The sequence below is a fragment of the Gopherus evgoodei genome, chromosome 1 (genome assembly GCF_007399415.2).
Source record: "Gopherus evgoodei ecotype Sinaloan lineage chromosome 1, rGopEvg1_v1.p, whole genome shotgun sequence".
NCBI classification, from domain to species: Eukaryota; Metazoa; Chordata; order Testudines; family Testudinidae; genus Gopherus; species Gopherus evgoodei.
In genome coordinates, this window is record NC_044322.1 from 209,462,004 (window position 1) to 209,522,951 (window position 60,948).

General features: G+C 47.1%; 1 protein-coding gene and 1 long non-coding RNA gene across 5 annotated transcripts; one reads left to right on the top strand and one right to left on the bottom strand.

The window, feature by feature from the left end:
- Nucleotides 1-14,335: 14,335 nt before the first annotated feature.
- LOC115635186 (galactosylgalactosylxylosylprotein 3-beta-glucuronosyltransferase 1-like) lies at nucleotides 14,336-60,347 on the top strand. Of its 4 annotated transcripts, XM_030533555.1 has the most exons (7): nucleotides 14,336-14,552; nucleotides 41,320-41,523; nucleotides 43,484-43,628; nucleotides 46,270-46,805; nucleotides 48,852-49,148; nucleotides 49,743-49,850; nucleotides 55,109-60,347. In XM_030533555.1, exons 3-6 carry the CDS (start codon nucleotides 43,517-43,519, stop codon nucleotides 49,827-49,829), a joined length of 1,032 nt encoding a protein of 343 aa, XP_030389415.1. In that variant the 5' UTR covers nucleotides 14,336-14,552; nucleotides 41,320-41,523; nucleotides 43,484-43,516; the 3' UTR covers nucleotides 49,830-49,850; nucleotides 55,109-60,347. The 4 variants fall into 4 exon arrangements, with proteins under 4 accessions (XP_030389415.1, XP_030389404.1, XP_030389393.1 ...); XM_030533544.1 differs by lacking the exons at nucleotides 49,743-49,850; nucleotides 55,109-60,347 and having other exon boundaries at nucleotides 43,480-43,628; nucleotides 48,852-49,563; XM_030533533.1 differs by lacking the exons at nucleotides 49,743-49,850; nucleotides 55,109-60,347 and having other exon boundaries at nucleotides 48,852-49,563.
- Nucleotides 31,015-39,929, bottom strand: LOC115635200. Its single transcript, XR_003996547.1, has 3 exons — nucleotides 39,689-39,929; nucleotides 35,193-35,321; nucleotides 31,015-31,164 (listed from the first exon to the last, which is right to left on the bottom strand). It is a non-coding gene; the product is annotated as an uncharacterized LOC115635200 (long non-coding RNA).
- Nucleotides 60,348-60,948: the final 601 nt, after the last annotated feature.

The following is a 60,948-nucleotide window of genomic DNA, read 5'->3' on the forward strand; positions in this document are numbered from 1 at the left end:
CTTGTCTGGGAGGGAGGGGTAGAAAGGGAAATGCGGTGCACCTGGGGGAAGAGGCGGGGCCAGGAATTTGGGGAAGGGGTTGGAATGGGGTGAGGAAGAGGCAGAATTGGGGCGGGGCCAGGAGGGGGCACGGGAAAATTTTTTTGCTTGAGGCGGCAAAAAACTTGGAGCCGGCCCTGTTGCCACCTTTACAGCTGCCTGTTCACCCTCCTGGGCATGTGGACTCTGCCCCCATGTGTGAGGAGAGGAGTGAGATCTTTGAGCACGTGTATGACTGACAATCATTGTGCTTCCAGAACAAGCCAGTGCTGTGTGAGGCAAGTTTCAGCCTTTGCATGCAGCACTATTTGACCCTTACTCAGTCCATTCATTCCTTCTGTACAAAAGCAAGTCTTAGTTAATTCCATTTTGATGAAAGATGCAGAGCACAGAGAAGCTGAGAAACAGAAGTTACTTTCTCATATCAGAGGGTAGCTGTGTGACAGCTGCCTTCTGTTCTCTTTCCCCTCCCTCCGCCTGAAAAAACAGGCAGCGGATGCACCGTTCCCTGAACTGGGGTGAAAGCAGAATTTGCCATCTGTGTTTGTAAAGTTGTCCATAAGAAGCAGCACAGTTCACATCATTTTTATATCAGATTAATATCTCCTTAATACTGGCTGTTACAACACAGTGTATAGGCTTGCTCATAGACTCATAGACTTTAAGGTCAGAAGGGACCATTATGATCATCTAGTCTGACCTCCTGCACAATGCAGGCCACAGAATCTCACCCACCCACTCCTGTAACAAACCCCTAACCTATGCCTGAGTTATTGAAGTCCTCAAACTGTGGTTTGAAGACCTCAAGGTGCAGAGAATCCTCCAGCAAGTGACCCGTGCCCCATGCTGCAGTGGAAGGTGAAAAACCTCCAGGGCCTCTGCCAACCTGCCCTGGAGGAAAATTCCTTCCCGACACCAAATATGACGATCAGCTAAACCCTGAGCATGTGGGCAAGACTCACCAGCCAGCATCCAGGAAAGAATTCTCTGCAGTAACTCAGATCCCACCCCATCTAACATCCCATCACAAACCACTTGGCATACTTACCTGCTGATAATCAAAGATCAGTTGCCAAATTAATTGCCAAAATTAGGCTATCCCATCATACCATCCCTTTCATACACTTATCAAGCTTAGTCTTAAAGCCAGATATGTCTTTTGCCCCCACTACTCCCCTTGGAAGGCTGTTCCAGAATTTCACTCCTCTAATGGTTAGAAACCTTTGTCTAATTTCAAGTCTAAACTTTCTAGTGTCCAGTTTATATCCATTTGTTCTTGTGTCCACATTGGTACTAAGCTTAAATAATTCCTCTCCCTCCCTAATATTTATCCTTCTGATATATTTATAGAGAGCAATCATATCCCTCCCTCAACCTTCTTTTGGTTAGGCTAAACAAGCAAAGCTCTTTGAGTCGCTTTTCATAAGACAGGTTTTCCATTCGTCGGATCATCCTAGTAGCCCTTCTCTGTACCTGTTCCAGTTTGAATTCATCCTTCTTAAACAGGGGAACCAGAACTGTACACAGTATTCCAGATGAGGTCTCACAGTGCCTTGTATAATGGTACTAACACCTTGCTCTGGCCAGTCAGTTACTAAGTGTTTGCAGGCTTTCTAGTAAAGTGGTAGACAAAGGGCCTGATTGTCTACTCTCTCACGCCACTTTTTACACCATAGAGGTCAGTGGAGTTATAACTGGTGTCATGGAGTTGAGGAGCTGACCTGTATTCTTGACTGACGGCTCATTTAGGTAGTCACTTTATAAAGGCACAGTACTAATAGCTATCTGTCTGGATAGGATTTAATAGGGATGATGCTGATGTAGAAACTATTATTTAAACATACAGAATTTAACAGAGAATGATTTCCTTTCTGTGGAGCTTTTCTTTTAGCTGTCCTATTGAATTCTATAGCAGGGATATAACTCTCTAGTCAATTTTACAGGATGGCTCAGAAATCTATACAAAGATCAATACATATTTTCTTACTGTAGGTTTTTTCCTTAAGGTTAGAATATGACAGTGATAATCCACATACTGCCACCCCCTGACTGGGCATGGAGTTCACTGCTGTGCCACGTACTAGGTATGGGGAACCTGAGGCTGTCCAGCACAGCACCCTGGGATTCTGGTGGTGAACAGTGCTCATTTTTCACATGCTACCTGGACTAGGAAAATTCAGGCTGCAATCATTCAGCCTGGGATTTTCTTGAACCTCGCCATCAGTATAACTGGGTTCACTCCCTCCCTCTTGTGGGATGAGCAGAAGTCAATCTCTAGCTCCCTCTAGTGCTGGGTTTCCCCGTACATGCCCCCAAAGAACCTCAAGTCCCTCCCTATCTGAGAACAGAAGGGTTTACTGAGCCTCTGTATTCATTCAGTGCCAAACGCCCCCTCTCTTCATGAATGGACCCCAGCTGAAAGCTGGATACACATATGGGGTCCTATGTGTATGCACATGTGAAAATGTGGGCACTTCTGTGTGCATATGTCCTGGAGACCTATGTACACATGCACACACAGGCGCCAGCATGCACACACCTACACATGCAGGTTGCTATGTGCACCCCCCACACACAGACACCTATTTGCACTCATATATAGACAAGAACCATAAGTGAACTGATGCTTTGGTGGTACTCCCAGATTCCCTCTGCAGTAGCTGTGTCCCATGGGGGGCTAGGAACTGCAGAACACTGGGAATACAGAGCATAACTCTGTAACTGAATCTCCCAAGCAAACCAGCCCTTCGCCTGTGTGATGAAGAAAAGCTACCTTCAAGCTCAAGAATAACAGATGCATTTACCACACAACAATCTGTCTGTCTAGCTAGGTACTTACATGGCCCCTATTATTACAGTATCTGAGGGCCTTCCAAGCATTTAAAAATAGAACTAACGCTCGTCTCGCTTTCTTCCGCCCCGGCTTGTAGCAGAAATAGTTTGATGAGATTGTAGTTCTATTGCAGCTAGGAGGAGAGAAATGAAACTGCAAAGCTGGCAGTGCAGCTTTCCAGCTTTCTTCAGGCTGCAACCGCTGGCTGCTTCACTGATGCCTCCCCGAAGACCATGCTGTTCAAAGGATGGCAAGTTTAGATCAAGGACCAGTTGTTCGAACATGCATTTTCTGAGCCTGATTCACAATAAGGAGAGTGATGCTGACACAACTGAAACCTTGGGAGATAAACACCTGACACCCCCCACCCCTAGTCATTTATTCACCAAGCCCTAAAGGCAGGAAGCCTGGGAAGAACTGAAGCAGTTAGGAAATGTCTCTCTATACAGAAGGCAATGGGAAGGGATGGTTCAACAGGCTATTTTGTTCCTGGAAGGAGGAGAATTGTCTGGTGGTTAAAGCAAGGCACAGGTAGTTGGGAGGCTTGCGTTATAGTCTTACCTCTGACACTAATTCACTGTGTGACCTTGAGAAAGCCACTTCCCTGCTCTGTGCTTCGGTTCCCCATCTGTACATTAGGGACCATAATGCCAGCTATCAGAGGGGTAGCCCTGTTAGGCTGTATCCACAAAAACAATAAGGAGTCCAATGGCACCTTAAAGACTAACAGATTTATTTGGGCATAAGTTTTTGTGGGTAAAAACCCCACTTCTTCTTCTTCAGCATCTGAAAAAGTGGGTTTTTTACTCACAAAAGCTTATGCCCAAATAAATCTGTTAGTCTTTAAGGTGCCACCGGACTTCTCATTGCTTTTAGGGATCATAATATTTCCCTGCCTCCAAAGTGAAGTTTAATTCACTATTTGTAAGGCAATTTTATAAATCCCTGCATAAAAGAGGCTACAGAGGGGCCGTGGGATGTTCTCAGTAATACTATTAATTAGTAATGCTTAATGACCCTAGCCCATGTAGGTAGTGTCTGTAAGTTAGTAACATCTGACAGCTCTTCAGTGGCCTAAATGGATTGAGCTGGTGAGTTCTTAGTGTAGCTGCTAGTGACAAGGTGACCACAGCATAGAATCACCCCTCACCTGGGTCCTTCGTTGACAATCTTAGGGGAAGTCAAGTACTAAATGGGCCCTGGAGATTGAACTGAGATTGAATTACATTGGTGGGCAGGTAGGGGCAATCTTGCCCTGCAGCTGCCTATGCTGGTCCTGTGCTGTGGACAAGCAGAGGATCCAGTCTCTGAGGAGCTCCTTCTGGAAGTTTGCCTGGGTTCTCCACTGGCCTTCCATCACATTGGTGGGTTCTACACAGGGCCAGCTCCAGGCACCTGCTTAGCAAGCAGGTGCTTGGGGCGGCCACTCCGGAGAGGGGCAGCAGATCTAGCTATTGGGTGGCAATTCAGCAGAGGGTCCTTCACTCCAGGTCGGAGCGAAGAACCTCCCACTGAATTGCCGCAGATCGCAATCACAGCTTTTTTTTTTTTTGTGGTGCTTGGGGCGGCAAAACCCCTGGAGCCGGCCCTAGCTCTACTCACCATCCCAAGATTTCAATGGGCTGGCACAAGTGATGCTCAGCTTGCACTGTCCCTCCAACACCCTGCTGTCTAGGTGTCTCCCGCAATGGCATGGCCGAGGAAGGGGTATGACAGGGAATGGGTAAGCAACCCCTAGCCCTAAAGAATGCCTCAAATGTGCCATGTGAAGTGCGCAGCAGCAGCCTGCAGAAGCCAGGACAGATGGCAGCAGCTGCAGCAGCGTAGCCCAGATGCATCAAGACTCCAGAGGCTCAGAAATGATGCACAGCCCGTTCCCTTAAAGCACAGTCAGTAAACATTTCCCATCACTTCGGCTTCGTGATTTACCATTTCAGGCATCAATTATGTGTCCATGAATCTGCCCTGACTCTGGCACCATGCCAAGTACAGCAAGGCATGCTGATGAAAAATAAACTGAATAACAATAACTCACAGAAATAAAACACATACAAACACGTGGAGGATAGATTCATCCATGGCTATTAACCAAGATGGTCAGGGATACAACTCCATGCTCTGGGTGCCTCTAGGCCTCTGACTGACATATGCTGGGACTGGATGATGGGATGGCTCACTTGATAATTGCCGTGTTCTGTTCATTTCTTCTGAAGCACCTGGCATTGGCCACTGTTGGAAGACAGGCTATTCAGCTAGAAGGACCATTGGTCTAGCCCAGTATGGCCATTCTCATCTTCTTAAAAGATACTGAATGCTAATGGGAAGAGGGCAGGTTTAGAAAATAAAATAAAAAAAGAACAAGTTAAAAATCACTTAGAAAAGTTAGATGCCTGCAAGTCACCAGGGCCTGATGAAATGCATCCTAGAATGCTCAAGGAGCTAATAGAGGAGGTATCTCAGCCTCTAGCTATTATCTTTGGAAAATCATGGGAGACAGAGAGATTCCAGAAGACTGGAAAAGGGCAAATATAGTGCCCATCTATAAAAAGGGAAATAAAAACAACCCAGCAAACTACGGACCCGTTAGTTTAACTTCTGTGCCAGGGAAGATAATGGAGCAAGTAATTAAGGAAATCATCTGCAAACATTTGGAAGGTGGTAAGGTGATAGAGAATCGCCAGCATGGATTTGTAAAGAACAAATCATGTCAAACCAATCTGATAGCTTTCTTTGATAGGATAACAAGTCTTGTGGATAAGGGAGAAGCGGTGGATGTGGTATACCTAGACTTTAGTGAGGCATTTGAAATGGTGTCGCATGATATTCTTATCAATAAACTAGGCAAATACAACTTAGATGGGGCTACTATAAGGTGGGTGCATAACTGGCTGGATAACCATACTCAGAGAGTAGTTATTAATGGTTCCCAATCCTGCTGGAAAGGTATAACAAGCGGGGTCCTGCAGGGGTCTGTTTTGGGACGGGCTCTGTTCAATATCTTCATCAACGATTTAGATATTGGCATAGAAAGTACACTTATTAAGTTTGCAGATGATACCAAGCTGGGAGGGCTTGCAACTGCTTTGGAGGATAGGGTCATAAGTCAAAATGATCTGGATAAATTGGAGAAATGGTCTGAGGTAAACAGGATGAAGTTTAATAAAGACAAATGCATGGTGCTCCAGCTAGGAAGGAACAATCAGTTTCACACATACAGAATGGGAAGAGACTGTCTCGGAAGGAGTACGGCAGAAAGGGATCTAGCAGTTATAGTGGACCACAAGCTAAATATGAGTCAACTGTGTGATGCTGTTGCAAAAAAAGCAAACTTGATTCTGGGATGCATTAACAGGTGTGTTGTGAGCAAGACACGAGAAGTCATTCTTCCACTCTACTCTGTGCTGGTTAGGCCTCAACTGGAGTATTGTGTCCAGTTCTGGGCACCGCATTTCAAGAAAGATGTGGAGAAACTGGAGAGGGTCCAGAGAAGAGCAACAAGAATAATTAAAGGTCTTGAGAACATGACTATGAAGGAAGACTGAAAGAATTGGGTTTGTTTAGTTTGGAAAAGAGAAGACTGAGAGGGGAGATGCTAGCAGTTTTCAGGTATCTAAAAGGGTGTCATAAGGAGGAGGGAGAAAACTTGTTCATCTTAGCCTCTAATGATAGAACAAGAAGCAATGGGCTTAAACTGCAGCAAGGGAGATTTAGGTTGGACATTAGGAAAAAATTCCTAACTGTCAGGGTGGTTAAACATTGGAATAAATTGCCTGGGGAGGTTGTGGAATCTCCATCTCTGGAGATATTTAAGAGTAGGTTAGATAAATGCGTATCCAGGATGGTCTAGAAAGTATTGGTCCTACCATGAGGGCAGGGCACTGGATTTGATGACCTCTTGAGATCTCTTCCAGTTCTAGAATCTATGAATCTATGAAATAATTCACCCATTTTTAGCACCTGTCACCTGAGGACCTCAAAACTCTTTACATACATCAGTGGGTTTATCCTCACAACACCCCTGTGAGCTAGGTCAGAATTTTCATCCCTATTTCACAGATGAGGAAACTGAGGCACTGTACAGTAACAGCAAATCAGTGGGAGAGCCATGAACACAACCCAGGAGCACTAACTGCCAGTCCTGTGCTCTAACAACTAGAAATACTACCTGCCCCCCACCTCCCCAATGACAAACTAGAGTCAAGAGTCATGACTCACATGCCTCCTGCTCTAACCCATAGACAACACTCCCTTCCCCAAGCAAGAAATACAACTTCTGAGTATTGACTCCACAGCCTTCTGCTCTAACCCCTAGACACACAGCTTAAACATGTTTTGTGTGTGACAAAGGGATATTCAGGTCAGAGGTAAAGAACATCCCTCATAAAAAGGGAGAGTTCAGAGCAGAAAACCCAGAGAAGTTTGGCTTCTGACCAGACATTCCAGTAGATTTGGACCTAAACTCTTCCTCCTGTTCTCACTCCAGTAGACGGATGCTCCCAGAACATGCTTTTTAAGAGGCTTCTTCTTAGAGAAGAAGGATTGTCCAGTAGTTAGGGCACTAGCAGAAATTTTGGGAGACTTTGGTACAAGTCCCTTTTCTGCCATAGACTTCCTCTGTGATCTTGAGCAAATCACTTTAGTCTCTCAGTGCCTCCATTCTCCATCTTTAAAACAGGGACAATAGCACCGCCCTATCTCACGAGGTGTTGTGAAGATTCAGATACTAGGCTAATGGGGATCATTATAAGTACTTGAGTTGAGATTCCTTGTGCAGCTGCCTCTCTCCTGCTAATTAATTCCCAGAACACAGGGCTATTAAGGAACCAATTCAGAAAGATAAGTTTCTTCTGAGCCATCTGTTGGGGAAACATCTGGTCATTTCCTGATACCCCCACATAGGGGAAGGCACAGCTGGCTCTTCTGCCCAGCAACATCACGCCTGATGATTGTATCTAGACTTGTAGTTGAAGCATCCCCAGGTCTGAATAGCCCCTCGTCTGGGGAAAGGAACTTGTGAGGTTAGGGCTGGATTGATTAGACTTGAGCGCAGTTGGTTCAACTGGGCTGAGATTTACGAGCTAAGCTGAGAGGGAAGCAAGTGCAGAGAGGCCAGGGCACCTACAGATGCTTGGTGCATCTGGTGTGCACCACAGAAAGGCCTGCAGATTAATGAATAAGCACAGTGCCAAGCACCCTTTGGGCATTTGCACTGAGCAAACGTCTGGCTGCACATACTGATCTGCCAGCTTTTAGTTCCCCTACATGTTCTAGTTCTGTAAATGTCATTTTGGTTGTAAAATTCCATTTGATGTCTTTCTATGAAGGTGCTTTCTGTAATCCGTGTTCCCAGAACAGCGGGGATTTGTAGGCTCCCGTAGGGAGCTAGAATAACTCATTGCCCTTCTATGGCACCTTCCAGCCAAGGATCTCAAAGCTTTTTGCGCAGCTGATCTGAGGGTGATCCTGCTGCCACTGAATTCAGGGCCACCTCAGCTCATTCAACTGTTCAGCCCTGGCTGAGGGTGAGTCAGCTGCTGCTTGCTCAGGCAGCTGCTGCACCACAGGCTGTGGCCACTGAGGATGCCGAGACTGTGGAAATTTCTGCAAGAGGAGCTCCCATCTTGCATCCTTCATCAGAGCCTCTAGAAGCATGCGGAGGATGCACTGTGCAGTCCCTGACCCTGTCCCACAGCAGCCTGTGAGGAGGAGAGAAGTTAAGGCTGAGTTGCTGCTGGACTGGATTGAGGTCCTATAGCTATTACAGTGCATCTCTAACCCTGCTCCTACATGCAGGAAAGAACAAGCAGTTGCACACATACAAAATGGGAAATGACTGCCAAGGAAGGAGTACTGCAGAAAGGGATCTGGGGGAGGTCATAGTGGATCACAAAGTAAATATGAACCAACAATGTAACACTGTTGCAAAAAAAGTGAACATCATTCTGGGATGTATTAGCAGGAGTGTTGTAAGCCAGACACAAGAAATAATTCTTCCGCTCTACTCTGCTCTGCTTAGGCCTCAGCTAGAGTATCGTATCCAGTTCTGGGCACCACATTTCAGGAAAGATGTGGACAAATTGGAGAAAGTCCAGAGAAGAGCAACAAAAATGATTAAAGGTCTAGAAAACATGACCTATGAGGGAAGATTGAAAAACTTGGGTTTGTTTAGTCTGGAGAAGAGAAGACTGAGAGGGTACATGATAACTGGTTTCAAGCAGGAAGGAGTTTTCAAGTTTTCAAGGCAGAGGGAGAAAAATTGTTCTTCTTAACCTCTGAGTATAGGACAAGAACAATGGGCTTAAATTGCAGCAAGGAAGGTTTAGGTTGGATGTTAGGAAAAACTTCCTAACTGTCAGATGGTTAAGCACTGCAATAAATTGCCTAGGGAAGTTGTGGAATCTCCATCATTGGAGGTTTTTAAGAGTAGGTTGGATAAACACCTGTCAGGGATGGTCTAGTAATACGTAGTCCTGCCATGAGTGCAGGGGACTGGACTAGATGACCTCTCAAGGTCCCTTCCAGTCCCATGATTCTATGCCTGCTCAGCCCCAGCCTGGAACTTGAACAGCTGCTAAAGGAAGAGAACTAAGCCCTGGTCTATTCTGCAAACTTATGTTGGTATAACTACGTCCACACCCCAGAATGATGGTGTTATCCCGACATAACTCCCAGTGTAGACAGCGCTACACTGATGGGAGGGCTTCTCTTGTCAACATAGGTATGGCCTCTCGTGGAGGTGGAGTACTTACTTCCATGGGAGAAGCTCACCCGTTGGCATAGGTAGTGTCTTCGCTAAGCACTACAGCGGCACGGCGCTGTAAGTGTGGACAAGCCATAAGTCATTCTTCTACCACCTCCCTTGGGAGACTTGAAGCCCCACTTGACCCTTCTGCCCTGAAACAAGCCAGCCAAGGGAGGCAGCCAGCCTGTGGAGAGGAGAGCCACCAATCACAAAAATAAAAGGAGACCCACCAATTCCTCCTTTGACCCACCACTCCTGCAATGGAGGGGATCTGTCCCCACCCAACTGACCCTGCTCCCAGCTGGAAGCCAGTGCTTGCCACCACTGCTACTGGTGCTAGTTCAGAGAGCTCTGTAGTGGAACCTTTCTGAGTCTCTGAGGAAGGGAAAGAGTGCTGGGTCTATCTAATCCTCTCAAGTCCCCTGAAAAGGCAGTATTTTCACATCCCACTTTACAAGCCGGGAAACGGAGGCACAGAGAGTGCAAGGTCATGGAGTCTGAGTCCAGGAGTTTTGTGACTCCCACACTTGTGCTCAGTTGGCTAGACTATGCTCAGTGTTGACAACTCTCACAATTCTATTACATCTCTCATGATATTTGGTGTTTTTCTTAAATCCCGCCACTGCTGCAATTCAGAGTCTGCATGGGAGTCATTTTTTTAAAAGTAAGATTCTTGCCCTGGTTATTGCAGAGAAAATCTGGAAACCAAGACCCAAGTTGAGCCTAGAGGTTTGGAAAGCAAATGCAACCTCCTCACACCCACTGTTTGATAGGAACAGATGGCCCAGTGGCCCTAACCTAGAATTTGAGAGCCAGAGGTTCAGTTCCCTTCTCTACTGCAAACTTTTTGTGCAAGCCCCTTACTGTTCCCTGTCTGTACAATGAGGATAATAGCACTCCCCCACATCGCAGGACTGCTGTGAGCATAATAATATCTAGCTCTAATCAAGTGCTTTTCATCAGTTGATTTTAAGCACTTTACAAAGGAGGTTGGAATCATTAGCTTCATTTTACAGATGGAGAAACTGAGGCACAAAGAGGGGATGTGACTTGCCCCAAGTCAGCCAACCCACATAAAAGTTGTGAGATGCTCAGATACTATGGAAACAGGGCCACATAAGTAACATAGATAGAAATATATTATCTCATAATTTGGGGTGGGGGCACTCCTGATTTTTGAACAGACAGGACTGGCAACTCTGCCTCTCCAATGACACATGTACCAACATAGGGGGCTTTGCAAGTGAAGTGGATAGAGGGTGATATACAGGAGAGTTACTCCTGCCCTTGGTGTGCGGAGCAGAATGAATGAAGAAGCAGATTTGGATGGGGTATAGTAAAAACTATTGCAGCTCTGAGTTCAAGAAACTGACACTTTGCTGTGTCTATGGCTATGTCTACATTCCTCGTAAACCCAAATCTGTGGTACCTGGGCTTGCAGACTTGGTGTTTCCAAGCCTGCATTTAAGCAGCCACATTGCATTGTAAACCTGGGCTTACAATCAGTACACCTGGATCTCATAGCTGTGCTAATGTGTCCCTATTGTGCTATGTAACAGAGGGGTAGCCATGTTAGTCTGGATCTGTAAAAGCAGCAAAGAATCCTGTGGCACCTTATAGACTAACAGACGTTTTGGAGCATGAGCTTTCGTGGGTGAATACCCACTTCGTCAGATGCATGTAGTGGAAATTTCCAGGGGCAGGTATATATATGCAGGCAAGCTAGAGATAATGAGGTTAGTTCAATCAGGGAGGATGAGGCCCTGTTCTAGCAGTTGAGGTGTGAAAACCAAGGGAGGAGAAACTGGTTTTGTAGCTGGCAAGCCATTCACAGTTTTTGTTTAATCCTGAGCTGATGGTGTCAAATTTGCAGATGAACTGAAGCTCAGCAGTTTCTCTTTGAAGTCTGGTCCTGAAGTTATTTTGCTGCAGGATGGCCACCTTTAGGTCTGAAATAGTGTGGCCAGGGAGGTTGAAGTGTTCTCCTACAGGTTTTTGTATATTGCCATTCCTAATATCTGATTTGTGTCCATTTATCCTTTTCCGTAGAGACTGTCCAGCTTGGCCGATGTACATAGCAGAGGGGTATTGCTGGCAAATGATGGCGTATATTACATTGGTGGACGTGCAAGTGAATGAACCAGTGATGGTGTGGCTGATCTGCTTAGGTCCTGTGATGGTATTGCTGGTGTAGATATGTGGGCAGAGTTGGCATTGAAGTTTGTTGCATGGATTGGTTCCTGAGCTAGAGTTACTATGGTGCGGTGTGCAGTTACTGGTGAGAATATGTTTTAGGTTGGCAGGTTGTCTGTGGGCAAGGACTGGCCTGCCACCCAAGGCCTGTGAAAGTGTGGGATCATTGTCCAGGATGGGTTGTAGATCCCTGATGATGCGTTGGAAGGGTTTTAGCTGGAGACTGTATGTGATGGCCAGTGGAGTCCTGCTGGTTTTTCTTGGGTTTGTCTTGCAGTAGGAGGCTTCTGGGTACATGACTGGTTCTGTTGATCTGTTTCCTTATTTCCTCATGCGAGTATTGTAGTTTTGAAAATGCTTGGTGGAGATTTTGTAGGTGTTGGTCTCTGTCTGAGGGGTTAGAGCAGATGCGGTTGTACCTCAGTGCTTGGCTGTAGACAAAGGATCGTGTGATGTGCCCGGGATGGAAGCTGGAGGCATGAAGGTAGGTATAGCGGTTGGTAGGTTTTTGGTATAGGATGGTGTTAATGTGACCATCACTTATTTGCACCGTGGTATCTACGAAGTGGACCTCTTGTGTAGATTGGTCCAGGCTGAGGTTGATGGTGGGGTGGAAGCTGTTGAAATCGTGGTGGAATTTTTCCAGAGTCTCCTTCCCATGGGTCCAGATGATGAAGATATCATCAATGTAGCGTAGGTAGAGAAGGGGCATAAGTGGACGAGAGCTGAGGAAGCGTTGTTCCAGGTCAGCCATAAAAATATTGGCATATTGTGGGGCCATGCGGGTGCCTATAGCGGTGTCACTGATCTGGAGATATATATTGTCATCAAATTTGAAATAGTTGTGTGTGAGGATAAAGGCACATTGCTCAGCAGCCAGTTGTGCTGTGGCATCATCAGGGATACTGTTCCTGACAGCTTGTATTCCATCTGTGTGTAGGATGTTTGTGTAGAGAGCCTCTACATCCATGGTGGCTAGGATGGTGCTTTCTGGAAGGTCACCAATGCATTGTAGTTTCCTCAGGAAATCAGTGGTGTCACGGAGATAGCTGGGAGTGCTGGTGGCATAGGGTGTGAGTAGAGAGTCCACATATCCAGACAGTCCTTCAGTGAGAGTGACAATGCCCAAGATGATGGGGCGTCCAGGATTTCCGGGTTTGTGGATCTTGGGTAGTGGATAGAATAACCCTGGTAGGGGCTCTAAGGGTATGTTGATATGTTCCGGTATTAGTGTAGGGAGTGTCCTGAGTAGATGGTGCAGTTTCTTAGTGTATTCCTCAGTGGGATCTGAGGGAAGTGGCCTGTAGAATTTCCCTGGCCACACTATAGCAGACCTTATGGTGGGCATTCTGCAGCAAAAAAACTTCAGGACCAGACTTCAAAGAGAAACTGCTGAGCTGCAGTTCATCTGCAAATTTGACACCATCAGCTCAGGATTAAACAAAGACTGTGAATGGCTTGCCAACTACAAAACCAGTTTCTCCTCCCTTGGTTTTCACACCTCAACTGCTAGAACAGGGCCTCATCCTCCCTGATTGAACTAACCTCATTATCTCTAGCTTGCTTGCATATATATAAACCTGCCCCTGGAAATTTCCACTACATGCATCTGACAAAGGGGGTATTCACCCATGAAAGTTCATGCTCCAAAACGTCTGTTAGTCTATAAGGTGCCACAGGATTCTTTGCTGCCTATACTGTGCTATGCAGACCTTCTGACTCAGGTTTGTGGCTTGAGCCATGTCCACACAAGCCACAGTTGGATCTGACGCCCCACACTAGCAGGGTCTCTAGGACCCAGGCTCTGAGTGCTTACTCAAAAGAGCCAGACTGATTTGTGTGGGGAGGGTAGAGAGGATTGAGCTCAAACCTGAGTCAGAGGCCTGGCTTAGTGTGTGGTGTTGGCAGACCCCATGCGGCTCTGCACCCCGAGTAGGGGGGTACATATGGGACAGTGATCAGTGGAGTTACTCCCTTCCGTAGTGGGGGAGGGATGCGATTGGCTCGGCTGGGGCTGGGGGCTAGGACGGCTGCTTCTGCCCGGGGATCCCGGCCTAGGGCTCAGCAGGGAGCAGGACACGCAGCTCGCTCCCAGCAGTGACCTGCGGCCCGAGCAGGCACAGGGGAGCGCCCAGCGGTCACAGTCCTGGCCCCGCCAGGCGAGGGAGGCAGAGGGGCAGCGGCAGCATTAGCCAGTCCCTCTCCCCGCTCCCGCGCGGGGCGCCCAGTGTCACTCGCTGCACAGGGGCGCGCGGCGGCTCCGCACTCCGGGGCAGGGGCGCGCGCCGCATTTCGCACCGGTACCCTTCGCGCCTCTCGTCTTCCCCCCTCGCACCCCTTCCCCGGCTCCCTACTTAAGGTGGCCCAGCGGGATGCACGTCGGTGCATCCCCACTCTGCAGACCGCCCTCCGGCAGGGTTGCCTTAAGGAGGCTCCTTCGCACAGCCACGAGCGGAGCTGCATTCCCGGCGCTGCCTATAAAAGGGCTCGATCCAGCCAGTGGGCGGCTGAGCAGGGTCCACCCTGGAGCCGGGCGAACGTCTGGCGAGCTCCTGCCCATCAGGGCACCTGCTGGCGCGCTCCGGAGAGGGAGGGAGCTAGCGAGCCTGTAGCCGGGTCGGACCCATTTCCTCCCTGCGGTGGGAGCTGCTGGCGAACCACCCCAGCTGATACGTTCAGGTGCAGAATCCCTCTGGATTCCCAACGAGCCTCATGGTGACCCCTCCAGCCAGCGCATCTCGCCAGGTAAGAGCGAGACCTCGGTTCCTTTCCTGCGCGAGGCTTGGGATGAGGGGGGTTAGGGGAGCAGAGATGACCTTGCCCTCTCTGCGCTGCACAAGCACTTCTTTTAATAACATAATTTTTGGAGTAGAAGTGGGCTGACCCAGAACCCTGCATCCAGGCATCCCAAACTTTAGCGGTGCTCAGAATCCAAATCTGGGTCTGAGTTTTGTGAGCAAACTCATCTTTGTAATGGGTAACTAAATTTGTAACTAAAACTGCAGATCAGAACACCCGCAACATATGGACTGTTCAAAATCCAGATTGGAATTTTCCAGTTTGGGGTCTATATCTTCCATCTATTTATCTCTGTAGCATCTAAGTAACTGTGATAGGATCTCAAATCATGTTACCAAAATTCACTAACTCACCTTTACAGTGGGGCTGTGAAGCTATTATTCCTGTTTTACAGACAGAGAAACCAAGGTGAAATGACTTGCCCAATGATGCACAGTGAATTGGTGGCAGAGCTGGAGACAGGACCCAGATGCCCTAGCTTCCAGTCTTCTGTTTAAACTGCTAGGCAACACTCCCTCTCCTGCTCAGTTTGAGAGAGGCTATAGCTCCCTGACGAAGATGGTCTGATGACACAGAGGGTATGTCTACACTGCAAAGAAAAATCTGCAGTACTGAGTCTGACCCCAAGTCTATTGACTCACTGGGCTTGAGTTACAGGGCCAAAAAAATCAGTGTAGATGTTTGGGCTCAGGCTGGAGCCTGGCCTCTGAGACCCTCCCTCTGGCCAGGTTTCAATCTACCCTATTGTTCTTACCCATGTCACCCAAGCCCCGTGAGCCCAAAACAATTAACCCAGGGTCTGAAACTCGGTGCTGTGAGTCTTTGTTTTGTTTGTTTGTGGGTTGTTGTATTTGTGGGGTTTTTTGCAGCGTAGATATACCCAGAGAAACCCAAGACACCACAAATGCCCGATGTCGAATTCCTGTGTAGTGAGTCCAAATCCTTATCTGAACAGGCCATGAAGAGACAGCAAGTGGGCCTTCAAGGTGGGAGGAAGGGGGTAGGGAGGTGTTAAGGGGAAGAAAAGCATCTAGCCCTTTTCACCTCTGCTCTTAAATAGGTGTTTTCTCGCAAATTTGCTGGTTTCTTAGGAGAATTTTGTTTGGCATGGAGCTTCCCAAGAGAGGATGGAAAGCGCTCGGCTCTCCCACCGAGCCTTGCCAATCACTCCATCTAACCAGGAGCAGGGGGAGGCGGGAAAGCTATGTTAGCAGCAAAGGTATAAGAGTTGAGGGAAGGAAGCCTCAAGATGTTGCAAGTGTGGGAAGCTGCAGCTGTTTCCTGAGTAACTCCCTGGAAGAGGCTAGTATCTGAGTGCAGGGGGAGGCAGGGGTAGATCCACTGAGCAGTGGGGTCAGCAGGGCAGAACCAAGCATGTATGCTGCCCAGCAATAGTGACGGGGGATAAATATACAGCTGGTGGCAACATGCAACTTCTGCAGGCTCTTTCTGCCCTGTTGCAGGACAATGGTAGGAAAGAGGCCTGTGTATGAGTGAAGGAGTACAGCTGCTTTCTGCTGTAGCCTAGTTCCACATCCACTTGGGTTCAAATCTTGTTTGGTTTTAATGTGCAGAACAGCTTTGGAGACCTCTGCCTCATTTCTGCTGGTCGCCAAGCAGCAGTCTGTCTGCGAGAGGCCCTAGGACAGGTGGGCATTACAAATCAGGAGATGGGTGCATTGAGAGAGCAACATGGCATTCCAGGAGAGGAGAGGCCATTGTAATTCAGGAGATAGGTGCACTGACAAGGGGTTGGGGAAGAGAGGCCTGCAGTCATAGAGAAGATTACAAAGCAGGAGAGAGGAGCACTGGCAGAGATATCTGTGGAGTCCAGAAGTGGAAGAGCTGGGCTGGGGGAAATGACTGCAGGGCAGGAGTGAGGGGCATTGGCAGGGCTGTGTGGGGAGCCCAGGACTGTAACTGCAGGTCAGGAGTGAGGGGCTGCGTATCTTCTCTACTCCAAGCCTAGTAGAGAGCTACTGTATTAAGGCAGCTTTTTGTTTTGTTATCTGTGAATTACAGGGAAACAGTTGTTAATGTCACACATGTGACACACACACTACCTAAGTGCCATTCACAGAGTAGCTGCTGTACGTGCCCTGTGAGGGGTAAAGATGCACAACCAGTCTCCTGGGAATAGCAGCAGCCACTTTCAATGCACTTAACTCTGCACTGAATAAAGGCTCCACAGAACAGTTAGTCTGTATGGTGGGTATGTATAGCAGCAAAAGCACTCAATATTGTGGTGGATTGTTATTGTTTTTTCAGAAATCAATTGATATTGAATTAAAGCATAGTAGCTACATTCAAAATGGCAAAGGAGCCAAGTAATAATAACAATTAATGAATTATTTACACTAGTATATGAGGACTGTGGGCCCCAGAGCACTACACAAGCCACTTATGCAGAGCACCATTGCAAGGGTGGCTGCTGTCCTTCACTCCAAAGGTGGCTGTATTTCAACACTGCATGGCAATGGGGCAGGAGGTAAAGAATTTGGGCCAAGGACACTGGGGCAAATGCCTACTCTTATGAAAAGGGACAGGGGATTTTTAAGGTGCAAATAGTACACATGGACCTTTTGGTTTTTAAGGTATTTGAAAGATCCAGTGAGGTGTGTGGGCCTCAAGAAGTAGTACTGCTCCTTCAAAGACCTAGAGAAACACCTCCACTGTACATGGCCCTGGGGCCCTTACATTCTATCCTGTTTCCGGACTCAGGGTTATTTAGCAGCAATTGTCCTGTAGGGCCGGGGGAGTTTTAAGGACTGTCGAAGTAGATAGCAAATGATTAAAATGATATTTGTTTTAATATTTAACAAAATCTATCTACTCTGCACACACATTAAAACTTCTTGCTGCTGGCCCCTGTTGCATTCTTACCTGGGGCAATTTTGAAAGGACACTCTCTTCTAGGCTGGCCAGACAGCAAGTCTGAAAAATCGGGACAGGGGGTGGGGGGTAATAGGAGCCCATAAAAGGAAAAGACCCCAAATTCGGGACTGACCCTATGAAATCGGGACATCTGGTCACTCTACTCCCTTCATTTCAACAACATGTCAGCACGGGCCAGGAATTCCCGGCATCATAGGCATACCCAGTATGTTGCCTCTTGGGGTACATCCACACCACAGTCGGAGGTGTGATTATAGCTGGGGTAGGCACATCTGTGCTAGCTTCAATCTAGCTAGCATACTACAAATAACAGTGAAGATGCAGCAGCACAGGCCCTGGGGGGGCAGGCTGGCAACACAAGTTGTGTACCAGGGGTTCCAGGTGGCTCATACAACCCATACGACGCTCATGCTGCTGCATCCCTCTTCATTGCTGTATTTTTTAGCTGTTACCTAGATTAAAGCTAGGGTGGGTATGCCTGCCCCAGCTGCAGTCACACACCCGCTTGCAGTGTAGGTGTATCTGTGGTGGGAGTGAAATGTGGCTTAATACCAGCAGTGCTTCCTGCAAGGCTTCCATTCCCTACTGACCACAGCATCCCCAGCCTCTCCTATGTTCATGAGCAATTGGTGCACCCCCTACTTCGTATTTCATATCAGCTGCTGCAGGCTGATTCCACCATCCACTTCAACCCTGCTTCCAGCAACACCCAAAACACTCTTACCAGGATCGAGTCTGAGCCTGCTTTAAGGCCCCCCTGCATGCCTATAGCCAGCACTCAGAACTACTTCTAATCTCGCTGTGCCTCCTGGGGCCAGTGTCCAGAGAACCCCTGGTTCTAACTTCCCTACAACCCATACCAGCGTCCATAGGGCCACTGCTTCCAGCCCCACTTCACCCCTATCATCAGCACCTGCAGCATGGCTACTTCCAGACCCTCTGGCTCATGACCCTACCTCTCCACAGCAGCTTCTCTTTTGTTTCTCAGCTCAGGCTTTCTGCCCCAAGGGCCTGTGTCTATGGGGAGGTAGGAGAAATCCTTACCTGCAATGAAAGTCACTAATGCTTGTGAGAAATCTTCTACACTCTCACCTTCCCTTACATGGGGGCATCCAGAATTGGGCAGAGAAAGCTCTGGAGTCAGTCTTGCAAGTGTACCCAGGGAAAATCACACATGTCCCTGTCCCCATTGTGATCATTGTTCATGTTATGATGACAGGGGAATCCCAATGTATGTCGAGACAGACCTGACCCAATATCAGGCTCCCGACACACATACACACCCCTCCACTGAACCATGAGAGTATTAAAACCCAAGTCTGCCCTTTGGGACTGGCATCTAGGTCTAATAATAATAATACTTTGCCTGTCTGTATTGCCTCCCATCAGGATCAGAGTGCTTCACACACATTACAGAGTTAACCCTTGCAAGCTCTCACTCCTCATGAAGTTCTGCAGGTCAGTATGACTATCCCCACTTTATACATGGAACAAATCTGCACTGCAGTGTCTCCAAGTCCTACAGTGACAGAGCTGGGAAAACAACCCAGATCTTCAGACTCCCAGCCCGGTGCAAGGCTGGAAAGTAGCAAAAGGCCACTGAGCTCATCGTGACTTTAACAAAATGATCAGTTTAAAAATTGCTGGGAGCATCTGATTCAATGGAAGAATAGTCAATACAAGGCACAGGTGAGCCCCAGAACTGGTCTGTGACTAGGGTCTCTAATCACTACGGTACTACAAATACATACTCTGTTGTTGTTCATATTAACCCTTCTCTCAGCCGTAGGTGTGTGATTGTGTAAACCTCATTCTTGTCTGGGAGGTAAACTGGGCAGACCCCACTATCCCCCATGTAGAGGATTCAGTCCACTGCTGATAAATGCCTCCAATTGTGGCCGAATTGCTTTTAATGAACTCGATCCTTTATCTTTCTAAGGCGTGGTCTACACTACCAACTTATATCGGTATAACTGTCTCGCAGGGACGTGGAAAATCCACACCCCTGTGCAATGTATTTATACCGACCTAACCGCAGGTGTAGACGGTGCTGTGCCCACTGGAGGATTTCTCCCATTGACATAGCTACCACTGCTTAGGGAGGTGGAGTACTTGCACCCATGGGAGAAGCTCTCCCGTCAGCATAAGTGTCTTCTCCAGGGGCTCTCAAACTGGGGGTCATGACCTCTGAGGGGGTTGCAAAGTTATTACCTGGGGTTCGCAAGCTGTCAGCCTCCACCCCCAAACTCCGCTTCACATCCAGCATTTATAATAGTGTTAAATATAAAAAAAAGTGTTTTTAATTTATACTGGGGGGGTCGCTGGCTGTGTGAAAGGGGTCACCAATGTAAAAGTTTGGGAAGCAGTGGTTTTCTCTAAGCACTAGAATGGCGTAGCTGTTCTGATGCAGCTGCCACGCTGTAATTATAAACAAGCTCTAAGTTAAATCAGATGAGATCCATGCAATTTAATGTATGTGAGTCTTTTAGACCAAAATCCCATCTTCTTGGCAGGGACATTAAGGCTCCCTCATCCTTTTCTTAAGAGCTGGAATTTGTCCCACTCTTCTTGGCAAAGATTTCCCCACCCCACTGTTACTGAACATGCTGTACTGTGTAGTTGCCTTTCTCCCCACCACCACACCCTGAGCAACTGCACCTTAGTGGTGCTGTCTGCAGGGCCGGCTCTAGCCTTTTTGCTGCCCCAAGCACGGTGGCACGCCGCGTGCCTGCGGAAGCTCCACCGGAGCTGTGGGACCAGCGGACCCTCCGCAGGCACGCCTGCGGGAGGTCCACTGGAGCCGCCTGCTGCCCTCCTGGCAATGCACCCCCCGCAGCATGCCGCCCCAAGCACGCACTTGGCGCGCTGGGGCCTGGAGCCAGCCCTGGCTGTCTGTGTCTAGTTTGTGAAGTGCTTGGGGAGCCTTCGGGAGGAAATAAAAATGGCACGATATAAACTTTTTTGGTGTGCAAGTTAGTGTTAAAAATGTCTTGAGTAGAGATACAGAGTTTGGATTCAGATCCTTGATTGTTTTTGTTTGTTTGTTTTTTGTTTTGTTTTTTTTTGCTTGAGGTCCAGCTCTTATGAGAACAGGCTGGCTTGCAAGATTGGGACATTGCCTCGTACATTTGGGGAGATTGAAAAGACTGGGGGTATTTAGTTCAGAGAGAAGAATGTAAGAGGACATGGCAATATATGGAAATCAATGGCACAGAGTAGGTAGACTAGCACTTCGATTCACCCTTTCTCATAGTAAAAGAGCAAGGGGAAATTTGATTAAATTGAAAGGCAGCGATTGTCATGTTAAGAGGAAATACTCTTACACAATTGAACCAGTAGAACTCACTGCCATGAGATACCAGTGGATATGTCTGTGCCGCAACTAGACACCTACAGCTGGCCTGTGCCAGCCAACTCGGGCTCATGGGGCTCGGGCTGCTTCACTGCTGTGTAGACTTCCAGGCTCAGGCTGGAGCTGGGGCTCTAGGACTCAGCGAGGTGGGAGGATCCCAGAGCTCAGTCCTGCCCGAGCCTGGAAACCTACATAGCAGTAAAGCAGCCCAAGTCCCATGGCACAAGCCAGCCTCAGGTTTTCTTTGCTGTGCTGCAGGGATACCCATGAAGCTAAGAGCTTGGCAGGATTCTGAAAAGCATGAGCCATTTAGATGCCTAATGAAGCATCCGCTGTTATGGTAAATAGATTCCCAAATGTAGAATGGCTATAAATCCTCATGCTTCACTACCTGCCTAAGGTTAAGAAGAAGCTTCCATAATTGTCCCTTGTAGGACTTCTTGCTCCTTCCTTGGAGCATCTGGTCAGAAGGAAGGATACTAGCCTAGATGGACCTCAAAAGGACTGATCCAGTCTGGCAATTCCTGGGTTCACTTGAATGTGGAAAATAATTCAGTTCAACCTCATTCTCAAATCTCAGAACAGGTTCACTTTGGCTTCAGTTCATGCTTCTGGAGAAGGATCAAGCTGGTTCTGATTTAATCCCAACTGCTTCAGTGCTGCAACTGCCGTTGCTTGTGTTTACTCGAAACAGCTATCATCTGCCTTGAAGCATTTTGTGGTGCAGGTTTATGAATGATACAAAGCCAAACTGTATTGTCTTGGTATTTTTCTGTTATCCCCCAGCGCTGATGTCCTGGCAGCTATTTCAGCTACTCCTTGCCCTGTAACTAAGCCAAGTAATGAGATCGGGTGGGGGAGAAGGATAGTTAACATTCAAACAATTGAAACTCCTGTTAAAATATAATTAAAAAATTAATGTCTGTCTGAAAGCTTATGTTGGGTATGGAGAGCAATTGGTTGTGGGGGTACTTGTGTATGAGTTTAGCATGTCAGGCAGTGCTGTGTGTGTCCCTTTTGCAAGCTAAGTAGGGTTGATCCTGGCCAATATATGTATAGGAGACTGCGAAAGAAAACCCGAGTGCCAGTGGTTTTGCAGGCTTGCTTTCCTCTGCATCGATGCAGAACCCACCCTCGGTTTGGCATTAAGGGGCAGTGCACTGCTGCCTTCAGAGCACTGTGCAGTGGGGTCCTCATAACCCCTCATATTTATTAGAAATCCCATGACACCTCCTTGTTGGGGCCATGCTGGGTTCTATACCAGCACCTGCCTATGGGGGTAGCTTTGGACAAGTCACTTCACTAATCCTCAGTGTCCCCATCTGTAAAATAAACATGGACAATACTAATCTACCTCTGGGGCTTTGTAAGATGTAATTGCTATTCACAGAGTGCTCTAAGATCCTCAGGTGGAAGGGGCTATAGATTAGTAACCAGCCAAAGCTTAAGATGATGGTTCCTTTATTGGCCCATAGATTTAGTGAATTATCTGACTTTCCTTGTATCTGGCTAATGGTAGGTCACAACAGTGGGCTGTATGGGATAGGTGCTTCAGGGCTACCTAAATGCAACTGTGGTTGCAAGGAGTGCTGTGCATGGGTGTGGCAGAGTAATTCCAGCCAAAATATTGTGCTCTGGGGGACAAACTGAGCCATCACAAGGAGAAGCAAGGGAACCAGCCATCTCATGCAACCAACCTCACTTGAGATGGCTCCCTCACCGGTGCAGCCAGGCCCAAGGTGGCTGCTCTCTCATTCTGAAGCCCATACTGATTGATTCTGCTGGTGATCTTGTTTTTCCTCTCTCTCCTGATACATCATGGTTTGTTGCCTTTCATCTCAGTGGGTTTTCTTTCCAATCCACACAAAGGTGAAAAGGAGGAGGCACCGATGACTTTCCTGTATCTGCTGGCTTCTCTCTCCAGCTCCGACATGAATAAGGCCCTTCATGTGCTCCTCTTGAGCAAACACAGATGCTTTTGTTCTGTGGGCTGGTGGGATGGGATGGAATTAATAAATCAGAGAGCTGATGTGCTGCCACATTCCTGCAATTTTAAGGCGAGATCAGGAAAGAAAGAGGGCAAGTTAACTCCTCTCTTCTTTAGAGAGAGCTCAGATGCCAACTCCTGCGTCTTCCTCTTTCTCACTCCTCTGCTTTCCTTCCCATTTAATCTCTTGCTCTTTCTCCCTTCATTTATTCCTCCTTATTTTTTCCCCACTTGTTCACCCACGTTCACTTCAATGCATCCCCCTCACTCAGACTCCTCTCTGTTATATTCTCCTATCTCTCCCATCCCTCCATATTTCTGTCCTTTCCCCCATCTCATCCCTGTGCATAAAAGAAGCACACAAACCCCAGGGAGAGGGGTTGTCCAGTGGTCTGAATATAGGGCCGGGAGCCAGGAATTCCTAGGGGCTATTCTTGATTCTGTCAGTGACTCCCTCTATAACTTTAGGCAAATCAGTCCCCTTCTCTGTGCCTCAATTTCCCCTTTCCTAAAATGGGAATAATGATGCTCCCATCCCAAATGGGGCAGAGAGCACCTTAAGGGGCCAGGGGTGTTAATGAATGCCTTTTGAAGATGAAAAGCACCAAGCGCTGTTGTTCTCATGCCACAGATATGACATTTATCTGTGCCTGTGAGCTGAATAAGATCCTGCCGCCCACAGCCCCAGAACTGGCAAGGCCTTCTCTTCCTTGAAGTCTGACCAAAAAACCTTGTCAGGCTTTGCTTAAAATTAAGTGAATGATTCTGATTAAACTGAAGAGTCCTTAACATCTCCGCATGCCTGCTGTTTGGAAGTAAGGGGCTATTACAAAAGATTATTCCCCAATCTGACTGCACATTGATCTTCATGGATGAAACCTGTACCCTTCACATAGCTTAAGGTTATTGTCAAGGTGTGAAGATGATGCTCTTTGGTCCTTGTGTATTTTTTAGTAATAACACTAGTGTTTTACAGCATTAGTTCTCAAAAATCATTTCACAAATGTGCATAAGCACTATTATTTTAATTGTAGAGCAGGAGAAACTGAGGCACGGAGGGACGAGAAGTGATTTGCCCAAAGTTGCAGAAGAAATCGCAGCTGAAAAGAGAATCTAGGAATCCTGATGCCCAGTGGTGGCCTCTCTAATGGCCCCAGAGAGGAAGGAATAAACAATAATTACCTCTTTGGTTTTTAGATTAATGGATATACTCAGGCCTGACCTACACTAAAAAGTTAGGTCAACTCAGCTACATTGCTATGAGGTATGAAAAATCCTCACCCCCTGAGAGACAGCATTTAGTTGACCTAACCCTAGGTGTAGACAGTGCTAGGTCAACAGAAGAATTCTTCCATTGACCTAATTACTGCCTCTCAAGGAGGTTGATTACCTATGCAAATGGGAGGTAGTGTCTACACTGAAGCATTACAGCAGCGTATCTGTTGACAAGCCCTCCGCAGTGGGGACTTTGGGACAAGAGTTTCCTTCTGCACTCCTTTGATATGTCCTAGCAGTTTCTTATTTCTGGGCTTCTTCTCCTGATCAGTTATTGATTGTACATCATCTCTCTGCTAAATCTTTCAGTGGGTTTTTTGTTGTATTTTAAATCAACTTGTACCACTGGCTTTCCCCTGAGATCTCTTCTACTCGGTTCTTCAAGAACTCCGTTTGACTCCAGTTCTGTCACTCAGGTTCCTTTATTTGGCATACAGCAAGGCTACGCTGTGTTGATCAGACTTAAGCATCAGGGGCAGGTATAGGGTGTACCACACACCCAAAGTTACATAGAAAATCTCTTCCTTGATGTACATTTACACACTGCATCACATGCTTTGGGATTAGCTTGGTCACTTTGTAGGAACAAATCCCTGTACAGCATGCCCTTACTCTTTACTTCATCTTATATTTCAGGCTTCTCTTGTCCATTGTCAGTGGTTCCCGTGGTGTTCCCCATGGTCTTAGCTAACACAGACATTATTTTTCCAGACTCCTCATCCATTGACCTCCCTAATCCTGTCTCCCAAGAAATGAGACCTCACCTATGTCCACTTACTCATGTCAAAACAGGCCTACATATAAAATCCTCATACACCTAGATCTTCCAGCTCTGGCTCAAGTGACCAATACCAGAGCCTCAAGCAAATAGAAACGAAATCCTGATTATCCCTGAGCATCTTCTATGCAGCCCACAGGGAGCAGCTGCCACAGTAAAGCATGAGCCCATTCTGAGCTGTGACTGACAATTTCTAAAGGTACAGTTGAGTCAGCCAGGAGTTCCCCTCCTTTGTTAGCTGGGGCCTACAGCTCCCTGTCACCCTAGGTCATCAGGAAGAGGGGGTCACAACTGACCCACTGCAGCTAGTAAAAACATCCTCCAGTGGAGTATGGAACAGGGGGAAGTGTTTGTGGCACAGCTGGTGCTACCTAATGCCAGATGGACCTCAGCAAAATCAGAGTTCACTCCCCTTTCTCCAGTCACTCCACTTCCAACAAGCCCTCACTGCCTCCATCTGGTAAGCAGGTGAGTGCTTACCCTCCACTTGCCATTAACAGCATGATGACCCATCCCATAACACCTCTGGATGAGCTATATCTTCTCTGCACCAGTGGAGAGCCTGCCCCTCTTCTGTTGCAGCAGCTAGGAGCCTACCAGACTCTCAGTTTCTCTGATAGTCCCCACTGTGTTACCAGATCTAGTGATATTTGGTGTTTTTTCTGAAGGCTCCAGCTCTGGAGTCCTGTTATTACATGAGAATCACTTTGGTTTTATTTAAAAAAAAAAAAATCTAGCCCTCATGATTGTGGAGGAAAACTTGAAAACTTGAAGTGAGAGCACGCTCAAGGCAAATACAAAGAACCCAAAACGTATTCTTTTAAAACAGGCTCCTGATTTTCAAACCAATTTTGTGATTTTTGTGGGGGAGGGGGACCTGACTCATACTTTTTGAATGTTTGGAGTCACCAACATTGTATTGCTTTTGAAGGTTTAGTGGCACACTGGGGCCTCTGAGTAATTAGGCACATGAAAGCCTTCTCTTTCAACTTATGAAACCCATTAGCTAAGCAGGTGCAGTAGGAGAGAGGCCTCTCTCTCATGCTGTGCAATTCCGTGGTGCACCTGGGACATAAATTACAACAGTATTGCCAACCCCAAGTATTAAAAATCATGCAATTGGCTTCAAATCATGAGAGTTTGTAAACTAATCTGTTCTAGTTCTTTTTATTTGTCTGCTGATTTTTTTGTTGTTGAGCCTTTAGGTTTCACATTTCCAGGCTTTGCTCTGCAACCATGAGAGCTTAAATTTTACTTTTTTTTTAATTAAAGTTGGGATTCTCATGTAATGACATGACTCCAGGAGCTGAAACATTAGCAATCTTCCAGTATTTTGTAACTACCCTAATGTTGTGTCAATATTTAAAAAGGGTAAATGGACTGACCCGGGTAATTACAGGACTAGTCAGTCTGACATTGATCCCAGGCAAGATAATAGAGCAGCTGATACTGGACTCAATTAATAAAGAATTAAAGGGTAACATAATTAATGCCAATCAATATGCGTTCATGGAAAATAGATCCTGTCGAACTAACTTGATATCTTTTTGGATTACAAGTTTGGTTGATAAAGGTAATAGTGTTGATGTTTTATACTTAGACTACTGAAAAGCATGTGACTTGGTACCACATGACATTTTGATTTAAAAAAAAAAAAAAAAACCTAGAAAGAACACATTAACATGGTAGGTCTCAAACTGCAGTTGTAAACAGGGACTCCTCATCCACTCTTTCTAGTGTGGTCCTGCATAGATCGGTTCTTGGCCCTGTGCTATTTAACATTTTTATCAATGACCTGGAAGAAAACCTAAAATCATCACTGAAAGTTTGCAGATGACCCAAACTGGGAGAGTGATAAATAATAAAGAGGACATGTCACTGATTCAGAGCCATCTGGATTGCTTGGTAAGCTGGATGCAAACAAAATGCATTTTAATATGGCTAAATATCAATGTATCCTTCTAGGAACAAAGAATGTAGCCATGCTTACAGGATGGGGAACTGTATCCTGGGAAGCAGGGACTCTGAAAAAGATTCGGGGATAGTGATGGCTAATCAGCTGAACATGAGCTCCCTTTATGATACTGAGGCCAAAAGAGCTAAAGCTATCTATCCTCGGATGCATAAACAGAGGAATCCAGAGTTAGAGTTAAGAGGTTATTTTACCTCTGTATTTGGCACTTGTACAACCACTGCTGGAATACTGTGTCCAGTTCTGGTGTCAACACTTCAAGAAGGATGTTAATAAAATTTGAGAAGGCTCAGAGAAGAGACACGAGAAATATTAAAGGCTTAGAAAACCTGCCTCAGGGCCGGCTCCAGGCACCAGCACAGCAAGCAGGTGCCTGGGGCAACCAATGAAGAGAGGCAGCATGTTCAGCTCTCTGGTGGCAATTCAGTGGCAGGTTCCTCCCTCTGAGAGGGACTGAGGGACTTGCCACTGAAGAATGAAGCAGTGCGGTGGAGCTGCCACTGAAGTGCTGCCGATCGCAATCATGGCCTCCCCCCCACCACCGCTTGGGGCGGCAAAAACCCTGGAGCCGGCCCTCACCTGCCTTATAGTGATTGAGCTCCTTGATTCTATCTATTTAATTTAACAAAGAGCAGGTTACAGGGGGACTTGCTTACACTCTATAAATACTTACCTGGGAACAAATATTTAATAATGGGCCCCTCAATCTAGCAGAGAAAGGTATAACATGATCCAATAGCTGGAAGCTGAAGCTGGATGAATTCAGACTGGAAATAAGGCGTACCCTTTTTTTTTTTTTTTTCAACAATGTGGGTAATTAACCATTGGAATCATTTACTGAGGGCCATGGTGGATTCTCAATCACTGACAATTTTTAATTCAAGATTGAATGTTTTTCTAAAAGATCTGCTCTGAGAACTATTTTGGGGAAGTTTTATGGCCCATATTATACAGGAGATCAGACTACATGATCGTAATGGTCCCTTCTGGCCATGGATTCTGAGTCTATGATAAACACTAAATACTGCTTTCCCCCCTTAGACTTCCCCCACAGCCCAAGACTCATCACTGGAAATGACTGATAGATCTTAGTGTGAGCATCCAGTCCCTCTCATACCCTCATTCTGCTAAACTAAATCCTATGCACCAGAACCACACTACAGAGAGGTGCCCTTCCCTCTGATATCCAGAATCCCTGCAACAAGGCCCATGATGTCACTGCTCCCTTTCAGCATCACCATGCTAGCAGTACTCCATGCATGGCACACATTTCGTACACATACATGCAACATCCTAATGCACGCTCTCTGTAGGTGCTGCATACGGACCTAGCTGTGTGTACACACACACACACACACACACACAAAACAGGACCGTATTCACCACTGGCATTCAATACAACTCAGTTGAATTTGGTGCATAGATTTTTCTCCATGATTCTAATGGGCCAGATTGATCTCAGACCTCCATAGAGTCAAACACAGATTACATGCCAGAATGTGGGGAACGTTGCACAGTCCATTTTGGCCAATTTCATACTCGTAGGGTTTTAAAAATCTTAAATTTCATGATGGTGTGATGAGGTGGGGGGACCTGACCCAAAAAGGAGTCTGGGGGGAGTCACAAGGCTATTATGGGGGGGTCACAGTATTGCCACCATTACTTCTGCACTGCTGCTGGCAGTAGTGCTGCCTTCAGTTCTGGGTGGCCAGAGAGCAGCAGCTGCTGGCCAGGCAACCAGCTCTGAAGGCAGCGCTGCCGCCAGCAGTGCAGAAGTAAAGCTGGCAATATCATGATCCCTACTATAATAGCCAGCTCTCACGGGAGAGAGCAGATTTCATGGCTGTGAATTTGGTAGGCTCCTAGTTATAGCCAAGACTCTGACAGAGGTAGGGGCTAGAGGGTGTCTGTAAGGCACAGCCCTGTTGTAGTTGGGTGCAGAGGTTCAGTAGTCCCTCCTGGCCCTGAATGGGAGTCAGATGAGCACCAAGATCCCGAGGCCAGATTTCCCCCCCGAGAGCTGTGCAATCCACTTCCTCCTGGCATTCAGCTGTATTTCTGGGGAGATTGCACAGAAGGGGGTCTCATTTGACTTACTGACTCGTACATTTCCACATGAGCAGCTGCTTCTGCCCTAGTCTTGCCTTTGCTTGGCGATGGGAGACATCTGTCACACATAGTGAAGTGCAGCATGCGAAGCACCACAGTCACAGCTGCAGAGTGAGTGTGTGTGTGTAAGTGGAAAACAACCTCTAAGTCATTCTGATGTTGCACATTAGATCACCAACTGTCCCACTGCAGGGAGAGACATAATAAGATGAAGAGTACCCAGGAGGGATGCTTTACTGCAGACAAAACCGTTCACCAGTCAACAGAACTGCAGACTCTGAGAGCCTATCCTAAAAGAGAGGAATATGAGGGGCCCTTCATTGCTTCTCTGTATCTGCGGCACTGTCTGCTTACTTATCCAGATGGTCTAACCTCCAGACATGCCAGTCTGTCTTACATTCCCCGCCCAGAACTGCATGCTTGCTCAAGGGGAAAGTGGACATGATGTTCTGAAACCAGAAATCTACTCCAGGAAAAGTGAGACTCAGAAATTAGTGTTATGCCAAGGCTGGACTGGCACATCAGGAGAAAGCTCCAGGGAAATCAGCCAACCTGCCCCAGAGGGCAATGTGAAAAGAAGGGGCGGTGAGTGAGGAGAAGCAGGAGGTAGGCCAACAGTGGGAATAAGACAGAGCTAGAGAGAATGTGCTACCGTGTGCTTGCAGGAGAGGGGATCTCAGGAGGAGACAAGGGCTCCTGAGTTTCGGTTTTCATTTAGAGATGGGTTGCCAAAGTCAAAACCCTGCCTTTAAACACCCTCAATCCTCAGTGAGGTTCTGGTCCAGAATGGATTTGGGCCAAACTAAAACCCAGATCTAGGCACCCTTTAGCTTTGGGAGATTTGAGATCCAGATTCTAATTTAGTGTTTCTAAGCAGTCAATGGTGTTTCTAACCAGCATATTTTTAAGAGCAGGTTGGACAAATACTTGTCAGGGATGGTGTGATGTGGACTGCTTACCCCGCACTAGCCCAGACAGGGTTAAGCCCCAGGTATGGACAGCGGAAGTCCTACCCCCCTGCCAAAACTGGGCATGCGCCAAGTGATCTAGTAGTATAAAGGGAAGAAGACCAGCTCATTCTAGGCTGGAGGCTGCAGGGGAAGGACTGTCTGGGAAGCTCCTGTAGAGGGCCAGCCACAGACTGCGTTGGGAATCAAAGCCATCCACAGCCCGCCTGCACCCCAGCAACTGGAGGAATCCCTGGAGACGGACCAGCTCAGCCAAACACAGAGGACCCGACATCTCATGGGAAACTCCAACACAGACTCTGGTAGGAAGTGACCCAGGAAGGGTGATGGAGTGGTACCTCCCGCCCGAGGAAGCTCAGTGTGTTTTGGTAGGACCCCCCACTGAGTCAGTGGCAAGCCGCTACGCCACTGTTAGGGCCCTGTGTCTGGGCCCAGTGGAGTCGAGTAGGCCTGGGCCCCCCTCCCAGGGCTGCCACACCCCAACGCTAGAGACTCTGGCCACTAGGCCACGCTACCCTACACCAAAGGGTTGCTTTATGGACTTCGGCCATCAGGCCCCACTGCCCTGTAGCAAAGGGTGGCACTATAGATTCTAGCCACTGGGCCATGCTGCCCGGCACTGAAGAGTGGTACTATAAACTCTGGCCACAAGGCCACGCTGCCCTGAAGAATGGTTTTACGGACTGTGACCGATAGCCCACGCCGCCCTGACCCTAGGGGCGTGGATGTCACAGATGGTCTAGACAATACTTAGTCCTGCTTGGAGTGCAGAGAACTGGACTAGAGGACCTCTCAAGCTCCCTTCCAGTTCTAATTCTATGAAATCAAAAGCTGATTGGCATTTAAGTAATTCCACTCTCTGACGCAGACAGATGCACAAACTAGACAGAACATGGGGGAAGTTCAAATCCAGATCTGAGTTTTGCAACGCTGACCCATCTCTCATTTCTGTAGAAGGTTGCTGTTTATCTTTCCTCAGATATAAGACCCAACTGATCTTTAAGTCCTCTGAAAAAGGACTCCAAGTATAGACAGAGATTCCAGGAAAGACTGGTTCATCTCTCACCTCTGGCTGGAGAGTCCCTGTTGCCTAGTAATTCTGCCCAAGATCAGCTCTCCATTTGCAGTTTGGTAGCATCTGAGGACCGGGGCCAGGGCTGTGTCTGACAAGGAGTACCAAGGAATGTGTGTTCCATCTTGCTGGGTGAGGTTACTAGTGGTTCTATAAATAGAAAGCAGAGAGGAGAGTTGCAAAAGTGAGGGGGAGAAGAATCTTTTGGTAGTTTCCTACCATCAGTCTATTGTGTACAGTGTACTGTGATGGCTGTTCTGTGCAAAGATAATTCTGTAGGTTTAATGGGTGGAAGGAACATAGAAATTGCCATCTTGGAGTATCTCTCTGGGCACCTGGCATTGGCCACTGTCAGAAGACAGGATACTGGGCTAGATGGGCCTTTGGTCTAACCTAATATGGCCATTTTTATCTGGCCCAGCACTGGCAATGCCTCAGGCTACAGAGGAAGGTTTTGGGAAAAAAAAGTAATGTACCTAGTCCATTTTTTCCATGCTGTGTATGGATGGAGCCTAATAGAAATTTCTTCCTGCCCCCAACTTGTGAGCTCATGGAAGCATGAAGGTGGGCAAATGTGCTTCTGGGCATAGTATAGCTCTGACTTCCCAAGGAAATTATGTTCTCTATGTACAAAGAGCAAAACAGGCACTTTCAGTCTGGATTACATGTATTTGCAATTAAAGGAAAATAGAGAATGAAAATTATAAATTCTCCAGGAGAAAAAGCAGAGTTTGTCTCACTCTGAAATCTTCTATCTTGAATCTGCTTATGACCCTGTCCTCCCAACAGACAGGCACATATTTACCCTCTCTTGAAATGTTTTTGTTTACTACTTCTACAAAGTAGACCATTTTCCTTCCTGGAAATGACATGATCAGTAGTTTCCTTTTCAGAATCCCTTTCTTTTACCTCTGCTGGGTATACCACTGGTTCCACTACTTTCCTGTCAATTCCTTTCCCCTACTTCCTCCTTCCCCTTTAATTTCACATCCTCGGGGGCAAATACTGTACATGGTTTATGCTGTTTTTTCTATCCTAGTCTCTTGGTTAAACCTGATCTAAGTAGCTCAACTCTATAAACTGATGTTAAAGATTTAATTCTGCTGGAGTTTCCTGAGTAGTGGACTGGCATACAGCTGTAACAGAAAATTTGCCATATACACCACATTTTTTCCACCGGATATATTTTTAGGTGTCAGCATATGTTGATGCTAGACAATAAGCAGCAGATCTAATGTGCTTTAATGAATTTATCCCAAGGAAGATTTGAGAACCAGCTGTTCGGGTGACCTGTATGCCACAAGTCCACTTCACAAGGCCTTGCTATTCTCCACAGAAGAAATATTCCTCAGGTATATTATTCCTTGCCTTCTGGAATAAATGTGTAGCCTTTGCAAAGGCCTAGTGGTCACTCCTATAGTTAACAGAGACCATTTCTGACCTGTTTTGCTGGCTACTACAGAATTAGTATTAGCTATTTTCCCTTCTCTTTGTCATATTCCAGGTCTGGGCACAAAAAACTTCAAGGCAAACTTTTTAAATTTTCATTATGCTTTATTGATCATAGTTCAACCATCATTCTCCAGTGAAAGCAGCAGGGTATTACTACTCCATGCCACATGGCAAAATCATTCTCTATGAACAATTCAATTTTTCTAGTAGACTCAGACCCTGATTCAGCAGGTTACTAAAACACTTGTGTATCTGTGGGCATGTGAGCACCCCTATTGACTTCAGTGAGATGGCTGACATGCTAAAAGTATGCATGTTCTTCAGTACCTTGCTGAATCAGCACCAATGGCTTTTGTCTGCTATGTTATTTTGCCATCCAGAAGGAGGGTATTTCATTACTTTAACCAAAGCAGGGTGTCTCTCCATTTCCTTGGCACTTGCTGGGGTTGATGGGAAGGCTCACTAGGTAAGAGAGTTTGTACACTCCCTCTGAAAGTAGGGAAAATGAGCAGAATAATCAATCAGAGTAGTGCATTAATGATAGCAATGTCCTCTGGCGCTTTGATCTTAGCTGCATCAAATGCAAGCCTCATCTCTGCATCCTGGCTGTTGCTAGAGGTGCAGTGTCAGCCTCTGGACCCAGTATCTTAACAAGGAGCTTGTGATCAAGGGCACTCGTGATATTTAATTATCCCCCAAACAATGCCTAATGTCTCTTTCTCTGAGAGTAATTCCTCTCAGCCTTTGATAATGTTCTGGAAACAAATGTCATGGGGTTTGCCTTTCCCTCTTTACAACCCATATGTGCAATGATAGCTACCACTCCTGCTGAACAGGCATCATGTGCGAACATAGTCAGGAAAGCTCTGGGTGAAATGCACCAGTACACTGAAACTATTCAGTTTTGCTTCCTTAAAAGACCTGGTCTGCCTCTCAAACAAAACCCATTTCCTATCTTAATAATGCATCTGTTGGGGCTGCTTAATGCCGATACATCTGGAATGAATACTCCATAATAGTCACTGTTGCCTAAAAAGGATCTCCACTCTGCAAGTGTTTGGTAGCAGAAGGGGCAAATCTTGGTTTAGATAAGCACCCAAAAATGCATTTCCTCTGGGGTTAGACAGTTCCGAAGCGTTTGCAGCACTGAGTTAGGACTCTCAGGAGAGCTGGCTCCCATGAGACATCCAGTCCCTCCCGCGTCTGTTTGATTTTATCTGTCACTTTTTCCCCCAGCGTTTCTGTTCATGATTAACAAGCACAGATGCATGCAAATTAAAACTAGGCCCAAAGCTGCAATGTTCTGAACCAGACCCAAACATTCCCAAAGTGCCAGGGGTTCTGATTAGGCCCATTGCAGAGATAGGGGCCAGTTGTGCAAATTGGCTTTAGGGAGGTTTGGGTCTGACTCTAATATTCAGATCAGGGTTTGGATTGAGCCTCTCTAAAAATGAAACTTAACAGAATTTTCTATTCTCAGGAAGGTTCTGGGGGAGTCTGGGACAAGAGTTCAGTTCAGCACTTACCTGAACCAGTTGTGTTCATCCCTGCACATAGCCAACATAACCCCTGGCTGTTCCTTTCTGCCTAAGATGGCAGGTGTTAGCACAAAAGCATTGGACCCCAGAGGAACTAGCCTGCAGACTTCATTAGCACTGCCTCCACATTTTTTGTGAATAGAATCCAGTGTAAAGGAATGCCTAGAGATGATCAGCACGTGAGGAACACGTCTCCTCTCAGGAAAGGAGCCATGCAGAGCTGCTAACAAATCTGATGGGCAGGGTCTGGAGGCCATCAGTGGGGTGAGGGGCATGACACTAAGTAAGTTCCCAAAAGAAAAGCCAGTTTTCTGGGCTGATGACACTGCAGATCCATAGGGTTAAAAAGAAATTAACGAAGCAGGCAGGGAAAGGATGGATGAAGCTGTGGGGGAGGGAGAAGAAAGAGGGAGCAGGTAGTGTAGGGTTTTCCTCCTAGGGAGGGGTTCCCCACCTCAAGGGTGCACATACTGAAAGCTGCAGCTTAGATATGAGCATCCAGTCCCCATAAGTGGTGTTAGTTCTAGATCCAGCCACTATTGTCAACTCCTCCCCCATATTATTTACTGCTTTGTCATTTTCTAGCACTGCATCCATCCAAGGATCTCCAAGCTCTTCAGTGAAGTCAGCCTCATGCCTTTCCCTTGGATCAAGATCATTTATCCCCCCCTACAGATGAGAGAAGTGACTTGCAGAGTAAGGACTAAAACCCAAAGCACCTTCCTCCATCACAAAAGCATCCCTTTTCCTTGGGGGTGTGGTGCAATGCAGGAACCCTTCCCATGCTGGGAAGGGTTAGGGTACACTCAGGATTTCATTAGAAAAAGTGGTCAGGGACTGTCTCCTGGCATGCAGCATCCTTCTCTGCCATTGGCTTCTCGGATAGCCAGATCCAGCAGAGTGCAGGGAAGAAAATGCTGCCACTCAGCTGAAGAGCCAAATCTCTCCTCACATTTCCTGTCCCACCACAGGCTGTGGCATCCTGTCCTGGAAATGAACTTTTAGTGCTTGCTTTAGAGCTAACCCAACATTTCAGTTTACAATGGTCCCCATTCATTCAGCACTGAGTCAGGGAGAGGATTGTCCCACTGGGGAAAAGGAAGCCTCTATAAGTGGGCCTCATTACCAAGCTCATAGACATTAAGTTCTGCAGCTTTCTTGCAGAGCAAGCCCGTGTCATCCACTTACATGCCTCCTCGTTCCTGTTTTATTTGTGCATCTGAAACAGGCAGGAGATGGTCCAGGCAAGGGAGATACCGCAGCTCCTCAGCCGTAACCACTATTAAACAGTACACTTTGACACTTCGGCTGCTGAGGCTGTGGGATGAGATGCAAAAGAACAGCTTAGAGGGGACAAACTTCCTGTCGATTTCAGTAAGCAGAGACAAAGCTGTTGCTGAGCACCACAAATACAAGCGTTGCCATGAATTATGCATTCCTTATTTGAAGGGAGGTTGGCCTCATCAATAATAAAGGCTCACTGCTCTGCCTGCAGCATTGCATCCCCAGTGCCAGCAGTTGGGAAATTCATGAAATCTGCATTGATGTCCTCAAGGTGCTCAAGAGGAAGGCTGCGGAACACAGGCTAACACACAATACTGCAGAAAGTGCCTGTGCATACAAAAGGTGAAACTGCTCAGCCCCCGTGCTGGCCTGCCAACAGCTCTGCTTAGTGCTCGCCGCAGACACACACATGGTACAAACATGCAGCCAAAAATGAAGGCACCCAAAATTACTGGGAATTTTTGGTTTAATTAGCTGAGATTGACTGGGGACACTTGCATTAACAGACCCTAGATTTATACATCAGGTAGCTGGATATTACAGGTAAATGGCCCTTGTCCTTGAAACCCACTCCCCCTTCACGGTGACAGTCTGTGCCCTTGTCTACACTACACAATTAAATCAACATATATTAGGTCAAGTACAGCCACCCCATTAATGGCTGCAGTTTTTCATGTCCACACTACCCTCCTTCTGCCGGTGGCACATCGCCTCCCCAGAAGCGTTTACGTTGACTTAAGTAGGCCAGTGTTGGGGGCTGAGAGCCTGGGTCTAAATTTACTGAGCTCCAGGGCAGACTGCAAAGCCCACATAGTTCCTCAGCTCTTTTCAAGTCACTATTTCCTTTCTGATGTGGTTCTCTCCTTTGCTCCATTCCCTTCTCTGTCCCAGTTTCTCTCCACTATTATGTCTGCCTGCCTTTCATTCTTATCCCCCAGGTACTTCTCTCTTCTCCATGTCTTCCCCAGCCCCTTGCTGCTCCTGGGAGAGGGCTGGAGAATGGATCCTGCTCCAACACAATAAGAGTGTTTCAGAGACTGAGCAGGTGATCTGCATGAACTGGGGAGTGTCACCCTCCAAATGCAGGTGAACACAATCCTGCACTGCAGCCCCACTCTGTAGAATGGAGGGAATGACATGAAACTCCTGGGAGCTGGAGGGTTAATTAAGGCCAGGAAAGTGCTAGGAATGTGCTCTGTATTATTATTCATTAGTATGATCCCACTTTTCCTTTGTTGTGCTGCCTCCACATTCTCTTTTTCCAGCCTGCAACCTTGCCTGCCAACCCAGCCTCTGCCCTGCACTGATTATTGTGAGTTTAGAGTCATTAGAAAGGAGGAGGATTAGGAAGATTAACAACAAGGCTCTCCCAGACCTGGGTCTCCTAAACACTGCTCCTGAACGCATGCAGCTGCCTCGCAAACCCCAGGCCACTGAGGCCTCTCCCTAACACAGCCCTCTCAAATATCACTCCCCAGCCCGGCTCTCCCTAGCCTTAGCCATCCGAGTATGCTTTCAAGCCATCTTTATGGCCACCTCTTAGTGGGGGTCCCTCCAAGGCTGCCACCTAATCCAGTTCTCCTGAGGACTATCCCAGCCTCCACTGAGATGCCTACCATTGTACATCATTTCAGAAAGCAATGAGGCTGTCTGTGCTGCACACTTGTTTTGGCAGCATGGGGAGTACATACACTGCAAGCCCCCCCAGCACAGGTCTAAACAGCAGTGTAGACAGGGAGGCCAAGCTCAGGCAAGTAGAGTTAAGACATGCCTGTGGGTGTGTACCTGGCCATGTACACTACAGGCTCTCTACTCGCCCAAGCAGTGCCTCCCCCATTTATACTGCTATTTTTAGCAGTGTAGTGTCCCTTCCCTGCTGCTGGAGTCTTTCCCCACCTCAAGGAAAGAGTTCAGTAGTGGGGAGATTCTGGCAGTAAGTAGGCATCAGGGAAAGGTCCCAGCAGCTTGCTGTTGCTAGAGCCTTTTCTGCTGCAGGGGCCTTTCCCTGCTGTCTCCCCCCTGCCAGAGCCTTTCACCAATATGTGTAGATACACACCAGTGTGGACATAGTGTGCTTTTCACTGCAGCATGTAGCTATGCATACTGTATACACTGCTGCACGTGGGGCGCAGTGTAGACATGACCAAGGTTACTTTCCAGCCTGGGATGCCTTAGGCTGCTCCCAGAATCTGAGTTGCCCCCTATTAATATTGCATTTTAGTAGCAAAACTTTTTCTGGGAGTTAAACAGGCTGGTGATGGTCAACAGTGGTGGAGCCGATCACACCAGATGCTTTGAGCTACAGCCAGGAGCTTCTTACTGCTCCAGTCACACATAATACAAGAAACAGTCAAACCTAGCCCCAGAGGGCATGGGTGTGTACATGCGCACGCACAAAACAGAAGATTGATGGATGAAATTAAGCAGAGAGATGTGTAATTGGAAAACAGTTCAAGAAGATTACAAGCAGCATATTGAAAGCATCCATCAGCCTTCTAGCTAATATTGTTAGGGGTGCATAATACAAACAGGGAGTGCAGCAGGCACTAGAAAGAGATGGGGAGAGAGGGTAGTCAGAAAGGAAAAAATAAGGAAGAGAGAAACAGAGAGACCATTAATAATAATAAATACAATTTATATTACAGCAGTATCCATAGGTCCCTCAAGACAAAAGCTGTGCACACATAGCAGGAGGTAGTCCTCTCCCTGTAAAGCTTACAGCCAGGAACTGCTGGGTGAAGTGTGTTATGCAGAAGATCAGACTAGATGATCATCATGATCCTGTCTGGCCTTGTGATCCATATATTTCATTTAAGAAAATACACTATAAATGGGTGTAGCAATGAAAAAGGAGGGAATGGAGACGGGAGGAGGAAGGTAACAATGCTGGGAACACACAGTCACACAGACTAGCTGTGTGCACAAACTGATGACACTGAGCCAATTAAAGTTTATTTTTAATTAAAGATGTAAATAAATACATCAAATAGATCTCAGTAGCTCCCAATGACCCTTGGTTTGGCAATTAGCAATCTCCCATAGGCAACATGGTATAAGTGGGTCACAATGAGGTATCTAGATGGGGACAGGTTGGTGGTTTTATTGGAGGGAATTCCATGCAAAAGGGGCAGTGCAGAAGAAACTGCACAAGTACTTGTGGGAGAAGTGGACTATCAGGTGTTCAAGCTACAATGATTGGCAGTGTGGAGCTGGCAGAGAACAACTCTAGTCCTAAGAAACATACAGACTGGAGACAGGGGAGTGTAATGATGCCAACTCACCACTGCAGCACCTCCTGCTGGTTGTGCTGGGAAACAGCTCTCTTGGACCACCAAGGTGCCATTTACTAGTGGTGTCTCATTCGCCATTACTTCACTTCCTCCACTGTTTCCACCATCTGGACCCACATTGCTCCCAGACCACAGTGTCCTCTTCAGGACACAGCCCTCCAGCAGTACTCCAGCCTACTGTCTCCTCCTTTCAGGGGACAGGCAGCCCTCAGTCCTTCTACTTGCCTCAGCAGCCAACCACAATCTCTAGTCTAGCCCCTGGCTTCAGGGGCAAACTGCAGTTTGGATTTAGGCCACTCTCCTCATTGGCAAGTAGGGGTAAAGGGGGAGGGAGGGACCAAGGCTTGCCTACTACTCTGGGTCCTAGCCTAGGGACCCTATAATTGGCAGCCACTTATTGCCCCACCTCCTAATCCCACTGCCTACTTTCCCTAGGCCACTTCCCCCTTAGCCCTAGCACCTTCCCTGCCCTTGGTTCAGGGCCTCAGTCTAACCATGGTCAGCCAAGAGCTCCCTATTGCTCTGCTACCTTGCCCAACACTGCAGTATCTCCATTATTCTTTACCCTTCAGGGCAGGATTACTCTTGTGCTGCTGAGCAGCCCTTTATATATGGGCTGCTCCAACAAGCCTTCTCTTGATTGGCTCTCCCGATGAGCCCTTTCTGATTGGCTGGGTTTTGCGCAGTCTCTCCAAGGCTACCTTAGCCCTTTTCCTGCCTGTGTGGGGCAGCCGCCCCACCACAGGGAGTGAATGAAACAGAGAGAGATGGAGAAAAATGAAGGAGAGGGAAAACTGTAAGAGAGGAAATGATGTGTAATGCAAGTCAGGCTTGTTAGAACCCAGCACGGGTGAAGAGCAGATTCCTTTGTGAAACTCACTAGGGATCTGACTGTGCTGGTCTCATGCAGTGCTTAGGTTTTGCAGTACTGGGCACTCAAGAAAACCAATACAAAGAGAATGAGCGTGTAGAAGTAAAAGAACAAAGAAAACCTGGAGAGCTGTGCACATAGACCCTGGCTCAATATATTTGCAGCGTTTGGGGAGCAGGCTGTGAAGATGTGGAACTAGAAGCAGAATTTGTGTGCTCTCCTAACTTTGATCTGCTCACCTCTTTGCTCTTAGTAACAAAGCTGCATCCTCCTCCTGTCTTCTCTTTGCCTCCAGAATCAATCTGAGTTTGTGATAGTCATGGAGTTGCCTTGTGGAAACACACAGTTACTGTATAATAAAGGCCAGGTCTTTCTTTTATGTAAGGGGAAAATACAGACTGCTTGAGAAGACCTCAGTGCAGAGACCCTTGTAATGGCAGGTAGCTCAAGCAGGGAGATGAGATGTTACCACCCGAGCAGGGCCGGCTTTAGGCCGATTCCCCCGAATTGGGCCCCATGCCTAAGAGGGCCCTGCGCCCAGCCAAAGCGTGGCAAGCCCGCAGCTCTGCTCCCCGGGCCAGAGCGCCGGGTGTAGTGCTGCAAGCCCCCAGCCTCCCTCCCCCGGCCAGAGCGCGGCAATCCGAAGTGCCGCAGTGCCACCAAAGACTCGGAGTGCCGCCCAGTGAGTACAAGCCCCACAAATCGGGCCCCGCACTTGCTAGAGCCGGCCCTGCACCTGAGAACAGACGAAGGGAGAGCCAGATGCCTACAGGTGTAACAAGAGAACTCAGAGCCCTTGTTCCGTTTTAGGGCTTGAATTTCTTTTGTGACTGCCTCTATTTTCATGGTTCCTAGTGTCAGGGAAGCTGCTCCATGCTGCTAATGTGATAAGCCTGTGACAGATTCCAAGAACCTAGGGGCAGGGATCATTGTGAGAAATTTACATATATACAGGTACGTTGAACATCAGCCAGACTGACCCCAGGCTGTGTCCAAGTTTGACCTTCCTCCACAGACACGTAGAACTCTGCCATTTGAGTGAAGAGAGAAGTGTCTTGGCTGGCACTTCCGTTAGGTCCCTTATCCTTGCTTAGGACCCAGCTACTAGAAGGCAGCCTGGCCACATATACTGAGCCAGTAAGTTACACTGTCTTCCTTTATAGCCACACAATGCTGCACTTGCTATCAGTGCTCCACAAAACACAAGGGGGCTAGCCGTGGATGTAGCATTGTGCCTGTTAGGTTGGACCCTGAGCTCCTGCCCCACGCATCTTAGACCACCTACTTCATAATGTGAGGAAGGGAAACAACTCCCATCTCACCTCTATTATTAGTAATAATAACAATAATATAAAAGTAATGAAAAGGTTAAAGACTTGGTCCCAGGAGAACTCAAACCTACACCACTTACTGTCATGCCCCCTGCTATCTATCTCTGGTGCTTACATGGACCCCGTTACTGTAGTATCACAGTGCCTTGCAGCCTGTAATATATTTATCCTCACACCATCCATGTGAGCTAGGGAAGAGCCATTATCCCCATTTCAGATAAGGGGAACTGAGGCACAGAGAGAGTGAGTGACTTGCCCAGGGTCACACAAGAAATCTGTGGTAGAGAAGGGACTTGCACTCGGGTCACTCTGCTAATGTGCTAAGCTCCCTCTCTTCCATCATACTGGTATCAGGGCACTGCCCCTCCACAGGCTCTTTACCTGGAAGAGCAGAAAGCGGGGCTAGGGGTGTTAGGAGTTCAGGAGTCACGCTGATAGCAGTAGCTCTATGGTTCTCAGGAAGCATGGTCACAGTCACTGCTTTTATTGCACAGGGGAAACCTCAGTCTTTGTGGCTAATGAAAATTTTATTCCCGTAGGCCTCCAGGGGGAGCACTGGTGCAGCCACTGTCTAGTAGATAGGCATGAGGGAAGCGGCCCGCTGGGAAGGGCTCAATACATGCACTCAGCACCTGAGAAGAATCCCTGAGGAACCAGCCCCAGGAGAGCAAGGGGAGCAAAGTCTGGCACACATTGGTCTCAAAACTGGTCAACAGTGAGACACTTTGCTGACAGCGACAGTGGTGAGTCCTCAGCTGACAACAAGCAGCATTGCTGCTGTACAACTCCGTGTGCACACATGGATTGCTGTGCTGCAGGATTAAATCTCCATTACTATGCTTGGCTTTTGCTGCCTGTGGCATGGCACAGGCAGCTCATTTAATAATGGGAATGGGAGCTTCTGGATCCATAGAATGAAAGGAGATGCTGGAAGTTGTGTGGTGAATGAGGCTGGGGACTTTTTGAAGAAAAAAGATGATCTTTGGTTATGACCCAAAATTGGCATCTGAATTGTGTCCTTGTTTCCACCATGGATTTTCTGTGTGATGGCGAGCAAGTCACTTCCATCAATGTTTTCAGAAGTGGCCACTAATTTTGGATACTTTGTTGAGTGGCTGCCCAACCTGAGAACCCTAGGACCTGATTTTCAGAAGTGTGGATCACTCGCAATCCATATTGAAGTCAACAGCAGCTGTAGCTGCCAGGGGTGCTGGAACAATTTATAAAGTCAGGATGCTGAGAGCCATCGAACCAAACTATAAACCCTGTATATAATGGAAACCGCTTCCAGTCAGGGGGTGCGGCAGCATCCCCCACACCCCAGTTCCAGCACCTTTGGTAGGTGCTCAGCAACTGTGAAAATTCAGGCCCAAGATGTCTCAAGTTGGACACCCAGTGAATGAAGCACCCCAAATTAGTGGCCCCTCCTGAAAATGTGAGCTTTAATGACTCTGTGCCTCAGTTCCCCTCCTTTCATAGGGATATTTTAAAGGTAAATTATTTAATACCTGTGAAGCACTCAGATTCTATGGTGATGAAAGCCATAGAAAAGCCCACAAGGAGATTAATAATTCCATATGTAGTGCATGGTTTGGATGATGTGTCATATATAATGCAGGGGCCAGATAATGATTGAGAGGGATAAAAAGAGATATTGATTAACTACCCAAGCAGTGAACACCATCTTTGCTGTGCATTGAATGAAGCAGGGGACCTGTGCAAAAAGCAGGTTGTGACTGTAAAGACTGTATCAGAATTAATACGTATAAAGGATCTGAATTAAAATTAAATTAGAGAAAAGAATAGTAGGCATCTTTCACCCCATTGCTGTATCCATTTGCTCTGCAGTTATTCAGGTCTTACGCACAACTGCGGTAATGCTACAAATTCGGTACCTCAAGAATCAAATTTTCAACTAGTGTCACTGAAACTAGTGTCACTTGTAATGTCACTACAAGCAGAGCCGGCTCCAGGCCCCAGCGCGCCAAGCGCGTGCTTGGGGCAGCATGCCATGGGGGGGTGCTCTGCTGGCTGCCAGGAGGGCAGCAGGCGGCTCCAGTGGACCTCCTGCAGGCGTGCCTGTGGAGGGTCCGCTGGTCCCATGGCTCCAGTGGAGCGTCCGCAGGCACGCCTGCGGGAGGTCCACCGGAGCCGCAGGACCAACGAGCGGCAGAGTGCCCCCTGCGGCGTGCCGCCGTGCTTGGGGCGGCGAAATGGCTAGAGCTGGCCCTGACTACAAAGCTTAGAAGTTACCCCCTTGGTATGAATGGGTTCATTAACGGCTTTCTTCGGGCTGTTGTTTCAGATTGCAGGAAGGCAAACAACTATCCATTGGGTACCCTAAATTCACATTTGGGAGGTATTCTTCACAACCATCAGGCTAGAAACTTGTCCTTTAAAAAAATTACATGGAAGCTTGCAGTCTGTAGTGTCTGAACCAGTTGTGGCAGGCAGATAAAATACCTTAATGGCTCAGTTCTGGAGAGTGATGGGACTAGTCACGTGCTTAAATTTAAATATGGACTTAAATGCTTTGCTGGATCGAGGCCAAAGTGCTCAGCACCATTCAGGATCCAGCTCTAGATGAGCTGGACCTAGTCTGTTAGCTGCGTAACTGATAGAACTGAGCTAGCCTTTGCTGGTGTCTGTCACTCTCTGTACAAGCACCAGGTAGCTTACTCCATACTCTGTTCTGAAAGGTAGGGAGATGCCTGGGCGTTGGAAGTTCTTTGCAGCATGCTAAGGAGACGTAACCTTCTGACCACACTCCTGATCGTTTTGCCATGGGCTCTTCTTCTAACCTTGTGGCATCAGTACCCAGCCACCCGCTACCTCATCCTGCTGAGAAGTAAGTGTAAGCAACTCTGCTCTTCACACGGTTACGGTTTGGTCATAACAGTGTTATGGCCAGGGTGTTCCTGAAATGCGTGCAAGGAATTATTGATGTGAATGCTTGATGAGAAACACTTCACAGAAAGGGTGAAACAAAGAGAAACTTGCCCAAAGGACCCCTCAGGGACTGGCTTCTGCAAACAGGCAGGCAGTCCTTAAGAACACTCTCCCTTGTTTGCAGGAAGCCTCAGAGAGAAGCCCACTCTAGACACTATGGCTGCATGGTCAAGATCCTCAAAGGATTGATTTCAGTGGGCTCTAGGTGCCTAAATACCTTTGAGGATCTGGGCCAGTCTGCTTGAGGAATTCTTTTGTGCAGCAGAGCAACTAGTCTACAGTGGGAATTTTCCATAAGCCCTCCCACCATAGGAGAAGCTGCTGATGTTTTGGCATTGTATCATGTAGCTCTGCTCTAAGCAGAGTTAGATAGCATGGGGCTTTAAACACATACCTGAAGTCCTGACTATGCTATTAATCCCCTTCTTTGCTACCACCAGTGGTGTTGAACTGGAGGGATAATTTAGGAAACAAATCTGAGAGAGTTAACACCCAGGCCCACCTGAACTAGCCCATGCTTAGTATTGAGAATAATGGACTTCATACAGTCTTGGGCTTGCCAGGTAAAATACAGGGAGCAGGCAGGACTCAGGATCAGCCCGCAGGCTGAAGGTAGGGCTATAGGTAAGGGGCTATGGGTAAGAGAGACAGCTGCTTTCTGGTTGTGGAACAGGACATAGTGTTGACTTGGCTGGTTTCTGCAAATGGAGTTGCTTGTGTGCAGTTTGCTGTTGTTTTTGCCATCTCTGTTCAAAGTAAACAGGACTGGGGGCCATTTTGTGAATAAAGATAGACTAACAGGTAATACCTGGAGTCTGTGTCCCAGATTTCCTCTTCCAAACAGAAGATGGCCCACTGCAAAGCATGTTACCACTCAGTACAGAGGTAACAATCACAGTGGAGCTCCAGTTCCTCACACCACTCTGCAATGCATGGGTGGGCCACAGAACTTTTCCACCTAGGCCACAGGGCTGATTCAGTCACAGCAGTGACATGTCAGCCATCAACCAATAACATTAAGTAACCCCACCTGTAACATCAGCATCCCTGGGCGGGTCATCGGCAGCAGGGATTGAATTTGGAACCTCTGGATCTTAGTGCATGAACCTCTGCTGCTTGGGCTAAGAGAGCCTGCTCTGTTAGTTTGTGCTCCAGCAGATTCATTAATTGCTAGGTGGCTTAGCCATCACTAGAGGGGGACAGAGCACCACACTGAGAGGGCATAGATTACAGTGACTTGTGGATCCTATCTAAATTTTTCAACCACCACATTTTTTAACAAAACACGGCCTTTTTTTCTAATTTGGAAATTTGAATTAATTTTTTGGAAAATGAACTTTTTGGTTGTTTTTCTGTTTAATGTGGTTTTTTTTTCCTCTCCCCCTTTTGTCCTTCCCCCCCCCCTTTTTTTTCAAAAGTAAAATGTCAGGAGTTGGGAGGGGAGAAAGGGAGAAAAATGAAAAACAAAAAAATGCATTTTAATGAAAAATTTCCAATAAACATTGTGACCCTCTGTACCTCAAAATAGCACCACAGTTCCAAATTGTACCCCGGGCGTATGGCACAAACATTTATCATCTTTCCCTTTCGAAAACTGTAGAAGGAAATGACTTGGAATTTTTTTTTAATCACACAGAAATAATTTTCCATTTTTCAGCCTGCTGCAGTGACTTCCTCCACTGGTGTACCCTGCCTAAGACATTTAGAGTTTCCACTTTCCAAAGACCTAATTAATTTTAAATCAGGGTGGGGAAACAAAGAGCACAGTTACAAAACAGGGTGATACATTCATCACATTAAAGCTGTTTATTTCCATGTAGTCTCTTCACTAGAGCAGATGCAGGGTTTTCAAGTAACCAAGCAATATGGTTGCTGTAGTTTCAGAGGTTGGGAGGGGAGGCACGGCTGGGAATCTCTCCATCAGAAGAAGGGATGCGCAAAATGATAAAGCTGCAGAAACTCTGCTTTATAGCACATTTCCCTGAACCTCAGGGATGTTCAGACCCAAGAGTTTGGTTCACGACCCAGCCCCTATACAAATTATTTCAGCTTTAGGAATGTAAGTTTAGCACAGTTCTGACATATCTAACATGCATTGCGTTTGTTGGCTGTAGCTTGCCTGTAAAGAGATTACACTTACCTTGTACCATCAGCACCACAAATGAAGTCTAGGCAAAATTTCCTTTCCTTTGACATTTGGCACATCTTCCAGCTCTGAACAAGCTTGGTCAGGAGGAGGTCACATCCTACCATTCACACACTCAAAAAGGTCCCACCTGAGTAGTTCTCAATCTGTTCTCCATGGACCAAAAGTAATCTGCAGGGTGAAACCTCTTAAGAAAGAACCAAGGAGTAGGGGAGGGGAGAAATGGGCCTATGAAAGGATTGTTCTCTTATGAAGTGGTTTGCAGAATGAAAATGTTGTAGACCCAGGGCCGTTGCCCCAGATAGATCATAGATAGTTATCAAATGTCACCTAATATAGCAGTGAACAGGCTGGGTTTTAGTCCCTAACTTCCTTCTCCTTCTTTTTGCCTCAGAAGAGACGGAAGAAAATGCAACAGCTAAAGCTCGCTTCAATGGTACATCCCCGTTGCGGGAAGAAGGGCTGCCGTCATGCAGCTGGCAGCAAGCCTCAGGGGTGGCTCCAAAAGTCATCCAGAACTATGTGTATTCCCGGCCTCCTCCCTGGTCGGACACTCTCCCGACCATCTTTATAATCACGCCCACCTACACCCGGCCGGTGCAGAAGGCTGAGCTGACCCGACTAGCCAACACCTTCCTACATGTGCAGAACCTGCACTGGGTGGTGGTGGAGGACTCACCCCGGAGGACCAACCTGGTGTCCAACCTGCTGGAGAAGGCGGGGCTCAATTTCACCCACCTGAATGTGGAGAGCCCGCAGAGTCTGAAGATGAACGGATCCAGGATCCCATCCCACAAGCCACGGGGGACACTGCAGAGGAACCTGGGTCTGCACTGGCTAAGAGACAGCTTCAACAAAACACAGCCACCAGAAGGTGTTGTGTACTTTGCTGATGATGATAACACCTACAGCCTGGAGCTCTTCGAGGAGGTAGGAGCCATTGCGCTTCATGAAAGAGGAGAACAAAATGTAGCTGTCGCCCATAAAGACTAGATCCTGCCATGTGTTCTGCAGTTACAAAGAACCCCAACCCAGAGGTACTAGCGTAGTTCTCCTGCACCAAGAGGGAGGAGGATTTGGTAGCCCCAGTCAAGGGCTCCACATCAGTGTGTGTCATGGAACTCTGCTCCACAGGGGCTCCCTCTGCCTTCACATGCAAGGTGGTGGGGTGCAGGGCAAGTGAGGCCAGAGAGCTGATCACTTTGCAAATGTACCAGCCATTTTTTCCCAGTGAGGAAGGAGTGCTGCAGCCATGGGATGCAGATACAGGGCAACTCCACAGCTGCTCTGTGATCTGCATGGACAATTCCATCCCTTTTTACTCCTTGCTAAGTCACATGACCATGCTGGTGCCAGGACATGGTGCTAAGCCTTTGTGCCCATGGTGAAAGGCTCCTCTTACAAAGTCTGCTCTGGGAGGGGTTGTAGAGTGAATGCTGTAGATCAGTGAAGGGTCAGGGTGAACTGATTTGATTTAAACAAGCCCCAAACAAAAACTTCACTCAAAACTCAAACCTTCCCTTGAGCACAATATGGAGATTGGAAAAAGTTTGTTCAACTTTCCAATCGACCATTGTTTCCCTTTCCTCATTCCACTATATTCTGGGTCCCAGCTAGGAGAAGAAGAACAAGCATGCAATGAGAAAGGGCTATCCTCATGGTATTTCCAGCCCAGCTAGAAGCAGGAAGCCAAACCAGAAATTTCATGGGAAACCCAATTGCTCTGAGTTTTCCAGTATATTGCAAACTCAAGGGGATGATCATCCAGTAAAGTTCACCAAAGCGTAGGGCACCACTTGAAACACGCATGCCATAGTTATCCTATAAACCCTGTTTCCAATCCTCAAACTTGAGGAGGACAAGAAGCCTCATCATCCTTCATTAGTTTATCCTTTTCTCCATCCCCTGTGGGCACTTTTAGGGAGCCCCACACACTTCTAGGAGGTGGCCATGGACGGCACGGGTGAGAGCACAGAGAAGATTGCTGGGGATGAGGACAAGGGAGTGTCAGAAGAGGGTGGCTGGCTATGGAAACTGCTTAAGTCAGTCATATGGTGGAGTCAGTTGAAGTGATTAGGAGGAACCTGGAGGCCTGGTCAGGGTTAGGTGATTTAACAGCACTGGGAATTCATGTTTCTATGGAACAATCAACACAAGGCCAGTAAGAGGTTAGAGAGGATCTGAACATTCTGGGAGGAGGGTAGGACTCTGTCTTTCCCCCTCTGTCTATAGGGGACAGTAGATGGCAGATGATTGGAGGCTAAAGGGTGGTGAAACAGTCAGGTGTTGAGCGGAGGAGAATGATTGGAAGGAAGAGGAGGAGAGGGAGGTAAAAGTGACCTCAGACCTCCAGGTCATTGCAATATCACCTCCCTGGCCAATAGTGTTGGTGGACAGAGTATCCTGCCAAGAGCCATTTGGTTGCATAGGAAGGCATAGGTGGTGGGCACCAAGTGTCTGTAAAATGAAAGAAAGTGAGATTGCCACTGTGGTTGTGAATAAGGAGAGATTTACCTCTTAACGATGGGATGATGAATGGGAGTGAGGGTGAGTGGGGGCGATGGGAAGGCAGGGTGATGAGAACAGGTTTGCTTTGATTTCAGCGTTGTTAAGAAGGGTCTGGAGGATGGGCAGGTGGGCAGGTGAGCATCAGAGCAGGGTGTTGAGAAGGTACAAGTACAAAGTCAACAAAGCACTTTAGTGGGCAGGAGGAGTGGGGGTGATCATAAGGGTGATGTGGAGAGGAAAGGATGGGGGAAAGCCTGGGGCAGTCTGGAGGGTGGAAGTGAGAAGAGAGGAGGCAAAGAATGGAAAGGAGAAGAATGCAAGGAGTTACAGCAGGATGGTTCGCACAGGTGATGCTGGGGGAAAGGAGTCAAAGGGGGATAGAGCAGTAGGAGCGTGGTACACATAGGGAGGTGGGGTTGAAATGACAGCATTGAACCTTTCACTGCACTGCTTCTCTCTGGCACACAGATGCGCTATACGAGGAGGGTATCCGTATGGCCAGTGGCCTTCGCTGGGGGTCTGAGGTACGAGTCTCCCATAGTGAGCCCAGCGGGGAAAGTGGTGGGCTGGAAGGTGGTTTTTGACCCTAACCGGCCCTTTGCTATTGACATGGCTGGATTTGCAGTCAGCATCAGACTGATCTTGGAGAGGCCTCAAGCCACTTTCAAGCTGGAGGGAATTAAAGGAGGCTACCAAGAAAGCAGCTTGCTGAAGGATTTGGTGACTATGGATGGACTGGAGCCCAAAGCAGCCAACTGCACAAAGGTCAGCATGACAAGGGATTTCAAAGCACAGCTCCCCCTTCTGGAGTCTACGTTAAATCTCCAATATACTCTCTCTCTCCACCCCAGCATTTCAGCCCCTTGCTCCCCCTATCACGGTCCTTCCCCTCCTCCATTGCACCTGACCTTACACCAAAGCACATTAGCACAGAACAATAGTTAGGCAGATCAGTTAATGTCTGTGAAGTGCTTTGCAAATGAAAAACCGTATAAGTCCAAAGAGGCATTATGGTTATTATGCATTATAATTATAGTATTAGAGGTGTGTCCCAGCTGCAGAATTCAGATCCTGATTCTCTCCCCAATTCCAGAGTTTGTGGAGGAAGGTTGATCTGGTGTCAGGCTCATCTCTTCATTGTTATTGTTTGTTTCATTCATGTGAATATTAATTTGTTGGGTATAAGAGCTCTAATAAATTCTGATTCTTAACTCCAGCTCTGACTCATGTCGCTTTCACCCAGACACCTAACATATTTTGGAGCCCAAATGGTTCAGGAACTAACACACTGGGTTTGCTGGTCTTGATTTATCCATGGAATCCAAAGCATCTGTGAACTCCCTGTATGTTTCTCTGTAGGTTTTGGTCTGGCACACCAGGACCGAGAGGCCAATGCTAGGTAATGAAGGCAAACATGGATTTTCAGACTTAAGGATGGAGGTATAAATGGAGAGAGAGCCCTAGGCTGTGAGTATCCCTGTGCCTTTGACCTTTGTACTGCTCTGGTTAATATCTCTCAGTAAATATCTAAATTCAGCCTAGTCCACAGACACACCTGCCCCAGACTGTTCTCTTATTTGATCTATTGAGAATGGTTCTATCGACAATGACTGAATGACCTCAGTGGCTTGCTCTTGCTGCTGAACGTAGTTCCAGTGGTTATTGGAAGGGACTAATGTGACAAAAACACCACATTTCCCAACACACTTTGGATTTCAGGTGGCCTGGGGTTTGAATTCATGGATCAATATCTGTCCCTGAGGTTTTGGTTCCATGTCAAAACCAAATCCAGAAGGGTTTTTCTGGTTCTAATTCCGATGTGACCCAAATCTTATGACATGTCTGATCTGGCAAGATTTCCACCATTACAGCAGAAAAAACCTTCAAATCCAGCTGATCTTGTGAGATTTCCATCAATCGCAGGGTCCAGTGGCCAATGTCCTGCCAATGCAAGGAGTGACACGGCAACTGTGGGGGTTTACTAGAACCCAAGGACGACAGTAGCAGTCACAGGAGGGCTACATAACCTCACTGCAGCCTACAGGAGGGGATTTTCTCCCCCCAATCACTGCAGAGCCCCCTTCTGTAAAGCTGCTTTATACGACACCGCACTTTCTGCCATGGCACACATCTGTTGCAAGGAGCAGTATGCTGAGGGACTTGAGACCGTGTGCATGTGCTCCCTTTGTCAGCAGTGTTGTTCCCTAGTTTTTGTCTAGTGGCTGCTTTGTCAAAAATTTTCCCCACCCCCACCCCCCAGTTCGGCTGTACTAGTGGTAACAATAATGGCAGCGCTAGTGTAGGCAAAAAGTTGGAAGCTGCCGGTGTCTTAATCACTCTGTCATCTAGACCTGCTTTGAACTGGTGCTGATAATGCCAAGGCTGCCTCAAACCCTGTCCACACAATCACTCCCACCAATGCTGAACCGGTGGAAAATAAAGAGTAAAAACTCAGCTTTTGCGCGCAGCAGCAGCGTACACCAGGGTTGTGCATCTGTAACCCAGCGGTGGTCAGTGTGTTACACGTCCCTCTCTGGGCCCGAGACACAGAGAACTGGGGCTGCTTCAGCCTGGCTCTAGTTCAAGCTGTAGAGACTGTTGTGTTTAGTTGTAGGGGTCCCTAATTCAGTCCCTGGTATATCAGCTGAGATGGTGCTTGTCACTTACTTGTCATGGAAGACACTCAGATCTCATAGTCATGGGCAGCCATATAACATCCTCTCCCCTACATAAAAAGACTGACAGGTACTGTTCTGGCTACATATTAAGAACATAAGAACGGCCGTACTGGGTCAGACCAATGGTCTATCTAGCCCAGTATCCTGTCTACTGACAGTGGCCAATGCCAGGTCTCCCAGAGGGAGTGAACCTAACAGGTAATGATCAAGTGATCTCTCTCCTGCCATCCATCTCCATCCGCTGACAAACAGAGGCTAGGGACACCATTCCTTACCCATCCTGGCTAATAGCCATTAATGGACATAACCTCCACGAATTTATCCAGTTCTCTTTTAAACGCTGTTATAGTCCTAGCCTTCACAACCTCCTCAGGCAAAGAGTTCCACAGGTTGACTGTGTGCAATGTGAAGAAGAACTTCCTTTTATTTGTTTTAAACCTGCTGCCCATTAATTTCATTTGGTGGCCCCTAGTTCTTGTACTATGGGAATAAGTAAATAACTTTTCCTTATCTACTTTCTCCACATCACTCATGATTTTATATACCTCTATCATATCTCCCCTTAGTCTCCTCTTTTCCAAGCTGAAGAGTCCTAGCCTCTTTAATCTCTCCTCATATGGGACCTGTTCCAACCCCCTAATCATTTTAGTTGCCTTTCTCTGAACTGTTTCTAGTGCCAGTATATCTTTTTTGAGATGAGCAGACCACATTTGTACGCAGTATTCAAGATGTGGGCGTACCATCGATTTACATGAGGGCAATAAGATATTCTCCGTCTTATTCTCTATCCCCTTTTTAATGATTCCTAACATCCTTTTTTGCTTTTTTGACTGCCTCTGCACATTGCATGGACGTCTTCAGAGAACTGACCACGATGACTCCAAGATCTTTTTCCTGATTAGTTGTAGCTAAATTAGCCCCCATCATATTGTATGTATAGTTGGGGTTATTTTTTCCAATGCGCATTTCTTTACATTTATCCACATTACATTTCATTTGCCATTTTGTTGCCCAATCACTTAGTTTTGTGAGTTTTTTTTCAAGTTCTTCACAGTCTGCTTTGGTTTTAACTATCTTGAGCAGTTTAGTATCATGTGCAAACTTTGCCACCTCACTTTTTACCCCTTTCTCCAGATTATTTATGAATAATTTGAATAGGATTGGTCCTAGCACAAACTCTTGGGGAACACCACTAGTTACCTCTCTCCATTCGGAGAATTTACCATTAATTCCTACCCTTTGTTCCCTGTGTTTTAACCAATTCTCAATGCATGAAAGGACCTTCCCTTTTATCCCATGGCAACTTAACTTAATATTCTGTTGTGCAGCATACTCCATTATGGATGGAGGTCGTGTTGGTTATGCCTTTCCCCACTACTGTGCACCAAAAGGGACACTCTTTCTCTTCTGTATGCTGCTCTCTCCCTCTCATTTTTCCCCTGGCCAGGCACTGAGTCATCCTCTGTAACAAATGCCATGCCCGTGCCACATACTATCTGAGGGATAGTTTCCTGCAGATTATTTGTTATAAGAAATGATCTGCAACCCAGACAGGGCTGAGATATTCATGCACCACCAGTGGCTTCGCTACTAGAAAGAGTTTTGTCCCTTTCTGTGACTGTCCTATCTAGCTCATGTAGGCCAGATTCTCAGCTGGTGCCAGCGGGAGCAGTTCTGTTGGCTTCTGTGCCCACTTGCACCAGCAGTGAAATTGACTCAACATCTTCAGGGTCCATTCAAGGGCAACTGCTCCAATATTCCAGGCTGTGTGTACCCCCCAATTCCAGTGGGGATCTCCAAAGCAGCAGATATTTGGAATGAAGACACTTCATTGAAAAGCCCAGCAGCCTCAGGCAAGGGAGACTGTATTGGGGAGTGCATCGAGAGTCAGGCCACACGGCAGTGCCCCCACTTAAAATTTTAACCCAGCACCACCAGTGGTGACGGTGCCAAACATCTGAGATCCCCATTTGCATTTTTTGCCACTGTCCCTGATATCAGACCTGTTGTGTTTCAGAGCATACCTAGACTCAGGTTTGTAGAGTCTGGTGTGGAGAAGACAAAAGTAAAATATTTCTCCCTGATTTGATTCAGGCTTCTGCAGCTATAGTACTAGGCAGATTTCTGTCTCTTAGTAAACATGTGGTGTCTCTCGCCTGAGGATTTGTCCCTGGTATGGGTTAGATCTGTCCAGCAGAGTCCGGTGCCTCTCGGAAGTTTCCCTCCCCTTCACTGTGATAGCTTAGATCCTGGGAATAAGGACCCAGGCAGACACTGCTTGCTGCTGGATTCAATGCTTGATTAGCTCCCCGTTAGACTACTTGCAAGGCTGCAGTGGGGTGCACTTCTCTTGGATACCACAGGCACAGTGTAAGGTGACATACAAGTCATGTAGACCTCACTCCAGCGGATACAACCATGAATACCATCTACTTCCTCCTTATCATATGCCCCCCTACCACTGATAGTGCCTTGCCAAATGAGTGCAGTGTGGTGTGAGTCTGTGAGAGAACACCATATTATCCATGTTAAAAGGGACATAAAAAGGGCAAAACAATTATACCCATGTCTTTTTCTTCCTTGTTTATGAGGGATAAAAAAAAAGGCCTGGAAGTTTAAAAAGTTTCTGCTGGTTTCTGCACTAGAAAGTCTGGTTTTGTTCACTGTGGTGTACTCTATGCAGGACTGAAGAACTGGTAGGATTAAGGACCATTAGTGAGGTCCTCAGCCCCCACTTCAACCCCTTTCTGCTAGGTAAAAGGACAGGAATGACATAAAGGGCTCTAAAAAACCCATATCTGGCCAGCGAAGGATTCTCTCAGTACAGGCACTGCAGAAGACAGCTATAAGGCTGTTCTGTGAAGACCACCTGCAAACCTTGGCACTGGGGGCATGCTGGGGAGGGCTGGGGGTAGGAGGGGTGAGTCAGGGATGGAAGAGATTCCTAGGGTTATCTAAATTAGGGGCCCCAGAGTAGCTGTAGATAAGGAACACTCAGAGATGGCTTAATGCCACCATGGCACCTCCTCCTCCTAGGCGACAAAGTCTGGACTGGACCTCTAAGAGGGAAAATGCCGAATCTCACCCTGTATGATTAGCTGAGAGGAGAAGCGGTTATCATTCAGCCTCCTTAAAAGGCTTTTTGAAAAATTGTGTTGGTTAATGCTTTGAGATCTAGTGATGAAAATCAGCATATGAGCGAGGTGTATATTATATGATTATTAATAAATACCTATTTACAAACACACTTCAGAGAAAAGCACTCCCTGTTAAACATGCACCTCCCACTGCCCTGTGAATTAAGAACTTAAGAAAGCTCACAAGCCACATTTCTGAGACCCCCAATAAGTCCTCCAGAAAAAAACAGGGATGCTGTCCTTCTATTATGAAACAAAAAACAAAAAAACCAGGGAAGGGGGAAAACATTATTCTGTTTTACAAAACCCGTTAGGCCCCCTTCTTGCATCATAAAGGAGCAAAAAAGAGCACAAATCTCTGCTTTTTTTCTTTGCAGCAGGCATGTGTGTGAGAACAGCCCAGTTGTTCTGTCTAATCTACCGTTACATTTTGATATCATCCGTCTCCCTTCTGGGCCTATGTATTGATTAGAGTCAACAGTTCACATGCTATATAAAAGAACCATCCTTAAGTACAGTGTTACACGGTATCCTTGTTATACAGTAGCTTCTTTTTGCCTGTGTGGATAGGAAAAAAATGATAGTGCTGCGTTAGAGAACTGAGGTTTAACCCTGGCTAACGCCCATCCACGCTTGAGTTACAGCCATGTCAAAGAACCCAGTGACTTTGTAGCATAGAGGGTACCTAACCATTCTTCAGCCATGCCCTCCAACCCTGGGACCTGTCCCAGGCTAGAGCATGTTTAAAGAATACAACCACTGTCCCTTTTGCTATCCCATGAAATAGAACAGTGTTGAACAGAGCCGAGAGAACACCCTGGGTCTCCTGATACAGTGTGTGGGATGCAGTCTCGAGGCATTTTGTCTGCATCCACAGCTTTCTTACTCCATTTTTTGTTTGATTCTGCAGGGGTACAGGGGAGAGTTTACTCCCAAGATGTGTCAACAGCAGCCTCCCACCTCACCAACTCTGCTCAGCACTTTGTTGAAGCCTTGGAGGAATGCCCGGGTTGTTGCCATGTCTACCAACACCCCCACTACTCCAAAGTCAGTAAAAACTAGGGTCAGGGCTCATGCAGTGCCGCATGACCATACAGAATTTCACCTTTGACTTTATGCACTTGCCACCAATCTCTCTCTGTGAGAACTCTCCTGGGTCCTGTGTTTTCAACCACTTGTTGGAAGGCGACTTCATCAGAAACAATCTAAAATCCCCGGACAGCATCCGGGCTGTCCAGTGGACAGAACACTCAGTGTGCATCCTGGGTTCCCCAGTGAGGACATGAAATTTGAGCTTCCACAAGACTGTGAGGGTTCGGAGGAGGGAGATCTCATGAAAGCACAAGGGAAAATCCACCAGCATAAGACAGGGTTGTTTTCAAAACTGTGTGAAAGCAAATCCAACCTGAGGGGGTGTCGCTGTGAAGACGCAATGCTTGACAGGGCTGCCTCTGTCTGAGACACTCTTGTCCATTACACACACTGGGGCAGGGGTCTAAGTGAGAGCACTTAATTCTACATTTCAGAGCTCAAGAAGGCACTTAGGCATCGCCTCTAAGGAATTGGGTGCCTAGGTGCTGATTGAGAATCTCAACAGAGAACTGGGCTCCATGTTTGCTAAATTGGGGCTACACGGTGTCAAATCTTCATGTGCTGAGTTCTTTGGATAAACACCTTCTCCCATGCCAGGGAAAGGTAGGACCACACAGCGCCTGTGCCTCATAGGCTGTCTTGCTGTGTGTTCTCTCTGACACTGGAAAGCAGGGGACAGTGCCTGGATGGACTTTAAAGCCCGGTCCTCAGCACTTGAATCCTTGTTGCACTAGCATGAAGCATTTGAGTTGATAAAAAGTCTTGGATTGTATATATGGAATTCTTCCCTAAACTCCAGTCTAGAACCAGATCTCTAAGGAGTGGAGGGGAATGGACAGTGAAGAACCATAAGTCTCTGATCACCCTCTGTGAGGAAGGTCAGTGGGACAGAGAACACAACCATCAAGAAACAAACCTTGAGGAACTGGAAGTGAGGAGACAGTAAATGGCAACTAAACAGCAGTGAAAGTGATGAGGACTAAACTTTGAGAAGAATGTTTGGTGGCGTGAACAGAGAAGGGATTGTGTCCAGTCCGGAGCAAGCCTCATTCCCCTGGTGGAGCAGGACACAGGCAGCCTGCACAGAATTCAAGGAAAGAGAAAGCAATAGGAACCGAGGCTGAACAGGATTTAAAGCATAAGTGTTTGTACAGTGCGTGTGGGTGGGAGGGGGGTTGTTACTCAGATTTCTACAGCAAGAGTTCTTGAACAATCCTAAAAATGCCCTTTCATCACACCTTGAAAACAATTTTCCCTCATGCCATAAAAAAACAAAGGCCCAGGCTTTCAAAATGCATTGAAGCTTTTCATGGCTGGGGGAATTGGAACAGGACATGTTATGAGTAACTGAGCCACCGCCAAAAAATTTGGGCAGGCAGGCGATTTATATATTTGTTGGCTTATTTAAATTATGGTCCTTTTCTGCCTATTTCCTGGTTTTTAACCTAGATCATCTAACATGTTTATGAAGGAGATTTTTTTCCTCCCCTGTTATCCCACACTCTTTTAGATCTCACTGAGGAATGGCAGATCTTGTATTCACTGCTGAAATGTCATGTTTCTTGTTCCCTGTTGTTTTTTTTTAACTGAGGTCTTTAATCAGCAAAATAATCAGAAGCACAGTAACGAGGTGAGTAAATTATAAGGGAAAGAAAGATGCTTTACGTGAGAGGGACAGGCGGCATTAAGAATGTGTCAAGTTTTCCCACTCTTCCAGCAGTTGCAGCCTGGGCCAAATGTGTGCAAGTGATTGCCCCAGTCAGAACATGCCCACCATAGAATTCTGGGAAGCTCCTGAGAAAAGGACCACTAAAAACATCTGAGAAGTAGAGATGGGCCTTGTCCCACTCTCATGGAAGTCAGTAGCAAAAGTTCCACTGCCCACTTCGATGGGAGCAAGTGTAAAAGGGAAAGCGGAAGAGAGATGAAACGTATCTGAACAGAAGACACGAGAGATAATGCAATGGGTGGCAAATAGAGAAACAGAGAGAGGCCTCAGTTTGAGTTTGGAGGGTCTCAGGCCAGTGCCCAAATGGGTCGGTGTCCACATCACTAACTGGCCACCATTTTAGCTATCTCAGTTTTGAGGCGAAGAAGTGAATAGGCCCTGGAGATTGAACTCTGCGCTTGCTCCTAGAAAGAGTCCTTCCAGGGCTGGGGTGTTGCACATTGGCAGGGGGATCATGAAGGAACCTTTCTCTGCCATTGCCCATGCTGTACCTTTCCTGGATTCAGAGGTGGTCAGTCTCTAGGATTGTCCATTGTCTGAGCTCTGCGGTCTTTCCCTCACCTTTCATTCTGGTGGGCCCAACCTACCAATCCCAGTCATCACATAGGCTAGCTCCTTTCACCAGCACTAGACTGACACCAGCATTAAAAAGAGAAAGTGACATTTTTGCCTCCTTTGTTTTGGTATAAATGAACAAGCAAGAGAAAAGAAATAAAGGGGCTGATTTAAGATCTTTCATTTTCCCATGGGGCCAGGGTGCCCCTCCACTAGGAGGGCAGGGTCATTGCCAAGAGGAAGAGGAAGTGGCATTGTTCAGTAAAACCTGTTAACTAAGGAGAATTGTAAAATCTGGCTCAAGCCTTGCTTAGGCCCTAAGTAAAACAACGGAGTTGCTCTGAGTGTAGTACCTAGTGAATGTAAGAACCTAGTTTCTTACATGGCACTCATCACCATAGTAACTGAGCATCTCCCAGGCACTGGTGGATTTTTTTATTCTCACAGAAACCCTACAAGAAAGCAGAGTATTATTTTCCCCATTTTACATATGGGGAACTGAGACACAGAGAGACGGAGGCCAAATCTACGCTATAGATTTCTTTCTGGCATAGCTGTGTCGGTCAGGGGTGTGATCTCTGACTGACAGAGCTGTGCTGGCCAAAGCCCATAGGGAGATGCAGTTATACCAGCAAAACTGTGCTTTGTCTGGTATAGCTTAGTTCATTCGGGAGGCAGAAGTAAGCTATACCAGTAAAAGTATAGTTTTGTCAGTATAAGCTGTGTCTACATTAGAATCACTTTGCCGGTATAGTATACAAATGTAGCTATACCAGCAAGGTATTCCTCGTGTAGACTTGGCCTGAGGACTTGTCTACACTTGAAAGATTTGCTGTTATACCTATACCAGTTTAGTTATGCTGACACATCCTTGTAGTGTAGACACAGCTTTGGCCATGTCTATGCTACAAGGACTATAATGGCATAGCTACAGTACCAGCGTAACGCTGTTGGGTAGATGCAGCCTACAGCAAAGGAAGAGGGTTTTCTGTTGCTGTAGAAACAACACCTCCCTGAGTGTTGGAGCTAGGTTGACAGAAGCATTCTTCATAGAATCATAAACTCATGGAAATATAGGGCTAGAAGGGACCTCAGGAGGTCAAGTCCAGCCCCCTACACTGAGGCAGCACCAAGTAAACTTCCAAGTAAATTCTTCCATTGACCTAGCCGCATCTACACTGAGGGTAAGCTGGCATATCTACGGCATTCAGGGTTGTGGATTTTTCAGACCCCTGAGTTCCATAGCTATGTTGGTCTAAATTGTAAGTGTGGACTGGCCTTCTATGGCAAAAAAATAATCCTTTTGCAGGGATAGCCTATACCAGTCTCCCAAGCACAATAAGCTACACTAGCAAAAGAACTTTTGCCAAAACGGCTATGTTGGCAAAAATCACATCCCTAACCAACATGGATAAGTCTCAGTGGTAGAGCCAGTAATTGCATCAGGCTACAGTGCAGTCTGGGGGGTCCATAATCACAAGACCATTCTATCAGTCTGCACAACTGGTTGTTTCTTCAGAGAAGAGACTAAGGGTAGCAGAGAGTGCTAGTAGGAATTCAGGAGCATTTGCAGAGCTATGAGGAGGTCAAGAACTGGAAGAGCAAGAGATGCCACATGTTAGGATGGTAGCTTTTCAGAAAGGTCCCAAGAGTGGGACAGCAGTGAGTGCTGCAGGTCAGATCTGAGATGCATAGTTGGAGTTGGGAAGCATGGATACAGGACTGGAATAACGGGAAACTGTGGGTCTGACTTGCTGTACTTAACAGTATGGGGAAAGCCTCACGGCCCCTGGATTTAAGCAGAATATTAATGTCTGATATTCATATTCTCTGCAATGCATTGGAGTCACCAAACAATGAATATTATTAACCTTTCCTGTTGTAATAGCAAAAAATAATGTTGAGAGAGAGAACGGCCAGGAAGTCATCTGCAATGGTCATTTGTTTATAATGAATGGTACTGGGGCATTATTAAACATGCTGTGAAACGGTCAGTATAGAACTGTGGTCTTGCTTACAGTGCAAGCAGCTGCTTCCTTCCAAGAAAAAGGCAGTGACTTTATAATAGAGAATATACTGTGGAGGGAGCCTCTGTTCTAAGTCAGAAGGTTTCCAAGTGCTTTCTCTTGAGCATAGTCTTCATTTGATGCTAAAGCCATGAGGGAGGAAAGATATATACAGTTTCCTTCCTCTAGGGCTGTGGAGGCTGCAGATGTGATGGGGGTGAGGGATAAGATGGAGGGGAAGATGGTTTCATTGTCTAAATTCCTCAGATCATGGCTTCTGCACTCCAGCCCGATCTTAAGGTGGCATGGTCCTTAAGACTGGGGACATGAAAACTAAAGTGACCCATAAAAGAGCTGCTCAGAGATGCAAATCAGAGTTGGCGCCGCTTACCCCTAAGAAGCCATCACTGATGAGTTGCCTGTTTGTCTTCACTCAGGGAGAGGGCAATACAATTAAGGAAGTGGATGAGTGGGATATGGATATGTAAGGGACAGTCAGCTCCGAATCGCAAAGTGGAACAGGGACCAGGAAAGGATTCAAAAAGCTGAAAACCTGGTTCTTCTCCATCTGAAATCTTTCTCCCTTCAGTTCTTCTGCACACTGCATTTTGTATATGTTTTGGTTTACTATTCTAGGAGGAAGGCCAATCTCAGGCCCTACGGGACTGGCACAGAAAAGCTAAGGCAGTAAATCCCAAACTGTGTACCACAGAGCACTTGGTCTGTAGTGAGCTGGCTTCTTCCATGGTTCTAATACTCCTCAGTGTTTCCACCTGCTAAATCAGATTAAAATAAATTAAAAATACATTAACTGCTTTCCTAATATTACTTTTCCATGCAAGCAATTGCTGTGATTTCCACAGGAGTGTTCCACAGCTGTGAATCAGAGGATTGGATCAAGGCAACTGCAAATGGGAGAGGAGGCCTGGCTTGTACAGTTGTGAACAATACCAGGTTTATGGCGCTGGGCCCAGAGTCAGAAGGGGCCTGGCCAACCCGATCCCCCGGCCAGCTGAACTGGCCAGGAAAGCTGCTCCCGCCCCTGCTCCACTCCTGCCCCACCTCTTCCTACCCCAGCTCCGACCCCACTCCACCCCTTACCCCCAAACATCCTCCCCTGAGCTACGTGTCCTGGGGGACTGCAGCAGGAGTCGGGCACGCCCTGCACTCACTAGGTGACGCCATGGCGGGAAGTAGAGCAACCCGGCCCTAGCACACTCCGCTCCACTGGCTCCCAGCCACGCTGCCAGTGAGTACTGGGGGGCAGTTCCCCTGTCTCCCCAAGTCCAGGAGCCAGGGGAGAAGAATGGAGCAGGCTGGGTCTGGGTCACTCCACTTCCTGCCATCCCGTGAGTGTGGGGTCGGGCC

What these genes read in the sequence shown, in the direction of transcription:
- LOC115635186 (XM_030533544.1), top strand. Translation starts at nt 43,517, where the DNA reads ATGCTAAGGAGACGTAACCTTCTGACCACACTCCTGATCGTTTTGCCA. An exon ending in CTACCTCATCCTGCTGAGAA is followed by an intron (nt 43,629 to 46,269) that starts GTAAGTGTAAGC and finishes TTTTTGCCTCAG; the next exon opens with AAGAGACGGAAGAAAATGCA. An exon ending in GCCTGGAGCTCTTCGAGGAG is followed by an intron (nt 46,806 to 48,851) that starts GTAGGAGCCATT and finishes TCTGGCACACAG; the next exon opens with ATGCGCTATACGAGGAGGGT.